The sequence below is a fragment of the Vigna unguiculata genome, chromosome 9 (assembly GCF_004118075.2).
Source record: "Vigna unguiculata cultivar IT97K-499-35 chromosome 9, ASM411807v1, whole genome shotgun sequence".
NCBI lineage: Eukaryota > Viridiplantae > Streptophyta > Magnoliopsida > Fabales > Fabaceae > Vigna > Vigna unguiculata.
In genome coordinates, this window is record NC_040287.1 from 38,669,029 (window position 1) to 38,741,117 (window position 72,089).

Sequence of the window (72,089 nt, forward strand, 5' to 3'; positions counted from 1 at the left end):
CTCGGTTTTTCTTTTTACACTTTTCTTTTGCGCTTTTGACTGTTGTTTTCAAGGGAAAAAAGCACCTATGTCGGTCCTCTTTACGATCAAATAAACACCACGATGCACCTTTTCTTATGATCGGAAGTCAAGAACTAAGATCTTCTAATCACTGATAAGATGTTTGCTTTTATTTTGTTGCTGAAACACGGTGATAAAACAAAGAAGATAATGAATAGAAGATATAAGAAAAGTGTAACGAAAGAAAAGCTATAAATTATAAATATGGACCTACAATACCCAACTAGTCAGGTATTGTAGCCACGTTTGTTTCCAAATGGCAGGGAATAGATAAGGTCAATGTGGCAAACATTTTTTTTATGATTTTTAAATCTATTACTTTTTAGCCACACTGTTTTGCATAGTCTCATGCAACATTTTTATTATTTTTCTTTATTTTTTTTTAATTTTCCTCTTATAATTGTTGGTTATTTTCTTTTGGTGCACTCAATTCCACGGTGTAAAGCATAAAGGGAATGAGTTTTGTAATTGTTTGTTTTCCAATTGAAGTCCCATACGCAATGGTATGCAATATGATGTTACTTTCACTACCATACTCCTTTTATGTTTCCTTCTAGGTCACTGCAAGATTTAAGTCTCTAATGCTGCAATAAATATCTAACTTATAAATAAACAATATAATTTTTGAAAATAAATAACGAGTTACACGCATGGAATAAATGTTAGAAGGCACTCAACTCAACGGTGTTAATCATTGCTTTCCACAATGAATAATATGTAACCATAAAATTACTGCCTCCAATTTCATTTATAAGCAAAAATATAAATGCTTACTTATATTTCATTAACATAACTTTATAAAATACAAAGAAGAAATTGAATTGGTTGTAATAATATTAAAATTTTTATTTTAAATTTAAATTTAATTTTACTGCATGAGTTTATATTCAACTTAATTTCACATAAAATATTTAAAATGACAGGTGTACCTCATTTATATATTATAATTTATTCTTATTTTTAATTAATGTATAATTATCAATATTTTCTCAAGTCGATAAATGAGTATCTTGAAGGCGAAATCATATATTTATGAGTGATTTAAGACAAATCTAATAATAATGGTATAATAGTCACGAAGAAATTTATTAGGATAAATTTTGGATGATTATGACCTTTATACTATTTTGCTAAGTAGGTTTATTTAATTTAAAATTGCAAAATGAACTTATCGAATGAAAATAATTGCACTTAATCAGTGCATTATAATTTGTCATTATTCTGACTCTAGGTGTATAAGGTCTCATATAACATTAATTGTCCAAACATGCTAAAATAGTGTGTGTATATTTTTCTGAAATGTTTATTAAGATATAATTATTCTTCCCTCTTCATAGGAAATTTAAAATACAGAAAATATATTCTTCTAACTCTCCTTAGCATATCATTGTTCACAACCAACACAATAAATATCTTTTGCTTCCATGTAATACACGATAATCACAACACAACACACAACATAATTAAGTAGTCTTTAAAAAGTTTCATTCAAGCACACATTTTCACGTTCATTAATTTATCTAATGGATATCATTCAAAAATCAAATTATTCACTTAATCATCTCAGGACAACCAAATCAAGTGCTCAATCCAACAAGTACCTCTCATGTCATAAATAGTTGATATCACATAATCACAAATACTTAACTCTACTTTCAGAATAGTCACACACTGAATTAAATTCAAAGATTTTGAACCTATCACACTATATTTGTTCAAACACAATTAAATGTTAGGAAACTAAGTCCTTCTTATATGACATGATAAATTTCTTTGTGACATATTAGACAATTTTTTTTCACACTACAAGTAAAGTCACAGGAACATCCATCGACCCTTACCATCTAAAATATTTCTTTATGAGAGCCTAATATTTGTAGAGTTATATAATCTTTTCAAAATCTCAATTCATTACACAACCTACAGCATTTCAATATAGTATTTACTCCTTAAAAATAACTATGTTCAAATTGCATCTCAACAATTCAACACATTTTAAATATTTAAATAATCACACCACGTTATAAATAGGCATCTCATCAATCAAAATCATTATGTACCTCCAATCATACATACTCCATTCAAATTCATTCTAATCTCATTCATAACCCAATCATTTTCTAAACTTAAAAAGCATTGTAACACACGTTTAGAAACTTCCACAATACATATCTCACCCATAATACTCTTTCCCGCTTAGTTAGCTCATGAACTCGTCCAACTAGACAAATATGGAGTTTCTTAAATAGCTCTAGAGGTATGCTCGTCCAATAAGACTTGACTTGTTCAACAACAAATTCTCCATGAGATCTCTAGATTTTAAAATTCTGAATTTTGCTTATCGAAAGGATTGTCTCACCAAGCAACCAAGTAATGTATTACTCAATTCGCTCAACAAGATCAAACTCACCTAACAATTCTAAGTTCTCGGGTTTTGGATAAAAAGAATTTCGCTTAACAAGAGATTTACTTATCCAATAACCCAACATATTGAAAGCATTATTTAAAGGTTGGATATAATTTTTGTACTCCATGTCAGAAACTTTATGGAAGACTATGATATTTAAAAAGAAAATTAAATAATCGATTTTTCTATTTATAAAATTTATCCTTAACTATTTTTTTTAATCTTGTCTATGAATCTCCAACATTAAATATATAATGGTGGCTTAATTATGTTTAAGTTTCTGATAAATTTGGAAACTTCCAATTGAGTCTCTAATAAATTTTTGTAATTTATTAAGCACTCAACAATTTGTTTTTTCAATTGAGTCCCGCTATTAACTTTATCTGTTAATTAGGTGATGTGGCGGTTAAGTAACTAGTGATTATTATCTTATCATGTCACCTAGTTCAGTTGTTGCCACAACCATTTATTACTTTATTTTATTTTATAATTTTTATAATTTATAATTTATAATTTTAATTAAAAAATAAAAATATATCAATATTATATTTCATTCTAAGAAACCTAATATCATAAAAATACTAAACCAATTAGAGATATTCAAATTTAAGAATTATATGATGATATTTTATTGATTCCAAATTTCAGAACCTCATTATCAAATGTCTTTTATATCTTTCACGCACAACTTCAATTCTACCTTTGTTCTTCGATATTAGATATGTTAATAAGTTTCTAGATTTGATGACTTTACTTTATTAGTTATGTTGGGTTTGTATGATTAATTCTTTGTCCTGTATTTCCTCTTGATTGCTTTGTTATTTTCCTTTGCTTTTGTCTTATATATTTTTTTTAACTTTCATGGTATTACACAGGAAGTGATGTTTCATCTTCCTTACTTACGTCAATTAGCGTTGTTTTGAAGATCCAAAAACATTGCTTTGATGCGGTTAGTTTGAGGAGTTAATATTGTAAAAATGTAAAAAATGATTTAATTAGGATGGAGCAGAAAAAAGACATAAGAGAAATATGAAGTTTGAAAGGATCGTAAATGATTGAAATGGTTTGAAAAATGGGTAAATGTGATTAAAGGAGTATTGAAAAGATAATGATTGGTGAGTGGAGAGAGTTGGGGACCATGGAAGAGCACGCGCCTTGGAATTGAATAAGTGATGATGTGGACAATTGAGTGGGGACCACTCTTCATTTTGACTTCACTGATACCCGCCGCCTCAATCACTATTCCATTTGTGGTCCCCTCGTGGGTCCCACTTTCCCGCTAAATTGTTCCGTCTTCACGCCATTTTGTCCTCCTCTTCTAACATCAAATCAAATCTTCTGGTCCCCTCTTTCACCAAAAACACTCCTCAATTATTCAAATACGCTGTTTATACTTTTTATTTTTTTCAATTATTTTATTTCACTCCCTAACAAACTCCTCCACTCCAACTAACACAATGCATCACTCACAATTTCATACACATGATTTAGGTTTAATGCCAAATGTAAACATCTCATCGATTAAGAACACAAAGAATACCACTCGAAAAAAAAAAAAACCTTTAATCTATATTCTCTCATTTTCTTGACTTGAGTAAAACAGTATTACTTAAGTGAGATTCTCATTCAAATATAAATATCTAACACCACTAAAATTACTAAAATTACGGCAAAATCACCATATAAATGTGTTTTGTTTCTGATAAAATTGTTATAACTACACCAGGTTAACAATAATACTTAGCATGAAATCACCAGATTATCTATCAATACTTTTTTCTAAAACTGATATTATGTAACGTGATAGATGTAATGTCACATGTTATTATTAAATGTAAAAATTTTCAATTTAATTCATGTATTTATTATTTTATCTTAATTTAATCTCAATTTGTTTAAAATTGAAGCAATTTCGCTCCTATTTAAATTGAAACAAAGTTTAATTTTTATCTAATTGTCTCAATGATATTTTTAATAAAATTATATTTTTATTTTATATTAAATTTTATTTAAATATTATTTTTAATATTTATATATCAATAATTTATAAACAAATGTCTAAATTGGTTTAGAAATAACTAAGTTCAATTGTAAAATAATTATCTTGTTACTTATGTTTGAATTGAATAAAGATGAAAAACAAAGAGGTGAAAGAGAAAATGGAAAACAAAGTTGTCTGGACTAAATACTATAAATTTAAATGAAAAAAAGTAAAAAATCTTAAATTATAATTGTATTTTTATTTATTTATTATAATAAAAAATTAAATATATCTATAAAAATCTAATGACATAACTAATTATGTAAAACATATTCAAATTCATACAATACTTAACCGATTATATTTTTATATAATAACGACAAAAATAATTTATATATAAAACATAATTTGATTATGTATTATTTTGTAATGGGTCTTTTCATGTAAAAAAATTGACATTCATCATTATTATCGTTTTTCATATTTTTCTAAGAATTATATGCAACTTTTTTTTCTTTCATTCTGCAATTTCTTCCCAGGAAAACAATGGGGCATTATATTTTATTCGAGATAATGAAATAAAAAAATATAGAGATTGTTTTGAGTGAATAAAACTAATAATGGAAAAATGAACAAAATATTCAGTTAATTAACTTTTTCATTTGTCACACACACATAATATATATATATATATATATATATATATATATATATATATATATATATATATATATATATATATTCCTTTATATAAAATTAAAAGAAATATGAGTGTTATTATATATTTATTAACCCTAATTGAAAAATTCTCTTTTATATAAAATTGATACATATGTTTTGACGGAAAGAAAACTAACTCGTCTCTTTTATAAAGGTAAACGCCAAAAATATAGTTTCCGTGAAGAAATGGTTCGTGATTAGTGAGATAGCTTTTCTGTTTGTCTTTCTATTAACATGTCATTTAAATAATTTAGAAGGATCGTCAGCTTTATTAAAAAATTAAAGATTCTTTTCAACAATTTACCATCTAATAGTCAAAATAAAATAGTTCTTCAATTTGCATAAGAAACTGAATTACTTTATGAAATTGTGAGTCTTCCCCTTGAATAATCATTTATAAATTTCGCCAATACAACTGCCAAATTATGTAATATTATTTTAATGATAATGTATATCATACTTTTGTTCAATTTAATATTTATAAATATGCTATTTGATAATTAAATATTTTTTAAATTATATGAAAATAGATTGTTACTTGAATTATTTTTATGACCTCTCAAACTCATAATGAAATTACTAGCAAAGATATTTTACCGACGAAGAAAAAATAAAATGTTGATAAAATGAAATTGTTGACACATTTTATCTATAAAAAGTTATCGGTAAAATAAAATTATATAAAAAATTTGTAGACTTTTAATTATCGATGAAATATCTCGAAATATCTCTTAATAATGGATCTATCGATAAAATTAATTGATAATTTATTTATTGATGAATATTTTTATCATTAAAATGAACACCGCAATTTTTTACTTTAATTTTGACTATGATATGATAAAATTTGTTGGTAATCCAAAAATTTTATCATCGACGAATATCTCTTATTAGTAAGTTTCGTCAATAATTATTTTTTCAATCGGTCGATAATTAAAATGGGTTCCAATCCATGAGTCAACTCTAGTCATTGTAGGTTTGAGCCAGATTGGGTTAAAAAAAAAATATTTTTGTTAAAAGTATGTTGAGTTGAACTCGACATACTTAACTCGTAATCCACAAGATTAAATGGGTTCGAACCAAGTTGAAGGTGGGTTGACCCTCAACCCACCACCAACAACACTATTATTTTTTTTTTTTACAATTTAAACTTTTTTTATTATAATTATTTACCAATTCTAATTATATAGGTTTATAATTTGATATTTTTTAAATGTTAGAATGTTACTCAATAATATTTGAATAATTTAAATATTTAATTTATTTGTTTGTCAATATATATATATTGATACTTTAATCTTTAACTACTACCTTTATAATAATATCTCAAATAATTAGGTCAACATTTTGATCTTACTATTATAAAAAAAATAAATCGAGTTAATTCACTTTTATTGTAATGCAACAAATATATAAAATAAATTATAAAAAATTATATTTGTAAGTGAGTCAACCTATTAATCCATAAACTCAGTTGAACTGGGTTGCAAACTTTGCGGGCTTATCAAAAGGTGAACCGGGTTGAACTGATCCATTTTTAACTCAATCTATCATTTTGACACTTCCAATTTAGACTCTGAGTAGTTATCGACGAATTTTTGACTATATAATTATTAATAGATTAATTCGTTGATAAAATATGCCAATACACATATTATCGATAAATTTTAACATTGAAAGTCTTCAATAATTTTGTTTTACCAGCAAAATTGTTGTTCTTGCCAAATAATTTTAGTTGTTATTAGTTAAAAATTGATATGTATAAAAAATATGAAATAAATTAAATCCAACTACAAATTTTGTACTACTACCGTTGCTTTAATTTTAGGATATATATATAATACTTTTTATTTAATATTAATAAATTATATCCATTATATAATAAGTAAAATAAATAATGTATTATCAAAGGTACGACGAATAAAAAAGTTATTAAAATGAATCTATATTGTATTTTATTATTTCTGTGAGACACAACTATAAATAAATAAAATAGATAATAATTTAAATTTTAATAAAATTATTTAGTGTATTTGTTTGAAACTGTCAAGATAAACAATAAGTTTTAATATCACCGTAACATATTTTAGTCGATAATTTATTAAATATATTTTAATATATGAATTTTTAAAAAGTATTAACATTTCTTAAATAGAACTAAATAATATACATACAAATAATATCTAAATTTATATTTACAATGTTTTTAATAGAAAAATTGATCTCACAATTTCTTTTCTCCTTCCTTTTAAATTACTAACAGGATCGAATGTACAATTTTTCTTGACCTTCGTTTTCCACAAAAATAGAGTAAAAGTTTTATTTCAATTTTTATCATATAAAAGACTAAAATCTATACATAGTGATTTTATTTTAGCTACATTTTCATTAACGTTAAAGGGGTGAGTTTCCTTTTTTTGAAAGGCAGAATGAATGGGTTCACCATATTGAAGTTTAAAAAAGCTTAGAGAAAATGACAATGAGAAAACCTTGTGGTTCAGTCAATTTGTCTTGTCTACACTACACTACTCAAATCGACTCTTCATACATTGGAGTTTATGTACGGCAACAACCAAAAAGGTCGGCAATCTTTGTTCCATTACGCGTCACTTTTTTTGTGATACAAGCGAGAACAAAAGAAACAAAGGACATACCTAAAGCTTCTTCCTTTCACTTCAATTCTTACATTATTTTAAACTTACACGCATTCTTTACCATTATTCTTTTTCAAATTAAGTAATCTTAGTTCACCTTTAAAACCACTCAAACAGTAAATAATATTACATCTACTTATATGAAATTTTGGTATTCTTAAGTTGTGTTAGAAATCTAACTCTCTTGTTAGGATATATTTTTCTTTTTAAATAATAGTTCTGATAGTGAATTTTAAGTCTAACTCAACTTTACAAAATTAATTTATAAAGTAAAATTTATACCTCATTTATATATTATAAAATTATCTTATTTCTAGTTGATGTAAAAATTTCAACAAGATATTGATATATATATATATATATATATATATATATATATATATATATATATATATATATATATATATATATATATATATATATATATATATATATATATATATATATAACTCTAACTTTTAATTATATGGAGAGGTATACTAGATTTCGTAGATTTCTAGGTGGTGAAAACAATTATATGCTGACTTGTATTTTGGCCGTAATAAACTTCTTTCAATAATATTCATATTTTAAGCATCTCATAATTCATTTGAATTAACTTCTATTCGTATATAGTGTGTCGTATTATAAATTATAACTAACAATTTAAAAAGTGAGAACAATAGTTTTTTTATTGCTTCGATTACTTTTTAATTTTTTTTATAGTTTAACTAATGTACATTTTTTTGGTACATACTTTCACATTATCCGTTGTTTATTAGTTATTTTGAATATATTTTACTGTCTAAATATATAGTCTATTTTCTCACTATTTTATTTATAGAAAATCGAACTATTAATTTGGTGTCAACTTTTACTCTGAGATCACGTTAAGATATTGAATAATCTATCTGCAGTAGCATTCTACGACGTTGAAATGTTGTGTCACACGTGTGAAACTGTGAAGTACGGAGAATTGTTGTTCCACCACGACATGTTTGTATTTGTAGTTGCAGGTGTGAATACGCAATTGTGTTATGTTAGGTTTGGAAATGTCTGTAACTATAATATGCATAATTGTACTTCTAGATCTTAATTTTGAATAGAATGAGATTGATTTTTTTTATTCATTGAGTTTTTCGAATTTGTAATAGGATAGTTTCAGTTACTGTAAAAATATTATTATTATTTAATAGATGATAATGCAGGTTATCTTGTCCCATTTTTCTCCATTTCTATTGGGTCCGTTATCCATTTAATCTTTAAAATAATAAACATTTTGGTTTAATTTCTAAATTACTAAAAAGTTAATTATAAATTTGTATTAAATTTTATAAGATTATTTGGTGATTAAAGTATAATTATAAAGATCAAGTTACTATTAAATTTCGGGAAAAATTTTACTTTTAAATTAAAATGTGGAAGCATGAACTCATATTATGTACTTGTTTAAATATTGGATAGTTTTTCGCTTAAATTTGACGACACATGACACCAAATTGGCCATTTAGCCTAAAAATATCTAATATATATTATTTAAAAATTGAAACATACATTTAAAAAAAAAAAAGTTATTTGAGAAGTTATCCCATGCGAAAGACCTGGCGGATGCTCTACGGAACCTACACCTCTTTCTTTTCCTTTGACGGATAGTAACGTGATCAACGTCAATCACACCAATGTCAAACACAGTCCAATCAACCAAAACTAAATGCTCATTTTTTTCTAACCACATCATTTATTTTTTTCAAAACGCGTATTTGGAAATTCCACAAACATCCATGGATTACACGATAAGAACAAATGCTTACAACATTGTTAAAACAAAATATTTATCACCACGGAGGAGTGATCACTTATAAGATAATTTACATATTTTTATACGTTATAATAATACATATATTAACAAAAGACTGGACTTTTAATTGAAAAACTTCAAAACTTAAATATTAATGTATTTTTACTTAATGTGAGAAATCTTAATATTTTCACTCCTTTAAGTGTATACGGAGAAAAAGCTTTACTTTATTTTAAAAAAATTTCCTGTAGATGCTATGTTTTATTACTATTTTTGTTTGATTTTCTAAATCTCACTTTCAAATTATTCTGATTTGGGTGTGTACTTATGTTGATATCATAAAGTCTTAAAAGGGATGAAGTCATGGTCAGTGTATATGTATGTCCCTTTTTTAAAATATCAGGTTTGATATATCCGAGGGATTAGGATACATCCATATTAGTTAGTATATGATAATAAAAAACAATGTACAAATTAGCATTTGTGGTAAAGAAAGAGATTGAATGTTGAAAAAGAAAAAAAAAAACTAAAAGAGGTTTACAAGAAAGGGAAAAGAGATACTTTTGAGCAAATACGAAAAAAAAAAAAAGGAAAAGAGAAACAAATGAAAAAACAAAGAAGAGGGACAATAAAAAGAAGAAAAAAAAAAGAAAAGAGAAGAGATCAAAGGGGTGAACAGAGAAAAAAAGAATGGAAAAAGAAACTAAAAAAAGTGAGGAAGATGTAATTTACATGTATGACATTTCTTTTACGATCTTAACTAACACTCAGTTTTTTTTTTATCTATCTGATTGCGTGTAATTATTCATTTTATTTACGAGATTAACTATATATATTTTTTGGATTATTAAATTAATATAATAATAATTATGTTAGGAACAAACACTTATCACAAAGTTAAAAACTATAATTATTAGTTGGGTTCAAAAATTTTTTATTTGAAAGTGTATTTGTTCAACCCGTTTGATTTTTACTATTGGATAATTGATATAATATACAATAATATTTTCTTTAGTAATTGTCATGGCTTAAAATGTTTCTGATGGAAAATGTTAATGTGAGAGACTCACATTCGAAGATTGTTGAAAATCCAATTACAAGTCTACTCCTAAATTAAATGAAACAATACTAATTAAAGTTTTGGTTTAAAAATGGTACCAATCACTTATGTGTGGATTGAGTTAATGTCTTATTAATATTGTATCTTCTCGTAATCTTCTCTCAAAAAATCTAAAAAATTATTATTTGTTTTATATAATATTTAAATATTGGTTCAAATGAGAGGGTTCTGAAGTTTAAAGAGTGATAGCTATTTAAGTAATTTAATAGATAATGCATATTTCTTGGTTGGTTATATATTATATGTGGATAGAAATTGAATGGAAAAATCGGGTGGGATTATATGAAATGGTAAAGTGAGATGAAAGTGATGAATATATATGTGAATGAAAGATACTTTAAAATGACATTTTATTGATAAACTATAAATGCTTTCAAAAGGTATGTAGTTGGGTAAAGCAATGCTGACTAAAGTGAAAAGTGGAAAATTGAATATTAAGTTGACTAACACTTAAATATTTCATTCATTTATTTTCGACGTGCAATTGTAAGTCAAGGTCCTCTTTTATCTATATAAGGTGCAATAATACAATAATTTGTATTTTTTTTTCAGAGAGAGAAACGTTACAGTCATGTATATCATTTTTTATAGAAGAAACTTTATCAACACTTATCTATAGTGGTTTAATTGCACTTAGTGTAGTATATAAATAATACTTTCTACATCATAATTCTTATGGGTAATAACCCGTCTAAAAAAATTATGTTGTACGGAAGTAAATATTTTTATTTATTATTTTATCAATATCATATATTTATAAAAATTATTTAAAAAATTTATATTTTCTACCGTTTTTTTTTTATTTTTTTAAAAAATATTTATAAATTTTGTTATAAAAAAATTATAAAAAATTACTATTACTTTTTTTTTTGCAAAATTCTGTATGAAATACTTTTCAAAAAAATAATTGTAAAAATTATTTGCAGATTTTATAATTTTATAAAATATAATTAATCACAAAACTCTAAATCTTAATTAACATTCTTAAAAAAAAATTGACAAAATAAGAGTTTTCTTGCAAATAATTTCAACAAATTTACAAAAACAAAAATCTCATTTAATATAAAAATTTCTAGTAGTCAAATATTATACCATTGGTCATTTTATATATTTTTTCATATTGTATTTCTTTATTTACTAATGTGAGTATTTGAAAAATAGTTAATTAGTAGAAATCATTTTTATAGATTTAACTCAGTTATTTTATTATTAGAAGGTTAAGTTATAAATTAAAAAATTAAGTACGTGATTTAATTTGTTATATTTTTAAAATACACTAATGATTATTAATTTTAAAATTTTAAAATATATTAAAAATATTTTTAAATTACTAATATACTGTAATTTTAATATACAATTAAAGACAATACCAAAAAACCTTAATAAAAAAATCTGAAGTCTAACTTTTATACGATAATTTATTTAAAGATTAGAAAGTTACATGGAACTCCATTAATTTTTTCAATTTTTTTTTTTCAATTTGTATGGATTGACATGCAAATCCAAACCTATGATTTGGAGGAAAAAATCAGATCCATCATTAATTCACAAATGTTACATAAATCAGTCCCCTTCAACCTCTTTTTAACCGACCAGATACAAAACGAACTAAAATGGGATGTGTCGACCCATAATTGCCAGTCCCAGTAACTCTTACTATCGAATCTACGGATGGTGGAGTTTACCACTGTCATCTTTAAATGCTTGCTGGAATAATCGTTCAAAGAAGAATCGTTGAAACAACAGAAAATCCCATAATCGATCCATAAAACATTTTGAGTTTTTATTTGACGTGCAAGTGATAACAAGTGTTAATAATGATGTTGGAAATTTATGTAAGGCGTGGGTTTGACCAAAAGCATTTGACAGAAAAAACAGAGAGGGCAGCAAGAGAAATGTGTGTAAGAATTTGGTGATGTTAGAAACAGAAGAGAGGATAGAGAAATTTTGAAACAGTGTGAGAGTGGATAGGAGAAAAAGTAGTGAAGTGTTGGGAGATTCGTGATGATTATTGATGCTCTTATTATGGGAGGGTTGAAAGGAAGAGTGAGGACAAAGAAGGAGTTACAATCAACAACTTTGGACTGCACTGTTTGAAAGAACCCTAAAATCACTTGAAGTGTGTGAATAGATGAATGAATTAATGAATGAATGAATGTGTGGTGGTGGTCTTATCCAGATTATGACTCTGCTTGTATTTATCCACATTTTTGGTCTTCAAAACTTTACATTACCTGGTTCTTTGTTTTATGCCCATTTCCGTGTACGCCTTTTTGAGGTGCACTTTGTCGCGGAAAATGATTGTTGGGGTCAATGCAAAACGGTATATATTATTATCGGAATGGAACAATTACTAAGGAGAGGGAATTTGAATTTGGCTCAAAAAGTGGTGTTTGAAGGAGTTAAAAGAGACGTGCGTTTTGTTCTTTTATCATAACACCAACCATTCAACACCCAATCGCAAGATGCTCCCTATCCCTTATCCTCTGCGGATTCACAAATTACTTTTCTCTTTCAAACAAACAAACAATAACCTAGTATTTTAGTACACTCCTCCTCATCTTAAACTTCTTCACTCAACATGAAATAATTGATAAGGTAATAATGTTTGAAAGCTAATTAATTGGTAAGGCCCCCCCTTCTCTCCCACCATCTCATGTTCCTTTGCCTCCCTTCACCTGCCTCCAAATTAGGCTTTCCTCAACTCAACTCCAGGACCACAAAACCACTGTTTCCTTCCCTGGACCACTTTTTCACTCATCTTTTTCTCTTTTCCTCGGATATTAATATTAATAATAATAATTATTATTATTATATCAAACAACATAAATTCATTCATATGACTCTGGTGTTGTTGGATTACACGCTCCAACAATTTGAGACGTGTGAAGAAGAAATGAGTTTTAACATGTAGGATATAAGGGTGTAGCTGTAGGAATAGGTAAGGGGCCAAGTGTCCCCACCAAGGTAATGTAGGTGACATGATAGATGAAGAAAAAAAGAGTGTTTATATTTCATAATAGGAGCAAGCATGCATTCGGATGAATGAATAATCATGTGTGTGGTCGATGGAATTCACTGTTTTATTTTCTTCCTTTCCATTTTATTTCTGTTTTTGTTTGCTTTCTTCCAACTATACCAGTTTTTGATCCTCGTGTTGTATCTCTTCTTTCACGTCTTGTCACACCAATCTGCTCTTTGTTTTTATTTTATTTTTTTGTTTCATTTGCTCCATTCATGAAACAGAGAAAAAGTTAGAATCATCAAATAATAATAATATATATAGAGAGAGACTTTGTTGAAAGTTTCTGTCATTTGAAATTACTATTTGTTTATCAGATTCTTGTCCCTTCAAAAAATAAAATAAAAAATTAACTGTATTCTCTTTTTCTCTGAAAAGGTTTTAGATCATAAATTTGACCATTCAGATCCTAGAAGAACATAGGCTTGTCATGATCCTGTTGCATACTTTTGACCCAAAACTGTTCATTATTAGTGTTTTTTTTTTTCATTAGTGTCTAATTAGAAAATAGTAATATAATGTATGAGGTTTGGAAATAGGTAAGTGGTGAATGTGAAGAGGGTGATGTGGCAAAAGGGGGTGGAATATATTAAAATATAGTTTATGAAATGAATAAAATAAGAATATTAGGGTTAAAAAAAGAGAAAGGTGAATGTGAGAATGGTGATATTCCTTATTTGTATAAGGAAGTAGAATAGGACGAAAAGGGATAGTTGAGAGGAAGCCGTTATACTTAAGGTTGGTTGGTATGCATTTGTAGGGTGAATTGGACATATGCAATCACTTTCAAAGTACCATATTTTCTATATTCTTTTGGGTCACTTTCCTTCTTCTATTTTAGTTACATGCCCTTGTTTCCCTTCTCCCAACCATTCTACAAACAGATTTAACTTTTTTTTATACTCCCATCTCATTAAAACAACAACAACATCATCAACACAAAAAATACCAAAAAAGGCCCAAATCCACTAATCCAGCCCATCAAAACAGTAATACAAGATAAGGGTGTGTTTGCTAAAACTAAATGCCTGAGTTAGGTGAAATTTGGAAATTTAAAGATTTAGTAAATTCATCTATTAAATTATTTTTGGATTAAACCCTTTTCAAAACGGGTTAAAAAATTAAACTAGATAAATAAGTTAAATTAAAACAAACTAACCGTGTGTGTGTGTACTGGTTCATTCTGTCTCGTCCTTTCTGATAAAGGATTTGGCCCAATAAGGAATCAATGAAATTATCTTCATAAATGAGCGAGCATAATGATGAGAAGGTTAGAAGAATCTCGGAAATTATATGTTTTTAATGATTTATGTCGGCACGTGTAATGTAAAATAATTATATTAGTTATTTATTATAAAAAGAATTTTATTCAAGTGGTCAAAATGGAGTCCGATAATTATTAAGGAACTTTATATTATTGATGTTAAGATGTTGAGTATACATAGTAGACATAAGTGTATGTCTTTAAAAATGGTTTCAGTATATCTTTATTTGTGGTGCGAACAGTATTTTTTTTAAAGAAACTATTTCTTTTTATTATTTTTAGTAATATCGATATAAAAAGGTAAATGATGATAAATGTAAGGATTAGATTATGTTATTTGGCATATCACATAAAAAAATAAGATGGGAAGGAAAATTCGAGATGATTTAAAGGGGCTTGATATATTTTCCAATGAATTGCAGTGTAACAATCATAACAGGTTTCTTTTAAGTAACGATGATGGAGACTTTGAAATTTAGTATGTAATTAATTCAAAGTACATAACAATTTTTTTTTTCTGCCTACCACTTCTTGAAATGGGCTTCAACACTTGTAATATACTTGATTCACTGTGGATTCTTCAGTTTTGCTTCCTACACCCCATCATTACTAGATGCACTTTCACACTAATAGAAAAATATTAAAATATCCTTTCTCAATGTACCACAGCACTACAGAGAGAAAAAAAAAATAAGAAGAAAGGGGAATAACGGTGTGAAGGAAGAAGAGATAGAATGTGTTGTTTAAAAGAACTTTTTCCGAAACAGATTTTTTCATGTATTCCAAAAAGGTTTATTCTAGAAAATTTATTTTGGAAAACCCATTCCAAAAATATTACATATATATTTTGAAATATTATTCTAAACATTTTGTTCTGAAAAAACGTAATACAGAAAGCATTCTATACGTACAGAAAATTTTATTTCAAAAAATCATATTCCAGAAAATTCCAAAAATTTGTTCCGAAAAATTTTAAAATAAGTAATCAGGAAATGACTTTTGTCAACGGTATAGTAGTCATTTCAAAAAGTAAAGGAGTGCGTGAAGATATTTTGGAGGTGCAAGAAGAAAAAATCTTTTATTTTCTTTGTGTTCGATGTGAGTCCATAAATTATTAAAGTTAAGGTGATTTGGACTGTAGCCCATTTCGGAAAAAACCATTTTAGTCTATTATAAAGCGCATTACTGTATTTTTGACATCACATGAATTTGAAGGAGTAAATTGCTATCTAATTCATAAAGTTTAACACGCTCAATTATATTAATAAATATAAAAAATGTAATATTTTCCTATAAAACATATTATGAGTAATATGCTTTTAAAATTTTCCAAGATTTCCACTTTTAAATTTTATAAAATCAGTTAACTTAAGTACGACGTTGCGTTAATAAAATAGTGAAATGAAATATACAAAATTTATTCAATTAAATAAAATGCGCGAGAGTTATTACAAACATGTTTAATTCATACAAAAATCAAATACCCCAGAAAAGTGCCAGCCATGACAGTCCTATAATATCCAAGTTCATAAATTATTGTTTTGCATTTCTAAAGGACTAAATTAAATCGAAATCCCTAATCCAATTCTTTTTAAAAAAATAAGACTTAAATAAATTTTAGATTCCTTATAAATTTAGATATTTTTATTGATTGAGTTTTACATAAAGCTTGTCTTCCACTTCAGAAATGGAAGCGTCTTAGGCAAACTCAATTCCTTTAATTGGGAGAAAGAAGAAGAGTAATGTGACAAGTTTCATAACACCAAAACTCACCAACAATTTTTTTTTTTTTTCTCAAAAGAAGTGTACCAAAAATCCCACTAATCGGTGGAACCCACTAGTTGAAAACATAACAGTTACCTAACCAAGCAAAAAACACCGGCTTCTTAATCTCTAATTTTAATCAGGTTTAATTATTTGAATAATAAAAATGTTTGTTTAGATATATTGATATCTACTTTTAAAAAATGCATAAATTTATTTCTAATTTTTTTTTAAATGTCTCAATGCCATTTTTAAAATTAAAATTATTAACACCGTTAATTTTATTCATGACTTTTACTACTAAATTTTAATATAAATATTAATACTTAATTTTGTAAGTTATTTTAAATATCAATATCGCTAATTAATAATTTTTTTTTTCTGAAAGTGACGTAAGACATATTTTTAAGAGTTGAGACTCAATTGACACATTTTTAAAAAGGGTACCAAACTGAAACATCCGAAGGAAGGTGAGTACCATTCGACTAATTAACCATATGTTTTTTGTGCTTCAAATTTTAGTGAAAATTAGAATTAGTCTTTCTTGAAAACTTTGAACCAATTTAATCTCTCAACTCTATAAATGCTTGGATTTAGTCATTTTAACAAAATTTTGTTAAGTATATTTGACATTTCATTGGAGTATTATAGTTTATTTATCCCGTTTGACATATGTTCGTTCAATGTTATTAGCTTAGAAACACGTTTGAAATGTTAAATAAATTTGAAAAATTTGGTTTAAAAGACTAAATTCACACATTTTTAAAGATAATGAATTTAATTAATTTAGGATTTTCAAGTGGGACGAATTTTAATTTTCACTATAAGTTAAAGAATTAAAAACATATTTAAAAAAAATAATTATAGTTCTTTTGGAAATAATTTTAAAAGAAATTCATTGAAAATGTCCTTGAAAACAGAAGCACCTTCCAGGATTTTGGATTCTCATGTTTACGCACCCAAAAGTCACTATCAACAATTGTTTGATTGCAGAAGCTGTTAGCTATATTTCTTCCTCTCTTTTTTGTTTTTCTTATTTTTAGCAGAAACATTGTCTTTTTATTTGTTATATAAAAGTAGAGGTTTAAATCCCTCTTTCGTGGAAATTGCTTAGAGGTAAAGTAGTATGTTATGGATGATAGCTTTTGTGGGTTTGTAGTTGGTGGGGACCCTAAAAACTATGCAATGAACCAAATTGTTGAAAACGGCAAAAACAAATCAAAACAATTCCTCTGTCTTAAACCACCTTTTTCTTAAGTCTGTTTTAACACCAGCTGCTTTAACCCTTTCTCACCCTTTCTTTTAGATCATTTATAATTTTTAGAAAGAAAAAGGGATATGGAATATTTCTTTTATTTATTTGGAGAGAAATAAAAAGATAAATTGTAAAGTTTCACCTACATCCATTACGTTTTCTTTCTACTTCAAAATGATTTTTTTTTTATTGTAAAGTTTCACCCACATCCATTACATTTTCTTTCTACTTCAAAATGATTTTTTTTTTGTGTTCCATAAAAATTAAATGATACTTTAGTAACTAACAAAAAGGGAATCATTCCTGCAATAACTTTTCGACTTCTTCGTGTTGGGGTGAGTGCGCATTCCTTAAACCATTTCAATGAATTGATTTATATAAAATTGCAAAAATGTTGTTTGATAAAATAGTATTAATAAAAATTAACTTTTATATATATTTTTTTTAAAAAAGTAAATAGTAAAAGAGAGAGTGTCAATTAGTAATAAAAAAAAAAAGTGATGTTAAAATACCAAGTAATCAATAAATATTATAATGTAGCTCTATCAATGATTCCTGGACACTTTATCTGAAACTATATATTTATTACTATATATTAATATTTTTTATTTGTTTTAATTTTATCTTTTCAATTACTATTTTTTAAATTTAAATAACTATTAACAATATTTTTTTTTTCAGTTTTATTATCTTAATAACTACTTTTTTGAATTTAGATAGTTACTCAAACAACGATTCGTTATATAAAAAATTATTTACCGTTTGAATCATTTTTATATTTATATTAATATATAAAGAGATTTTTCTTTTTATGTTTACATTTTAAAATATCAATTTTATCCTTTAAATATAATAATTTATTAAAATTTTAAAAATTGACCGTTATTTTACAAACTTTTTATAACATTAGTTATTTATGTTTTTCTTTTTCTTTATTGATTGATGGTTATTCTTTCATCTATTTTGATATATTTCACTTTATTTTTGATAAATATAATTTTAACTTAATAATATTACAATATTATCACCTACTAATATAATATATATTAAAAAAATGTATACACAGACATACACTAGTGTATATATATATATAAATATATATATATATATATATATATATATATATATATATATATATATATATATATATATATATATATATAATATGTTGAAAATTCCTAACTTATAAGTCTTTCTCTTTAAATCGAAGTCTCTGTGGAACCTTTTCAAAAGTCCTTCTTCCTTTTTCATTAAGTTTCTCACGTTATTTAGAGAAAAATTTGAGGTTATCAAAGTGATAAAATTTTGTTTTATCTATAACTATATGTATCTTTTATTTTTTTTCAATTTTTCATTACTATTTTTAAAATTTAAATAATTTATAAATATTTAAAAAATACATATACACATAAAAAAATGTTTTGTTTGAGTAAAAACAGAAACAAAGCTTAAAGAAAAAAAAATACATGCTTACATTTTAATATTCTAATTCTAGGAATTCATTATGATGATATTTACATACCACATATAATCAGTCTAAACACTACTAAGTTTACCAAGGGCATCAAGCAAAAACAAACATTATTTTGGACAGAATACTAATCAATTAAAAAACTTGTCTTACATCAGAAAAATTAAATTCCATAACGTCTTGCATTTTATTTTATATATAGCCACAGCCACCGAAGAAAAACCCGAGGGAGAAACTTCAGCTTTCCAAATCTCGAAATCTCCAAATAATTTACAAATAAACCCAAAATGCTTACTTTTATACTTGAACTAAAAAGCAAATATATAAAATATTGTTTATAGGTTGCGGGGATAAAATTGTCAATACCAGACTATGTATTATACGCCGCATATATCGCATTCTAAACTTTTGATATACCACGTCATGCATGGCATTGGTAAAAAAAAAATATACATTGTGGGCCTCCAATTTCTAAATATACCACTAATGTTGATGGATATTTCCATTCACTGCTAAAATCATAATGAAAATAGTTATGCAATGATTGATCCCACAAAACTTGTAATTGAAATTAGACGAGCCCTCGGTTTCAATCACTTCATTTTTCGAAATTACATATAACGTCGAAAACGACTTGGCTTATTGTTTTGGACACACTTTTCACAACAATCTCGAAAGATGAAAAAAGATGTTCTCAGTAACATTTTCTATTTTCACCAAAAAATGGAAAGAGAAAAAAAGAAGATTAACAAGCAGAGCCCCCTAATCCTTTCCTATTTACTTCATTGCACAAATAAATAAAAAAATCTAAGGAGATGATGAACTTAAGTGTGGTGAAAAGTAAGTGTGTAAAAGATCTAACCTCACAAACAAGCATGGTTAGCAGTTCCCTGTACTGTATACAAAGTAAAAGTATGGGACCACTAGTACTGTATGCATCTGGTTGGATGCATGCTTTTATCTCTATTGCACTGTGCTGAAATTTACGAGGTTAGATCTTTAATAAAGTAAAACAGTTTGGGCAGGGGGAAGGGGTGTCGTTTATCAAATAGAATAATATTACACGGCGCCAGGATATTGTGTTCGTCAGCCACCAGTGAGATAAGCGAATCTAGCACACCGTGGCAATGACGAAAATCCTACAAAAAAACCATATGAACAATCTCTGTCCCTTCAACTTCCAGGAGAGGCATGAATTTCACAGCACATATATTATCAAAAAAGAAACCAATGGAAGTGATGAATAAAAATATGGAATTGTAGATTAATTTTAGATACCTTCTAAGGGGGGAATCCAAGTGATTTAACCTACAAAAGAATGGTACATCTTACAAGCTTTAAGGAAATTTCGGAATGGGCGGAACCTGCAACCTTAGCATATCTCTACTCTACAGCCTAATTGCCTACGAGTACCAAAGAAAATTTTCCCATATATGACTACCAAATTCACAAGAACTGGTAGTCACACCAAGAAACGTCTCTGGCGCACCATCTTGTCCATTGGTTTTCTATTGGATAGAGCCTCCAAAACGGCCTGTACATTTTTTCAGGTTTGATTCCCCAAACACAAACAGCGCAACTGTTTCAAGAGTTCTGCGTTCTGAACTATGAAAGAAAAAAAGGTCTCAACTCATTCAACATTGAGCGTCAGTGCAAGAAACATCATCCGATGGCGTCATATTTAGATCCGGTATCAAGAAAAACTTTTCCCCGGTTGATTCTATCTCGTTTGGCCTAGATTCCGATGCTTGTGAACGGGTATCGTCTTGAGTGGTACGTATGAGGGCCTCCGCAGATACTATTCTCTGATGGGGTTGACCAGCAACCATACGCTGTGGTTCAACAGATGTTGAACTTGGATTCTTCCGAGATTTTGATCCGATATCCAGCTGAAAATTCAAAAAAGAAAATTGAGGTTAAGTTTTAATCCTATGTGGTCGACTCACTATAAACGTAAAAAGTAGAGAGGGCATTTGAATTTGAACACACCTTCATCCTCTTCAAACTCTCATTTTTAGCTCTCTCTGCCTCAAAATTTGCATTTATGGTTGCAATTTCCTGCAAAGCAAGAGTGATATCAATATTCATGAATCATTTAGTCCCCAGTTAATGTATGACAAACTAAAATTTATATTTCTTGAAAATATGTGCCATGCCAAGTCCAGGGAGATACCTTTTTCAAATATATCCTTTCCTTTAGCAGGGAGCTTTCCTCTTCCTTTAGTTCAGCAAAGGTCTAAAAATGAGTAAGAAACAGCAATTAGCATTCGTAAACGGTATTTGGAGAGCCAAAGAAAGACCACTGGCAACGGCATCTCAACCCAGAAATCATTTACCACGATATACGATCTCTGGAATCTTTCGAAGAAAGAGAATAAAGGCAGCAATTACTAAGATAATAAAGTGTAGTTTTACCTTTTTTCTTCTGCACCTCTTGGTAGAAGCCGAGTTGCCAGTGTATCCACTTGTGGCAGTGGCCTGAAATTGGTGAGATGATGAAGGATTAGAAAGATGTGACATGAATAACATTCGACAAAATCATAGTCGAAAATAAGGGTATAAGCAACAGAAGAACGTAAACATAAAAATTAAATATAAGAGAATCTTCAATCAGACCGAGTATCTCAGCATAAGAGCCAAAGAAAAGGGTAGAATGAGATGACCGAGAAGACATCGACGCTGGGATCATGCAGAAATGAAAACATATAGAAAGGTCGCTGGAGAGGGAGCTAGTTCTTTAGTATTTATGATAACAAATAATAATAATTTATATGTAATTATTTAAATCAGGAAGTCGCTCGGCTCCATCAATCATCGCTGCCATCTGTTCGTGTAATGGGACACGTCTCAGGCCATTGGCCATCCTGACCCTCACCCACCCTCGGGCCCACCCATATATAGCCCATTCATAATTCTTGCTGATCAAAGCCCAACTTGTCCATAATTTATTTATTTATTTTTATCATAATCGCACAAAAACCGATTCTCAGACAAATCAGCGTAGGCACGCACGCGACGGCACGTGATGACGATCGCGTTTGGAAGGGTCACATGACGTAGCCCAATAGCCCATGAATTGAAATTAGGTTGTAATTTTGTTTTTGCAAACGGTAGAGAATAGAAAAAGAGATATAGGGGTGCGGGTGCGGGTGCGGGTGCGGGTGCGGGTGCGGGTGCAGGTGCAGGTGCAGGGCATGGTGCACGCCCTGGAGTGGAGTGGGCCAAGGGGGCGGAAATGCTGCGTGTCTTCCCATTTCCCACCCAACCGAATCCTAATGTATAGGATTTTAATTTCCCATTTAAGACACCAACTTTAACTACCATCACCCCCGTGATACTGAAACCCCATCCACCTCATAATGGCAGTGTGTCGCGGTGTTCTCCCTGTCTATCACATCTCATTTCAACACACGAGAAACGCTTCACATCCACACTAACAACTCCACCTCTCTCTCTCTCTCTCTCTCCCACATTCCTAATATACCTAAATTCTCCATTATAATCGCCTAAAGGATAATTAATTACCATTATTTTAATTATTATTTAAATAAATACAAGCAGTACTTGCAATAAAGACACGGTGAATGTGAATTTTCCACTTCAGCGCAGGGGCCACGGGCAGAAGTAGAAGCGATGCAGCTAACTCAGGAGCTTACAGAACTCATGACACTAACTTCAACGAATCGCAGGCCCGTCGTCATCTATCCACGACATAGCCAAGCAAACCTTCCACACTCCACATTCGGTTCGGTCTTTTCTCAACCGTACCCGTCCCCGTCCAAATCATGGGGTCCACAACCCCAATTTTACATTGACCAAAATACCCACGCTTTCCACTGCCATTTTTTAACGACTTTTGTCCATGTAATAAATATTAAAAAAGGGATCTGTGTTCTCATCTCGGTTAAGGCCACCGATAAAATGGGTGAGTGGACAAATTATCGGTTTTGTTTTTTCACTTCGTCAAAAGAAAAAAAAGGGCGTGAGAGGAATATTAGTTGCACCTGGAAGGGCGTTTTCGTCAATCGATGGAGAACATAGAATGACAGGAGGTACCCCAAACAAAAAAACAGGCTAGAACAAAACGCCGAGTCTTTGTTCCAGTGCTGACCTAGTGCCCCCACGAACATCCCCAGACATTTCCGTCAACACAGTATCAACATGAACACCGAAGGAACCCCAAAAAATAATCAAAAACAAAATAAGAACGGAAAAATCATCTTCCTTGATGAGAAGCGAGCACCACAAGTGCGCGGAGGATAATAATTATAATTCGATTTAAAAACTAAAAGAAAAACAAAAACAGAGAAATTGACAGATTTGCCGTCAGCGTCTGATGTCAGCGTAAAATCGAAAACGATGCGCGATTGGAAAAAGAAAAAGAAAAAAGAGAGGAAAACAGTTAAAGCTTAAAAATACCACTGGCCTTTGGCCTGTGAATAAGGAGGTTAAGGGCAAAATTGTCAGAGGCGAAGGAAACGTCATGCAGAAGGAAAGAATGTTTCGTGAGGCACGCTACGCCATCTGAACCGCCGATAACTACCAGAGAGGCGGAGGGAGTTACGAGCACGCGCAGGCGCAGTCGTAGCGGTGTTTGGGTGAAACAACGGAACTCGGAGCACAGAAGAGAGATCAGAAGAAACGGAGAGCGGGGGAGAGGAATAGAGAGAAAGAAAGAAAACCTTGGATCTGGCGGCATGGTGTTGGCGGCTGGAGTCTTCGTAACCGTCGGCGGTGGCGGATGGCGAGGCGGCGCTGCTCCATGAGAGCGGCGTGGTGGGACTGCATCTGGTTGAAAGGGCGGCGTCGCATCGAGAGACGGCAGCGGTGAGCCTTGATCTTGAGCGCGGCTGTTTGACCCCCCAGGAGAGAGGCGGGCGGTGGTGGTGAGATTTGGTGGAAACGGTTTGCTTGAGTCGTAGGAGAAGTTGGACGACGACGGTTTCGTCCGTCATGGCCGCCCTGACCCAGTCGTCGTTCAGCATCTTGGGGTTTGGGTGATACAAGTCATGAAAGGGAGAGACAGTGTGGTGTGAGTGTTGCGTTGGTGTGCGTATAAGAAAGAGAGAGAGAAGGAAAGGGGTGGCGGAGGTATTGGAAGAAAAGATGAAGAGCGAGGGGAGGATAGGTTTATATATAATTTATAATAAATGAGAATAAAAAATAAATAGAAAAAAAATAATAATAAAATGGAGAGGGGGTGAGGATATTGTGTGGCGGTGAAGAAGGAGGAAGGTGGAGTAGATTCGAGTTATTCTTGGTTGGTCGTTGGTTCTTAGTTAAAAGAAAGGGTTGGGTCGTGTAGGAGGGTGTGGCCACTGTGGGCTCTCACTCTTTTCTGCTCTTTCTCCCTCTCTTTTCTTCCCCCTGACCCCACCTACTCACATCTGGCATTGCCATACCAATGCCATTTTCTCTTTTTTAACATTATTCCCCCTTCCCTTATTACACTTTGCAATCTTCACAATATAAACATTTTTTTTTTAATTTCAATTACATCCAATTTATCAATTTATTGTTGTTTTAAAGTTACTATTTTTTTACATTGTGTGGTATATGGTGATATGATTATAATCTATCTCGTGTCAACTCTACAATTAAAAAAACTATTTGTTTTTTAATTATTCATACTTTGCCCTTTAACTAATAATTTATTTATTTGTATGTATTTGTCTTTTCTTAATTTATTTTTTTCTTTTTCGTCTCTCCTATTTTCCTTTTCAGAACCAAGCAAGGAAAATTATTTAATAATTAGCTATTAAATTTTAAATTAAATGTGAAGTTAACAAAGACATGGTGTCATTGAATGTAGTATTGTAATAAGAAGAAAACAAGTCCTCCTATTGAGTAGGAACAACAATGGAAAAACTTTGTTTTTATCTTACTGTAGTAGCTTACATGACATCATTAAACTAAGTTTTGAGTCAAGGTTTTGAGGATGATAATGAGATTTCTCGTGTAACTTTAGGCATTATTTTTAAAATTTTTTGAAATATGATTTTAAGCTATTATAGGAATTTATTATGAGGAAATCAATGAAAGATATACCACAATTATACCATTTAATTATAATTTTTCGTGGAAAAATAAGATTGACAAAAACAATTTTTCTTAAACAAAGGAAAAAACTCATGATAAAATCAAGATGCACTTAGAGTCAAAAAAGAATAGTCAAGGTAGTTACAATCATGAGTTGAAACCATATATACACTTAATTAATATAATATACGTATCATTAAATGTATTATAACGTAACATGTATTTTTCTTTTTTCAATGTTGAATTATACTATGCACCCCGTAAAGTAAGAAACAAAATAATTCCTTACAAAATGCATTTCAAAAGGTATTTTATGATAAATCGGATAATGACTGTTTAAGAAAAGTTCTAAAAGATGTGTTTGAGTTAAATTATTTTAAGTTTTTAAAAACTTAACTTTTATGATTTTTTTTCTTTTAAAAAGAGTAATTTTTATTTTAAAAAATTTAATTATAAGTATTTGGTCTAGTTGTTAAGTAGAAGTTAAACTGAAAATAAACCAATCAAGCTACCATAAACAAGGCTAATTGAAATTAGTGATATGACACCTTAAAGATATTGTTTTCATGCTAAAGATAATATTTGAAACTGAAATGAGAATGGAAATAACTAATGGTACCGTAACTAAAACTTTAAACATGTCAAATGTAAAATGTACGGAAAATACAAAACATGTAAAATGTGAGAGTGATAATTAGTTTGTGTTTGATAACAATAGTTTTTTTTCTTCTTTCCAATAAAAAAACGTGAAAATATACACAAGCTACCTATCTCATATATATATATATATATATATATATATATATATATATATATATATATATATATATAATTGATTTTTTGGCCTAAGTAAATAAAGACAAATTCTTCATTTTAGAATACACACTTATTTTATAAAATTAAAATAATTATTTTTTTACTTTTTAAATTTAAATAACTTTTAAAATTGAAATAATTTTTTACATTAAATTTATTTATTTTTATAATTATAATAATAAAAAAAATTTATGAAGTAAACAAATACATAGTAATGTCACTTTAAAAAGAATAGATTATAAACATTACAATTTAAATTTAAATCGTATCTAAATATTTTTATTTTAAAAATTTATCCGTTGTAAATTGTAAACAATATATTTCAAAATAAAAAATGTAATGGTACATAAAATTACAAATTATATGGATTCAATGTTGGGTAAATAATAAAGAACTGTGCTGAAATAAATAGGTGGACAAAGAGAGTAGGTTAATGAAAAGTTTTGAGAAGAGTAAATATAGATTTATAAAATAAATAAATATGATGATATATATGTAATTGAATATGTTGGATTTATTATTTTTATATTTAAAAAATGAAAGATACTGTTAATATAAAAAACCAGAAGAAAAAAAAAAAGAAGTAGGAAAAGAGAGACAGTGGTGAATGATTGGAATGGAAGAGTGCATGACAAGCCTTCCTTTCGGCTACTTCACGCCTCATTGTCACCATTGGGATTTGCACTACCAACACAAACTTTGAAACCCTATCACAAATTCATAATTATAATATTATTTTATTTTAAACAACTCTGACTCATAATTATTACTATTATTACTGTAGTATTAATGTCGTCAACAAATTCTATATAATGCTGATTGCACACTTCTATGTCATTATTTAGACGTTAATTAATTCTCCTGTGATATTTGAAACCAGTAAAGAAGTTATATTCACAAGTATTACCTTTTTTTTTTAGAATATTTCATTTTTTGTTCTATTGTTAAATTCCTATAAGAACATTTGTGAAAGAAAAGTGTCAAAAGTGAAAAAACACAGAAAGAAACTAAAGACTAAACTCGTGTTTTTGCAAATCAATCTGCACATGATGTCTTTTGCCTCTGAAGGAGTATGTTGAAGAAACCTAACATTCCAAACCAAATTTTCTTCATTAAAGTTCAAACTTAAGATTCCATTTTAACTAAAATAAATAAAAATTGCAGTTTCGTTTATTAAGACTGACCATCTTAAGTACTTTTAATGCTAATAAACTGACAATGGTATAAAATAACCTAACTCCAATCACTTTATATATTTAAAAATCAAATAATTACTTTCACATCCTTTTGAAAATAAGTCACTTTTTTAAAAAATACAACACTTTTACTAAGGGTGGATACGTTACTTTCTTCAAAAATACATCATATGGTGAATATTGAATTTTTTAATACTCAATTTAAATCTACAAATTCAAATTCACTTTAGCTAGGTCAACTAAATCAGATAAAAATATTTTATATTTAAATATCCCTTTTGACGATTATTCTCTGCTAGGCAACCATTACACTGTGTCTTTGATGAATATTCATTTGTGGGTGTGTGGAGAGACATAGAGTTCATAACTTATATTTCAATTTTTGTAACTTATGAGAAATTGTAAAGTAATAAATCATTCTTCAATTTTACATAATCCAATTAACTATACAAACCTTAATTTCTCTGGTAGATTAAAAGTTTCCTTGACCCTTAATTTTCATAATAATGTCAAGAAAATCGATCAAATTCATCCTTTAATTTTTATCTGACTATTTAAATGTCAATTCATCTCTCTTTAATTTGATTTCCATTATTAAATCCACATACGACTCCTTATTAATGTTGCACATAAAAGCTAAGAGTACTCAAAATTATTTCTGTAAAAGGGCAATCCCTCTATACTTAAGTATTATTTGTGTAGTTTTGTCTTTTCATATATATATATATATATATATATATAATTATGTAAAAAGTACAAAGCTGTTTTTATATTCAAGTCCAGGCTTATCACTAGAGAAGACTATCCCCACACTGTTAACCCAATAAGGCCCAAATAAAGCCCAAGATATCATGACGAGGTGACCTATCTTCTTGACTTACAACAGTTTCATACTTGAAAGCTGAACTTGACAGCTGGAGTTTTGCTGCAATCCGATAGTTAACATTTTAACAACTGAGTATTACACTTTACACATCTTCCTGCATCTTCATATCATGTTACAAAGTTTAAATTTGTTTTTACGAGGGTTAAGTATGTTTTTCCTATAACTTTCATAACGTAAATTTTGGAATTAATCAATTTAAAAATTTTGGATTAATTTAATCATTCATCTTTCGAAATATGTAAATTTAGTCATTTTAATCAAATTTTATTAGGTTTATTTGATATTTAGTACGCATTTCAAGATTATATTTGAGTTGTTTATATTGTTTGACACATTTTTGCTTTAATGTTAAGTCAAATACTATTATAAAATAAGCTTGAAATGTCAAATAAACATAACAAAATTTGATTAAAAAGACTAATTTCATGTATTTTAAAAGATAAATGACTAAATTGGTCTAAAAGTTTAAAATAGACTAATTCCAAAATTTACTGAAAATTAACTGACCAAAAACATACTTAACCTTTTTATAAATTTAAATATTTTTAATTAAATATTTATTAATTTTTTATTTATTAAATACATAAAGGTTTTATAAAATGTGACTTTTATTTAGATGATGTATTTTTTTATCATGTTTATCACCTTGTTTGTATTTAGATGTTATTTTATTTTATGTTAATATTAAATCATATGATTTTGTAGGTAATATAATGTGTGAATTTTTCTTTATTGGATGAAATTGAACAAAAACGAAAGAGAAAACCAAAGGAAAATTTTAAATATGATGTTTAAAAACTGTTGTTCAAGAATGATGTTGAACAGCAAAAATAAGCATGAAATGACATTAAAAAAAAGAAAGTGAAAATAAGTGTTTAATGAAGGTAAATGAAAACAAGGAAAGCAAAATAAAACGTAAATAGTATGTTAGTAGACTGCGGATGGAATTATATTAATATTTACAACTTATAGAGAAATTTAGAATTTTTCTCAGATGGTGCAAGAAGAAATTACAAAGGTGCTACAAGAATTTGGGAGGTACGTCCAACATTTTTGAAATGTGATAGTTGATTGGGTCTTGTTGGATAGAGTTGCCTTCTAACCCAATTGGTTGCGGGGCTTCCCACCTCCAAATAATTTTTTTTTCACCTTCGAAACTTTTCAATTTTCTCACAATATTTTCCTAATTTTGATCAAGAAATTCGATAAGTTACTTAATTGGATTTTGAAATTCGATAACATTTTTGTATCGAATTTTGATATTCGGTACATTTTATTTTAAAAACAAATTTTGCTTTTGTGTATAAATTTTAAAATTTGGTACCTTTTAAAAATGGATTTTATTTTAATTGGGAAACATGTTTCATATTTTTCTACCAAATTTTGAAATTCAATAATCTATTAATTTAGGGGGTGTGGAGAGTAGATATAAAATTTTGGGTTAAAATACTTTTTGCTCTTAACTTTTTATCAAGCTTTATCAAAACAGTCCTAATTTTATTTTTGTGTTCAAATAGGTCACAATTTTTATAATTTTGTTCAATTTGATCATTTTTTACTAATATCGTCTAAATCATTAACGGTGACGGTCACATATCACTTTGTTGTTTTATATATATATATATATATATATATATATATATATATATATATATATATATATATATATATATATATTTATATATTTAAATGTACACGTGTCAACCCAACAACGTGTCACGTGTTAAAGTCAATGTTTATATTCAATTTAGTGTCTATATTTGTTATTTTTATCAACTTAGTCTTAATTTTGTTTAAAATAGAATAATTTTGTCCCTCTCGAAATTATGACCAAATTTAATTTTTATATTAAAGTTATAATGATGTTTTTGATAAAATTCACATTTTTATTAAATATTTTTTATTTAAGGTTACAATTAGCTTAAAGTTATAAAAATTAAATTTGGTTTCAATTTCTAAAAGGACAAAATTGCTCAATTTTAAACAAAATTGGGACCAAATTGAATAAAAATAATAAATATAAAAACTAAATTAAACATAAAATATTGATTCTGACACGTGACACACCATTGGGATGACACGTGAACATTCAAAATTAAAAAAAACAAAAAAAATTAAAGAAAAAAAAAACTCTAAAATGACATGTGACAATTATTGTTCATTATTATTAGTGATTAAATTATTTTTAAAAAACTAAATTAAATAAAATTAATAAATTTTTTTAACAAAAATAAAACTAGGATTAAATTGATAAGAACAAAATAATATTTTAATTAAATTTTTATCGGTCGTTAGAGAATATTATAAAAAAATTGAAATATTTTAGAGGTGCAGAGAGTAGGTGAAAGGAAAAGAAAAGCCCATTGATTGGTCATTTATATGTACACGTGTTATGCCACGTTTTTTCACTGGATCGTGTGTAAAATATAGTGAAAATTGGCAAAAATATATATAATAAAAATGCTGTCAGTTCAACAGATATATAAATAAAAAATATTTGAAGATTTTATCCTTAGTTGCTAGTTGCTTAGATAGACGAGAAAAATAAATAGTTGTTTTAATATAATTACTTTTTTTTTCTTTTAATTAATTTGTCTTCCATCTTATCATTTATTTCGCTCTTCTTTATTGTGTTTACCTTGACGGATTTTCTATAGTTTCTCTCCTTACATACTCAACATAAAAAGCTTGGGGGCATGAATGTTTTGTGTGGGGATTTATGCGGTAACACTGTTTCTTTCTTTCTTCAATTTCTCTCTCATCACTTCACCACCAAACACTATAGAAGATATTTTTTATTATATATTTTTCAGATCGAAATTACGTCAATTTTTAATTTCAATGTAAATTTATATTGAAAACATAAATTTACGTCAAGTCTCATAAATTTTAGATGTTTCTTTTTATATTTTAGAAAGTTATTTGATTTTGATTTAAACTAAAATCTGAAATATAATTTTTTTTCCAATATAATATAACTTTAGTAAAATTTCCAGGAAGAAAGTTAAATCAACATGAAAATAACCCAAAAACACTATATAAGCTTGAAGAAGAAGATTAATCTATCGCTCTATGTAACTTAAATAGTCATGGTATCAATTTAAAAAATAAAATGAAGGTTTTGACTACTCAACTCAATGAAGAACGGGACTACAATCTAATAGGATAAAAATCTCTCTCACACAAAATCACTTACATAGATGAAAGAAAAATGTTTTTTGGATCACCAATACAAATAGAAACAAGCTCGTCACAATCACTACAGAAAAAAAAAATAAATAAAAACATTATAGAGACATTAATGGAGACTTTCACGTTAAACATCCTAAAATCCGACATAAATTTACGTAAATTTCAAAATTTACAGTGAACTAAAACTCAACAAAAATTACATCTTTTTAAAATATATAAATGTCATTACACATTTTTACGTTTCATGATTAAATATTAAATATGTGACATAAATACCTCTGTCACTAATAAAAAAATATTAAATATATTTTTGTCAATTTTGGAATTAGTCCAACTCGAAACTTTTGACTAGTTTAATCTTTCATCTTTCAAAATACGTAAATTTAGTCATTTTAATCAAATTTTGTTAAATTTATTTGTCATTTCAAGCACATTTTATAATAGTATTTGACTTAACATTAAAGAAAAAATGTATCAAACAATATAAATAACTCAAATACGATCCTGAAATGCGTTTGAAATGGACTAATTTTAAAATTCACTAACAGTTAAGGGATCAAAAACGTATAAGTACCACTGATTTTTTTTTTTGGTATCTTTATTTGTAGCTTAGTCTATTTTGGTTCAGTAACTTATTTTTGTATGTTTTTCGTATGAAAAAAAGTTTTTTAACCTCATTTGATAACTTTTATAAAGATAAAGTCTTAACAAAAATTAATTTTTATATTTTAAAAAGATAATAATGAAAAATAATATCAAATAATTAAAAAAATGTATAATATTATAATTATGCAAATAGAAAAAGGTTCATTGAGTGAGTGATTCTAATATGAGCCGATATTCAATCACATACGTAATATTCATATCACATTCATATACATGTTGTGTGCTGAACTTTGAAGTTACTATAATTGACACTTGTCCTCATGACATTGTTACGTCAAAACTACACAAACTCATGCTACTACATAAAAAAAGATACAGGCGTAGAATGGAACATTAATATATTTTCTAGTGTTGAAAAATTCCTTTAGTTATTGACTACTGATACATGGAAAAACGTGAGCTTATGTAGTATATATATGCATATGCGAGGCATATATACAAATATATAATAATACATAAAATAAAAGGTTGTAACAGTGATTGAAAACATGATATGACGTTGGAGCAACTTTAGAATAGAAACCTTCAATTTGGTAGTTAGCAACATAGATAGCAACTGTTTAAAATGTTAATGTTTTCATTTTTTATTTTTTAACATAATTTAATATAGATCATTAATTAATGTATTATTATTATTATTATTTTAAATAATTAATGAAAAAATCATATAAAAAAATAAAGGATAAAAATAAAATAAAAAGAAAGTAAATAAATTAAGAGTTAAAATATAAATTTTCTATCTTAAACGGAAAGGAGAATAAGATGGACGAAACCTGGTCGGTAAAAGTATCAATTGGACTCAGTTATATGTTCAAAGTTTTTTTAAACTGCCTTTAATTTTCAATCATGTTAAAGATAACATTATAGTTATTATAAAAAATAAAAAAATACACTGGACAATTGTTTTATTAATTAATAGAACAAAAGCAGTTTATATTATTAGATAATTGGAAATTTAATTCTTACACTTTTCAATACACAAATTGCAGAATAACTATTTTTTTTTACATTTTTTGTTTCCAAATCTATCCTATCAGTTAATCCTCCAATATTAAAACAAAGGCACAACTAAATAGATAATCACCATTTATTTTTCAATTTATACAAAAAATATATAATTAGTGTTGTGAAAAAGTTAACTCTAAAAGGTAAAAGTTGATAACAATTAGTTATTATACGTAGCCTAGACAAATCATAAATGTTAATCCATTAATATTATTTTTGAAGATTGACTTTTAATAGTGTCAATTAAGTGAATGTAAATTCATTCTTAATTGTTAAATTAATTTTTTAAAGAGTTTTGGATGGACAAACTAACGTTAATGTACTTTAAAAATATATTTAATTTAGTATCACTTAAATTGATATTAAATAATTTTTTTAATATTAATTTAATTTACGTAAGTGTGGTCGAAGTTAATGACAATAATTTAAGGAAAAAAAAATCTAGGACAACATTTTTATCTTCAACAAAAATAAATCAAACAAAAAGTATACCGAACAAATAAGCTTTAAATTCAAAGAGTTTTGCTGAAAAAAATATGAGAATAAAATCAAAATTTCTTGATCGTGTATGAAAAGACGAGTGTGAAAAAATTTATATAAAAAGGTGATTGAAGAAGAAAAATTATAAATAAGAAAAATGTGTCTTCTTTAAACATAAGTTTCTGGATAAATATAATTTACGCTTTTTGTTCGTTATCACATAAAAACACAAAAACATATAAATTAGTGCTAACTTAAGAAACATTAACTTAAATAATTATCAAAGATATATTATATTAATGTTGACTTGATCGACTCCAATTTAAATAAATAATTAAAATTAAAAAAAATTAGTGTTAATATGATAATAACCGTAACTTAAATAAGTATAAATATTAAAAATAAATAACACTGATATTTTTAATATTTGTTTAAGTTAGCTTGATAAGTTAACATGATATATAGTAAACACAAATGTTTTTATTTATTTAAAAGTTAAAAATAGTTAGTATTTTATAGTTGACTAAATCAACTCTATTTCTGTCTATTATTAAGTAAACTCTATTTACGTCGACTAAACTTATACTAATTTGACATTAACACCTTTTCTTTATTAGAAAGGTTACATGAACTTATAATCGACTCTATTCTTGTTGCAAACATAAACTTAATTGACATGTATTCTACATATTATAAAATTAAATTTAAGGTTTTAACTTTCGTTAAAAAAAAAAAAAAACTTTTTAGACTGTGTTAGAGTCTGTTAAGTACAGAAAAAGCAAATGTCACATTTTTATTTGCATTATGTTTTGAAAACTAACTTAATGTTCTTTCCTAATGTATGTATTGAAAAAATATATTTAAAATAAAAATGATCATTGTTCACGAAGAGTTAAGTAAAAGCTTGGTAGAGAAAAAAATGGAAAGAAAAAAAACTGAAAAATAGATTATAGTCTTCCCCCTAAATTGGACACTTCAATACTTCTATACTATTTACCGATATATATAAGTCGAAGTAGAAGAGTATCTGATTATAGCTTTCTAACCCAAATTAATGTATATGACAAAAGAAAGTGTTGAAAGGAATTCTTACCAAGAAATTGAAAATATCCCCTACCTTAATCCCTATTTCTTAACAGCTATATTACCCACACTAATTTTCCTATCCAACTAATTCACCATCCTTCTGCTTAAACACAATTGATTTGTAAATGAAGAGAAATATTAAATCTAAATTTTTTTACATAAATTATCCATCGATAAGATTACCAATTATGTCACTGTGATTCCAAAAAAATGTTGTGTCAGTGTTTATAATACGTGTAATTTGATTTATTTAATGTTTTTTCATGGCAGAGCTATTATACTATTTTAATATCTGTTGTTGCTTTGGTTGCTGGTCAGTGGTCGTGAGCTTGTAGTTTAAGAGTTGTTAGTTAAAGACGTACCCAGCACAACCGAAGCCTTCCTTATACTTCCCGCAATAAATTCAAACGTTAAATTTCTTGGTATGAAAAAAACACCAGACGTTGCTTCTCATCTCTCACTGTCTGTCTCTGAACGTGCCTTTGTGTGTGAGCTACACAACCAATGACACCAACCTCCTAACCTCTGAAAATGATTCCACCGCATTACCATCACCTTCCACACCCTTTACATCAGACACCACTCTCCATGAGTTTATGCTCTTTCATATAAAATTCCATCACAGCATACACTGAGAGAGAGAACCGAAGGACCAGAACCAAAGATGATGGAATCCGGTGCTCACTTCTGCAACTCTTGTGGTGAACAAGTTGGAGTTGATGCTAATGGGGAGGTGTTTGTGGCTTGTCATGAGTGCTATTTCCCAATTTGCAAGGCTTGTTTTGAATATGAAGTCAATGAGGGTCGTAAGGTCTGCTTGAGATGTGCCACTCCCTATGCTGGTAAGTGTTAACTTTCACTTCCTAACTCATTTAGTGAAGACTGTGTTGTTATCATACTCATAAAATAAAAAAGTTTTATGCATATACTAGTTCATTAGATTTGTCTCTTTTGTATATTTCATAGATAGAGCAAAAGATAATGATGACACCAAGGCTTATGGAAATCAATCCACCATGGCTGCCCAGATCAATGTTTCTCAGGTAATTATTTACTCTTAAATATTTAGTGTAAAGTTGTTCATGTTTGCACTTACAAAATCTCTGCTTGCATTATGTAGGATGTTGGGCTCCATGCTAGGCATGTCAGTACTGTGTCCACAGTGGATAGTGGTAAAGAGAAACTTGGCCTACTACATCTTCTGGTATAGTTTCTTTGGTACTTCCTTTTGATAATCATGATCTGTTTTTTCTTGTAGAACTGAACGATGAATCTGGGAATCCAATCTGGAAAAATAGAGTGGAAAGCTGGAAGGAAAAGGATAAAAAGAACAAGAAGAAAAAGTCTGCACCTAAGACTGAAAATGAGGCATCAGTTCCACAAGAACAGCAGATGGAAGAAATACAGTGAGTTTTATGCGTTATGTAACGTGTTTTCTGCAGGGAACAATACAAGATGTGTATTGAAATAACACCCGTTTTGGAAAGCTAAAAATATTTCAGACCATAACTTGGTTCATTTTAAGAGAAGCTATTGAAGAAATTAAAAGAGTTCCTTGTATATGTAATGATGTGCATGGCTTCATGCTGATATACTGTGCAGGTCCTCAGAGGCTGCAGCTGCTGAGCCACTTTCAACGATTGTTCCAATCCCAAAAACGAGAATCACACCATACAGAATTGTGATAGTCGTGCGACTTATAATCTTGGGTCTTTTCTTCCATTATCGAGTTACAAATCCAGTTGACAGTGCTTTTGGTCTGTGGTTGACATCCATCATCTGTGAGATCTGGTTTGCATTTTCCTGGGTATTAGATCAGTTCCCTAAATGGTCTCCCATCAACAGGGACACTTTTATTGACAGGCTTTCTGCAAGGTAAATACCCAAAGTTGTGAAACATTTGGAAACTTTGTTCCTTGTACTTCAAGATTTGAAATGAAAAATCATATTGAAGTGTATTGAGGATTGTTCCAGTATTTCTTTCTTTCTTTCTTTCTCAGTTTAGATTTGTGAAAGGTAAATGAATGGATAATATAAAGTAAAACAAGATCTAAGTTGAATTTGAGAATGATATTGAGTTAGTTTATATTTTGGATGCTTGAATACTCACTGTCATGGCAGATATGAAAGGCCTGGTGAACCCTCTCAGCTTGCTGCTGTGGATTTCTTTGTCAGTACAGTCGATCCTCTCAAAGAACCGCCATTGATCACTGCTAACACAGTGCTTTCTATTCTTGCTGTGGACTACCCTGTGGATAAAGTATCCTGTTATGTGTCTGATGATGGTGCTGCAATGCTGACATTTGAATCCCTTGTGGAGACAGCTGATTTTGCAAGAAAGTGGATTCCATTTTGCAAAAAGTTTGCAATTGAACCACGTGCACCTGAGTTCTACTTCTCTCAGAAGATTGACTACCTTAAGGACAAAGTACAACCTTCTTTTGTTAAGGAACGTAGAGCAATGAAGGTAAACATCTGAATGACCTCAAAGTTAGGAACAACCTTGATGGAACAATTAGAAAACATATGACTTGCTTTAAGCACCACCCTTTTTTTGTTCAAAGAGAAACCTCTTCATGATTGTCTTTACTTTTCTTCCAGAGAGACTATGAAGAGTTTAAAGTGAGAATTAATGCTTTGGTAGCAAAGGCTCAGAAAACACCAGATGAAGGATGGACTATGCAAGATGGAACCTCATGGCCAGGAAATAACTCTCGTGATCACCCTGGCATGATTCAGGTACATCCATTCATTTTGTGTGTAATCAAATCTCAATTCTGACATAGTCAGATGCCCGATTTCTGCAAATTGGCTACCAAATTATTTGGAAGGAGCAAACTTGGAAGTTTAAAAGTCCAGAACTTTAATGGAATCCTATGTAAAGCTAGTTATCTACTTTGTGTAGAAGCAATTAACACATATTCAGCTCAAAATATGCTTTCTTGAATATGATTAGTTTAAGCCTTGTGTATTTTTCTTCAATATCCACAACATTTGTTCTTACTTTTTCTTTTGATGAAAATTGGTGCTCCATTTGAACGTTCATGAGCAATTGGTTGTTCTATTCTACTAATCATCACTCTATTTTTCATTCTGAGCAAATAATATGAAGAAACTTTTGAATGATTGTATGGAAAGTGAGAACCTTCTCTGTTTTTGAAATATTGACTAGTTCTATTGATCAATTATTGGAACAAGTGCATGCCATACTTCTATATGCATCTTCATTGGAAAAGAAAACTGAAATGTGAGCAAACTTTCTGTTTGCCATTTGCAGGTTTTCCTTGGACACAGTGGTGCCCATGACATAGAAGGAAATGAACTTCCCAGGTTGGTGTATGTTTCCAGAGAGAAAAGGCCAGGTTACCAACACCACAAAAAGGCTGGTGCTGAAAATGCACTGGTATGGTAGATACTTCAATTAATATTCTATATAAGGTCATCAAAATTTTATAGTGGCTGATGCTTATTTGCATTTATACAGGTGAGGGTGTCTGCAGTTCTCACAAATGCTCCCTTTATTCTCAATCTTGATTGTGATCATTATGTGAACAATAGCAAGGCTGTTCGGGAAGCAATGTGCTTTCTGATGGATCCAGTACTTGGAAGAGAATTGTGCTATGTGCAGTTTCCCCAGAGATTTGATGGTATCGATCGTAGTGATCGATATGCCAATCGCAACACAGTTTTCTTTGATGTAAGTTTTATAGAATAAAGAGCATCAAACAAGTATTAACTTGATGTGTTTTCTTTTTGTGAATGAGAGATTTCAAATAATTTGGAATTTATCTGATTCTATGTACAGAAATTGTTTGGTTGTTAAACAATATTGTAATGGTGTTGAATAAAGTGCATCTGGTGGTATAACTTGTATGAAGTAAAAATCATGGACACACATTTACTGTATACTTTCCAACCTTGATCTCTTTCAGGTTAACATGAAAGGACTTGATGGCATTCAAGGACCTGTATATGTGGGAACTGGATGTGTTTTCAATAGACAAGCACTTTATGGCTACAGCCCACCTTCCATGCCCAAATTACCAAAATCATCATCCTGTTGTTGCTGCCCCTCAAAGAAGCAAACCAAAGATGTCTCGGAGCTTTATAGAGATGCAAAGAGGGAAGAACTCGATGCTGCCATTTTTAATCTTAGGGAGATTGACAGTAAGTACAGTGAAGCTTTTGAATGAGTTTTACTTAAGCACATAGCAGAGTCTTGAATGAGGAAAATGCTTCTTGCTTCTTTTCTTCCTCCAGATTATGATGAATACGAGAGGTCAATGCTGATTTCACAAATGAGCTTTGAGAAAACATTTGGTTTGTCCACTGTTTTCATTGAATCTACACTGATGGAGAGTGGAGGCCTGCCAGAATCTGCTGATCCCTCAATGCTGATCAAAGAGGCCATTCATGTTATTAGCTGTGGATATGAAGAGAAAACTGCATGGGGAAAAGAGGTTACACTCAAATGCCAATGCTCTTCACTACTGATTTGCTACATACATTTACCTTTTTACTTATTTGATAACAAGTTTTCTTGTTTATTCAGATTGGATGGATCTATGGTTCAGTGACTGAGGATATCTTAACGGGTTTCAAGATGCAATGCCGGGGATGGAGGTCAGTTTACTGCATGCCCTTAAGGCCTGCATTCAAAGGATCAGCACCAATCAATCTTTCTGATAGGTTGCACCAAGTTCTTCGATGGGCCCTTGGATCAGTTGAAATCTTCTTCAGCAGACATTGTCCTCTCTGGTATGGTTTTGCAGGAGGTCGCCTCAGATGGCTGCAGAGACTTGCTTACATAAACACCATTGTTTACCCATTTACATCCCTTCCTCTCATTGCTTATTGCACTCTCCCTGCAATTTGCCTTCTCACAGGAAAATTCATCATACCAACGGTAAATATCTATTGAACTCTATGTAATTACAGAACCAATGAAAACAGTTTCAGTAATGTAAAAGTTGGTAATTTGATGCAGCTTTCGAACCTTGCAAGTGCCCTCTTTCTTGGACTTTTCCTGTCCATTATAATCACCAGTGTGCTTGAGCTGCGGTGGAGTGGTGTGACCATTGAAGCTTTGTGGCGTAATGAGCAGTTCTGGGTGATTGGAGGAGTTTCAGCCCATCTTTTTGCTGTGTTCCAAGGATTCCTGAAGATGTTGGCCGGTGTTGACACTAACTTCACGGTCACTGCCAAAGCTGCTGAAGACACGGAGTTTGGTGAACTATATATCATAAAGTGGACCACACTCTTAATTCCTCCAACCACCCTTATCGTTATTAACATAGTTGGTGTTGTGGCTGGATTTTCTGATGCACTTAACGGAGGATATGAGTCTTGGGGACCACTTTTTGGAAAGGTTTTCTTTGCCTTTTGGGTTATTTTCCATCTCTATCCATTCCTAAAGGGTCTCATGGGTCGCCAAAATCGTACTCCAACCGTTGTTATTCTGTGGTCAGTGTTGTTGGCGTCTGTGTTCTCTCTGGTGTGGGTGAAGATTAACCCTTTTATCAGCAGAGCTGACAGTTCTAGCATCTCCCAGACCTGCATTTCTATAGATTGTTAAGTCTCTCTCACACACACACTACCTACATAAAAGTTTTGATCATATCTCAAAATATGGATGATGATTGCTGATGATTTGAGCCGCATTAGTTCTTTGCTGAAATGTGTAAGCATGTTAAAAGTGTGGTTGCAGACATCGTTGTTGCTTCTTTTCCATGCGTTGGACGAATTTCTTTGAGTAGAGAACAAGCATTCACCGATTGTTTCAATGTAAAATAGTGACTTTGCTTTCCACTTAGATATTCGAATGATATGGACAAAATAAAGATTAGAAAAATATGTTTTCAGTCTCTCCATTGAATTTAATTGTCATTAAAATTCATTTTTTAGTTCTCATAGTAAATTTTGAAGTTTTATAAAAAAAATATTATTATAATAATAATATAAGATGTATGTCCACTCACTTATGAACAATAATATAAGATTCTTAATTATTGATTCTATTGAAAGGTCTCAGCCTCATTAGTTTTCACACCGAAAGCTAGTAAATCATCAGCGTCATATATCTTGGACCTAACACTCCAGAACTTATGTCTATGAATAACAATGTTATTCTTTCTCTAACGTATCGTCTCCAACCTTTAATTACACGAAAAGTACCTCAAATTTTGACCAAAGTAAATTGAGGAGTGGCTGCAATGCAACTGTCATGTCGTAATCGCTGGAGTGGTCGAGCCTAACGAACTTTCCATCTGTAATTACCGGACGAACCACTTGGATCATCAATCAAACCAGAGATGGACCCTCCAATTTTTGGATCTTTTGTGCTGTCTCTATTACAAATCACAACAATTTAGGAGGACAAGTACAATTTGTTGTTCTCCTCTTCAATGTCTCTTCTTTTCTTCTTTCTTAGTTCTAATTACCATTTATCATTATGTTATATTATATCAGAAATAAAACACTTCTATTTTTCATCATACGTGCACATATGAAAATTTTACTTTCCTGTTCTCTTTTAAATAGCAGTGTCGTGGAAGGAACATAAATCGACATTACCTTAATCCAAATTCAGTTTATATCTTAAATGCAATTTAGCTAATCCAGGTTTCTAAACTCGATTATACTTGAAGCTGTATCAGGATGAGATAGATCCAAAACATTGTCTAATAGTAAAAGGAACTAAAACAATTTAAAAAGAAAAAGGAACAAAAGAAGGCTCTATGTATTTGTTTTGCAGCAAAAATCTTAATTTTTACAACATCATTGCCACCAAAAGTAACATATACTCTCGCTGTGTGTATATTTACCTCCGAACAACACAAACAGACATTGGTAGGAATGAAGAGTTGAAGGCAAAAACTATATAGTTTGATTCATCATCTAGAACATATTTACACGAAAAAACCAAGGCAGAACAAAGGCTATCACCAGGCATGCCATCAAGAAGTTACAAAATGGCTGTCCTCGCCAGCATCCAACAATTCTTGGGGATGAGTTACCATCGTTGTCCATGAATCTTCTTTCATTCCACTCTTCTATAAACCCATTACTGCTAACACCTGAAACGTTTTTTGCAGGCTCACCGCATATTTCACATAACCTGTGGTTTAAGAAGGTTGTTAGTATCAGTAAAAGGTAGAATCATCCAATGGATAGAATGCATAACTACTGTTACATTTCAGGTCCCTATAATATCTAATAAAAAATCATTTTGTGGGTGATAAGACTAACATTTCTTAACCTATGTCCCCTATTGTTATCTGAACATGGAAACATTATCCAAAAGGATCTTCATGGACACAATTATTCAAATATCAATGACCCAACAAGAATATGACAACCAAATCCAATAATTTACTACTCGCCAAACTGCGACTTGATCACTTGATGCATCTTATGGATGTCACGTAACCTCAATTCACAAACAATAGGAGAAAATTGCTAATAATACTCACAATCTTATATCCTAAAGGAGGAAACTCCACCGCGTGTTTGGATGCACTTCTCCAATTTACTCATCATAGAATCCTGATCAATATGCAAGGAATGGCTATGTGTGGGTGCAGTAGTGATGATAGTGATTGGCCAACTACAGATATACCAATCAAAGCAAATAGCAGCACGCTATGCTACCCAGTTCACTAATTGTAAATGGTGGCAAGCAAATTCAATGCCAAGAGCTCAACCAAAGGAGCCTTATGAAGGCAAAATCAAACATAAGCCCAGTCATGGATCTGGAAAGGTTTTGAAGGAATACTGATTATGATATTGAAAAGTCCTACTTCTAAAATCCTATTCTAATGTAAGAACACGTTCACAAGGATGCCACTGATCTCAAAAGATCAAGACAAGTCAAGGAAAGACAAAGATAAAGCCTATCCAATATTATTGTTGAATTAAAAATGTTCCATATATCATCAAACACAAACACAGCAACAAAAGGGATGAGGAATATGAGTTATCAGAAAGTGCGCCAGACAGTATAAGTGACAAAAACTTATGATATAGGAAATCAAAATAAGCAGACAACATCAGGAACGTCGTTGATGTTAAAAGGATCAATGCAAAACCTCAAAAAGCACACTGATTTCATTGTTGATCTGCAAAAACTAGAATCAAACTAATTTGACAAGAACAGATACCTGTTCCCCTTGAGCTTGAACCACGCCTCAGCACAGTGAACGTGCGCGATGCCTAGTTCATCTTTACATGCACAACCAAGCTGAATCAAATCTACTCTTGTAGCACTAGTAGCAGTGCCAACAATTGTTACATCCGGTGATTGATCAGAAGTCAGATGGCAAATCCTGCAAATCGTTTCACCTTCAGAATTGTCATATAACTTTTTGTGGCTGCTGCACTTTATATCAATCACACATGAACTTTTATCAGTTTCAGTCACCTCTTTTGCTGCCTTCATGGACCCCAAGCTCAACCCCGATTCCTCAACTTTTACTTCCAATTTCCTATTATCTTCATTCATGTACTCAGTCCGAATAGACTCAATCACAATCACACTTTCAATCACTTCTTGATTAACAAAATGGTTTGAATTACAACTAGTTCCCTGATCAACCCCAGGTACCTTATCACTGGAATTTTCTCGACCATGCTTGTCTTGACCCTTAACTTCCTCCTTTAGCTCCTTATCAGATCCTGAATTCTCATCGACCCGTCTCGAAGTTCCAGCTTCTTCACTTATACTATCGCTAGCAATTGCAACCCGTTCAACCAAATGACTTGAACTCTTGTCATGAACCGGATCCAATACCTCACCTCTATCTTGATCCATTAACAACTCGTTCACTCTCAAGATACTCTTACAATGCCACAGAGTACAAACCCCACCTAAAAAAACTCCTTTTTTTTAATTAAAGAGGATGAAAATGTGATCAAATCAAAGGAGTAACATACGTATCTTCCAACAACCCACTTCTTTGTTGGGGACACAATCTCTTCAGATATTCTTAAAAAAAATCACACTTTTAAAAAAAAATGTTAACCTGGGATGTCACCTATGAGATGGACGACCTCACTGTCCAAGGAAACAAGCCCCCAAATAGCCGCAAAGAGATGGGCTTTACCTCAAAATATTAAATTCCACAAACAGTTCATATCATCTGACATGTTTCAATCCAACTCACACCAGGTAAAACCTACGTGATTAATGGGGGCAAAATAGGAGAAAAATTAGGAAAACAAAGAAACTATGAAAAAAAAAAAACAAAACCCAACAATAAGACTGGGAGATTGAGTGCAATCGAATCATTACATGATTTAGGGTAGTGATTCAAGCAAAGGAAGGAAAAAAAAAGACAACTTTGTCTTTATTGGGAAATTTAACAGAAACCCTGGTACTGTTGTACCAAGATAGATACGGATGACTGTACATTAAAAAAAATGAGCATTTATTCACTTATTATTAACTAAATTAATCGAATTGCAGAAAAAATTTATGATTGAAGATTATCTGGGAAAAAAAGTTTGCAATGAGCAAGTGGGTGCACAGTGTGAGTGGTGGGTGGGTGAGCTTTGTCTACTTTATATGATAGATAGTGGCTTAAGCAGAAACTCCAACTACATGGCTGTGGTGAAGTGTGAGAATTTTTTATGGACCTTAAAAAATGGTAAAAAACTACAAACACAGATTTGGACTCGTCCAGGTTTTACATAATAATGGCGACTACTGCTGACCACTGGTCTGTTAGCCACACCACACATATTATCCATTAACTTTAATTTGTCGTGTTCCCTTTATTTGTGTATCATGTTAATTTGTTGTTTTTTTTTTGTGTGTTTTTGTTGTTAATTATTAGTCTTTATCTTTGTGTCTATTGTGCTTTTTTTGTTAATTTGTTCTCGGGTGTATGTGACTAGTTTGGAGGATTATGGAAAGAACTTGTACAATTTGAATTTTGTTGATTGAAGAATAAATTCTCACTTTTGTTTACTCCAATCAAGTTTACCAAAATAGAAGTGTAGGAGAAGGAAACAAAATGTATAAGTATATAAAACTTGGTATTCCAAAGTAAGAGGAGTTATCCTATGCAATTGGACAGAGACTAGAAAATCCTTAAAAAATGTTGGAGAAAAATTTGATTCTTACTAAATGTCAGAATGAAGTATTTAGTTGTAAATGTTGGTGAATGTAACGTTTATAATAAAGTAGATATAATAAGAATGCGTGTCATTTTTTGATGGTTTGTGATAGGTGCAAGACAAGTTTAATGTTGTTTATGAGTAGCTGAATTTTTGTAAGAGATAGAATATTCGAAACTTCAAAGGTTTGCCTTTAGAACATTTGAATATTTATATATTAGTAATGCCAGATCTTTATGAGTTTTGATTTTTTTTGTTTAAGTTACTATCGATGTTGATAGATGCTTTTTAAGATTATTTTGACTATGAAATTATTTTGTAAAGGAATTAATTTCTAATATTTAGCATAAAATAATGTTAAAATGCATTTCGTGTCTTATATCTAGCATGTAAAATACAATTACAATATAATATTTAATATAATGAAATAATCTCATTAAGATTGAGAGGATTTAAATGAATATAAATATGGCATAATTGAATCACTACAAAAATTATCATTTTTTTTAACTCTCTCTTTTAATTTCCATTCTTATATCTTCATTCTTTAGAAAAATTTTATTGTGGTTATCCTTTTTTTTTTTTTACTTTTCATATCTCCTTAATCAAGTATGACAAAAAATTATTAATCACACAATATTTTTAAAATAATAATTTACTTCATAAATGTTTAACCAAAGTTCAGTCATCTGACTCAAATTAATTAGGAACAATCACCGCGTTTTCAAGATATTATCCATTTTGGAGTATTCGAGCTCTATCACGGTTTTGTCTTTAAAAGGCGTCTCGGAGAGTAAAGGGAGATAGGAATACTTAAACTTCGCTTGACCTCGACTCCTAAACGATGTGAGACTTATTGGATGTACCGGAACAAAGTATATAACATTTTTCTTTATAATTATTTATTTGATAGACTTAGTTTAAGTTTTAGTAATCTTAAGCATCCCATTTTTAAATAACATCTTTTATTTATATTTTTTCATCTTTTATTATCTCTCATGCCCCATGTTGAATAAACCCTACTAATTATTCATTGTGTTTGTCAACTTGCACAACTTGTCTCTAAGGACACGAAAGTTCTGTTTTTGATTCCATTTCACTTATATTTAAAGATAAAGCGCAAAGAATGCAATAAATTAAAGTAATGTATAGTCCTTTTATTCTCACAGAAATTATAAAGATGATTAATGTAATTAAAAAATAAATAAAAGTGCAAATTGTGATAGTATATGTCTAAGATATAGACATTTCCAGCTATTGATAATGAAACACTTGGCTAAGTAATGGAAGGATACAGCCATGTGACTGTGTTTCACGTTAATTCATTCAATCCCTTTGAACTACACCAACTCTGCACTAATCATATTTTAATTAAAATTTAATTATATCACCGTATAATGCACAATGAAGATGTGTTTCTACGTTAACAGATTTATTTATATATCAAATCAATGTTTTTAATCATCAAAATCGCACCATAATTTTATCTAAGTATATTAATATTTTTATCTTAAATATGTGGAGATAATATCAATAAAATTAAATTTTGTTAAGTAGAATTTTATCTTAAATAATTTTATCTAAAGATATTAATATATTTAAATAATATTCTGTTCTAAGACAGAACATTTTGTTACGATTTTATTCTTGAAAATGTTTCTTTATGATTAGATGCATAATATGCATGAGAAATGGATTTTCAATATAAAAAAAAAGAAGAAAAAACTCTTCATTGTGATGTGATGTGATGTGTCTTTAATGTTTATGTAACTAATAAAAAAGGTTATTTTATTATATAGAAAGAAAGATGTTCGGTATTTGTCGTGAACCGAAGTGATTTACTTATTTTATTGTTTTTTTCTCTGGAGAATGGCTGGGCTGAGACTTACGTGGACCCTGAGACTTTGAAAATGTTAAAATTTATGGGCCCCGTCATTACTAAAGAGATATGATTTTTGGATACAAATATTCTTTTCAATTTTTTTCTAAAAGATAAATCAGTTTTTAAAATAATAATAATAAATAAATTTCTATGTTAATAAGAAAAGAAGAGCATATTTTTTGTGAGTATTAATTAATATAAAATGTTTTATAATTTTTTTTACTTACTCTTAGACAAGGAAACATATATAAATCTCCATATCTTTTATTTTTATCTATTAAAAAAAGAAAAAATATTTTCTTTTTTTTCTCCTTTAATATATTCTTCGTTTGTTTTGTTTGGTTAAAATTAAAATTGTGAAAAAAGGAAGAAAGAAAATTAGAGTTAATTTATTTAGAAGTTAGCATAAAAAAATTCAAGAGACAAGATAAAATTGTGTTATGTAACTTTTTACATTTTTTATTTTAAATATTCACCGAAAGATCTTGTTAATTGACAGGATAAGAAAAAAGAAAGATATTTCATATCAGTAATTGTTTTATTTACGAGTCTTTCAAAAATATAATATAATAGTTGAAAGACATATTGTGGTATTGTATTGATTTTATCATTAGTTAATTAACATATATTTGACTTTACATAAGGATTATTGACACGTATTAGAGTATATATAGTAAAATTTAATTAATTAAATTTTATTTGACTTTGCACATAGATTGATATATATATATATATATATATATATATATATATATATATATATATATATATATATATATATATATATATTTGGTAAGATGGTAGATAATTACGTCTTATCTATTTCTATATTTTTAATGAAAGTAAGATCTTGAACCATGTTTTGTCTAAAACAGGAAACATATTTCTTTTAATAAATCTCATTTATCTTCCATTTCTTACTAAATTATTGGATTTTTTTTTTTGATAAATCTAATAACTTGTTTCCCTTATCAACATAATAATAAAATTATCTTCCTCTTTCCCAATTTATTTTCACTCCTTTTCCCTGTTAATACAATCTCGTATTTAATAATACTCGGGTTTTATATATGTACCAAAAAAAGAAAAACTCATACCGAAGAATGCTAATATGATAGAATAAAACTCTTAAAATTAATAGCAATATATTGTATAAAATAATGAGTTTTAAAAATAAAATAAAATAAATTAATATCAACAAACAACAATATATTTATAATAAAAAAGGCATATGACATAATTTGTTGCTCTCACTTTTAAAAAAAGTTGTATAATGAATTTGTAAACGTGGAGGTGAAGAGTTCACCTTTTATGAATTGAAAGAAAGAGTCATAGTTACCAAATTTGACCGCACTACTCCTCAGACAGAGTATGAGGTTTGAAGGTTTGAACAACATTTATGCCTTTGAAATCCACATTATATTTACTTTGAAAGTTGAATATTAAATTAAAGTAGTAGAATCTGAACACATCATAAAACACATTCACATGAATATTCGTCTACAATGGTATACTTAAAACAAGACACATAAACACTTAAGTCTTAAAATAACTACTACAGAAAAATCACTTCCTGAGTAATGGAATTGAAGACACCATTCTTCCAAGGACAGACATGGAATAATAAAGAAGTCACCTTTCATGTTTTGGCATACAAATTTCATGTTATCGGAATTTTTCATTTTGTTTGCAAGGAATCCCATCTTATTTATGTCAGACAAACCTTTTGGTCAGATTGGAATCAGTTCATAGTCTTCATCATTCTCTACATAACATGTTAAAATGTCACGTAAGAATTAGTCCATTGCATGAACATGTAGTAGTAATTCCTTCTACGTTTCAGGAAAGTTCCACCCCACATATGGATTTGGAATTGGAAATTTTCATTTGTCTATTGTAGAAAATTCTTAGTCCTTTTGCAATACCTGTTTGCTAGTAGTTATATTTAATAAAAAAAAAATGATTGAACAAACATCATGGATTCAGTTACTTTATAGATTACATCAGGTTTAAGATTCAAATTGTAAAAAAAATCACGAGAACTGATATTAGCAAAAAAGAGCTTAAACTTTGAGGAAGTCGGATTCATGAAATAAAAATGAAATTTGGAACAATAGAAAACGGCCTTGAAGAAACAGATAAATAGCACATTACATTTGACAAGGAAAGGAACTGGGTGTGCAGCATTTGCAAAATGAGGCACATATTAACATGAGGAAACGAAAGCAAAGGCAACCAACAACCCCACCATCAAAACTCTTCTGGGACCCTTCTCCCCTCTTTCCAGCCAAGGCTTTAGTTTTCCCCGTACAGTTCAAGCATTCTAAGTTCTGATATGACCATTTCAGGTCAAGTATACTCCTACTATATGACATGTAGACTTCGACAATAAACAAGGCTATATTTTCCTGGGGAAATAAAGATCCACCGGTACCAATAGAGAATCAAAAGGTAATACATATACTGACGGATCAACTGCAGCCATCCAGCTTCCCAAATCTCAGTCCCGGTTCAGCTTCAAACTACATTGGCCAGGCCACAGAACATGGTATTTAGACAAAAATAATGGTATCCCACAATCACCCCTAAGCTTATCATTACGATCCTCCAAGATGAACAAATTGCAGCCCTATTTGCCTCTTCACATGGTCAGGTATCAGCTTATTAACAAGCTCAGGAGATGCTCCGGTTAACTGTCAAAAGGGACAATAAAAAATACACTTGCCCATCAGTTATGTTTAGCTTGGATGTTTATCAGGATTGTACAAGGAACACAATTCATATATATATATATATGTACTGCTTTGTGTACCCTAATTCACAAACACAGAAAGAAAGGCAGTAAAAGAGAACACTTCAAAATTATTTTTTACACAGATGGGTTCAGGATGAGCATCCCTTGCCCAATGGAAGAGGCAATATTCAGATTACCAGGCAGCCCTAAAGCATCTGTCGATGTACAGACCCTTACCAGGCTTCAAGGTGTTTTTTAACTTTTTTTTCTAATTATTATCAATTTTATTCATAGTCTTGAATTGGTCTGTACAAATAATTTACTAGCAGAGTACAAATATGACCAAGAAATATGTTTTAAGGACTTACTTCCTGTTTGAAGTTAAATAGAGGGGGGAATGGACGACCATTTGGCAGGCGGGCATTGGGTTCCCGGAGTTCATCAAAGAAAGGATGAGCACATGCTTCAAGCTGCATAACAAAGATATTTGTTTTTTAAATTAATTTGCAAGTTTTTCTAGATAACAACATTCACCAGTTAGTTAATCAAACTCAGGATAGATATAGGCTGAGACTTGGGGAGGAGCCAGCCTCACTTACCGCAGTGCACCTAAGACTTGGGGAGTATTGCAAAAGCCGAGATGCAAGATCAATAGCTTCTGGAGGCATCTTTTTGTGGAATATCTGCACACAATTTCGAGGAGTTAGAATGCCAGGAATATTTCATACTAATATATGAAAGAAGAGAAAATTATAGACCTTGTGCCATGGATGTGCTTTTATCTGTGGAAACCTAAAGTCATTGTAATTGGGATTCATACAGCGCACTTCCTCTCTAGTGGGTGTGCCAAGCACCTACAATACAAAATTTTATAAAGGTGACTGATGATGAAAAGGAATAATTACATGACTAATGAAACATACTACACATGATAACACCAATTGCACCTTTATAATATGTACGAGCTGGTCTACAGCATTTTCGCCAGGGAATAATGGCTGCGAAAGATCAAATTGTTTCAGATAACACACAGGGAGCAGATAATCAAGAGAACATTTACATCACTTTGTGATAGATTTACATAATAGTATTTAGTAATACAAATTAATGAAAACAAACCAATAACACAGACCTGGCCCAAAAGAAGTTCGGCAAGGACACAGCCAGCTGACCAAATATCAATTGAACTTGTATACTCAGTGGCACCAAATATAAGTTCTGGTGCTCGATAGAATCGCGAACATATGTATGATATATTAGCTTCACCTTGGACCTGATGAGACAAAATTGACGGTTAGTAAATGATCCTCAATAATAATGCATAACTTGAAAGCATACAGAACATAACAAAAACCTCCCAAAATTTTAAAATATGTTGTTTCTGCAAAACGCCAAGAAAAATAATCAAAATGTTTAATACAATATAAAAAGAAAATCTTAAAACAAAGCTTCAAAGCTTGCTGTTGAGCTGACCAATACATGAATACAATGGACCATAATAAAAAGAGTGTAAAAATCAGACCCTCTTCATCCAGACTGTCAAAAATTTATGGCAACTGATAGATTATTGGTTGACACACTAAGTTATTACGCCATCAATACAAAAGATAATGATGCCTAGAAAAAACAGACAAATTTTAAGCACATCAAAGCAAAATAAGGAGGTCAACGTACTAGAACTTTTGCACTTCCAAAATCACATAGCTTCACTTGGTGTGTAAGAGGATCCACCTGGAATCACAGAATTACATTTAAGGCATAAATAACTACCATTTTCAAGAATGAACTGACATATATAGGGTGCGTACAAGTGAGAAGAGCAAATCCCCAACCACATTCAAATGAATGGTTAAGATAAAAACTAACACAATCTTAACCATCCATGTATGATTGTATAGCCAAATTTAACTCCTCTCACCATATTATATAGTGACAAAGCCAGTTTTGTAAGTGTGAGATTAGAGAGAACAAATTTGAGCCGTACAACAATAAATGAATGGATAGGATTCGAAATTTTTTAAAGTCACATAAACGCATAAAATAGTCATGAGATTTTTTTCAAAAACTCAGATGACTTGAGTTTAAATCTCAACCATTCATGATAAGATCGATACTCAATATTTATTTCTCAAACCATCACAAACAAAGGCCTCTCATTAGATACACCCCCATATACACACACAGGCACAACAATGTCATGTCAACAAACCAGTATATTTTGAGGCTTCAAATCTCTGTGGCAGACTTTGGGAACAGTGTGGATATAAGCCAACCCCCTGAAAATCTGCATGCATTTAACAATCTTTTAATATCAGACACCGAGCAAATAAATCAGAGATATTCATGAAATGCCAGAAAGTACGCAGCATACCTGGTACATGTAAAGTTTCACATAGATGATGGGCATTCTCTGATTAGCATTGCTATAGTGTTTCAAGACTCTATACATGGACTCTGGAACATATTCCATCACCAAATTAAGAAAAAGTTCATCTGTACTTGTAGTGGAAAAGAAACAATGCTTCAGAGTGATCACATTTGGGTGATCCATCACACGCATTAACTGCAGTTCACGATTCTTGTATCGCCTGTCTTGTAAAACCTTTTTAATTGCCACTGCTTCCCCAGTTTCCAAGCATTTTGCCTAAGATAAAATAATTATCAGCAGAGGAAAAACAGGCGGAGATAGTAAGAGTAACGAATCTAGTATTGAGCTAATAGCATACCTGAAAAACAATTCCAAATGACCCAGTTCCTACAACCCGTTCTGCCATATAACTAATAGTCTGGAAGAATCATTGAACAAGACATTAAACTCACAATCGAGGATATGTGTGGTAAAGGTGCTTTTAACAACCAAGAAAAAAAATTGAATAAGACTGATATTAGCGGCAAACAGGAATTCACAAAGATAATACCTGTTTAGGTTCCCCATTTTTGCCTCCAATAGTTGTAGATATGATGTGACCAGTGAGAGAATCATTGCCATTGATGACAGAGTTAGACATCTCCTGTTAAAATAATCGTATTTAAAACAAGTTATAAAAAATATAAGAATTTTAACCTTCTTCACAAAATATTTCAAAATGGTTTGGTTTCAGAAGGAAGCTAAAATTTGGAAGAATATATTTAACTAATTGGCAGACATGAAAAAAAAAACACACACTAGGTAAAGACTAAGATCATCTACATGATACAAAATTAGAACATCACATTTCAACAGCTCATCGAATAACTCAGGTACGTTTCATAAACGATGTGAATCGGGTAAAAAACCAGGTTAGCAACTTAAGGATATAAGCTACGAAACAAATTAAATACAAGGAACCAAGAACTATAGCATCACTAAGTTCAGAGGACAAACTTCAGTTGAAAATGTTGAGAGCAAATATTTAAGGGAAAGGGGTAGACAAAGATATTTGATCAGAATCAGAAAAACAAAATCTAATCTGGTGAATAACTGGCAAATGATCATAAGTTCAGACAAACAGAAAACAAAAATCGTTGACACTTGGTAGTCCAACACCAACACAAGATCATAACAAGCACGATCAAATACCGATACAAGTATATGCAAAAAACAAATCTCGGAGTCTCTCCCCAAAATATATAAAATGAAACCTCACAAAACCCACAGATCAACGCCAAAATGAACCAGAGGGGTCTTCTTCATCAAGCTTGAAGACCATATTTTTTGAAAGAAACCGAATTCCCCCAAAAATAACAAACCCTAACTCCCCCTTTTTAACTGTGCAAGCAAACAGAAAGAAAGAGAAACGCAAATCACACATCCCAGACAAAAAAGTTCCAGGTTCATCCTCTTCACAGCAGAAATCACAAAGACATTTTCAACTCTCCCATTTCTGGGTCACTCAGCTTTCTCACCAACCAGACAATACAAAGAAAAAAACACATTTTTTCCGGGAGAAAAAGTACCTTATCCTCAGCCATGGCAGAGGGGAGAGAAGAAAGAAGACGAATCTAATCTAAGAATGGGAGAAGAAGAAGATGAGAAGGAGATGAAGGAGAGAATGATTAAGAGAGAAGGGAGAGAAGAAAATTTCAATGGAGGTCCCAGCAAGAGAAAGACAAGTCCATGTGATTCCAGCTCTCCTTTCTTTCCTCTGTCTTTTTTTTTTTCTTTTCTTTTCCATTTAATTTTTTTTGGACTTTTCCCAATTTCCTTGACTAACTTTGCACATTAGGAAGACCTCACTGTTAATCATAATCATTAGGTATGCTAAACAAAAATCAGAATTAAAAAATGAAAATTAAACTATTAATAAATAGAAAAGGTAATGAACAATCATAACGCTACCTTCTTTTCTTCATTGAGGAAAATCAATAATGATAATTGAGTTTCATGTTTTTTGCTTTTTCATGTTAACGTCGGCGGAATTCGTCTTAGAATGATTGTTGCATATGATATCATTACTCCTGTTTCAGACATCACCCTAAACAATCAACTTTTTTTTTTTTACAATAAGATAAATAACCCTTTTGTTTCTCATTAATTATTGGTTTTAAAAAAACAAAAATGTCGAGTTATAGTTGATGAGTTATCTCACTGTAAAAGTCGTACGTAAAAATATATTTATTCTAAAAAAATGTTAAAATCACTTGACTCATTAAAAGTCTATGACACGTCCAAGTCAAATTTAGACTAATTAATTAATCGGAGTCACCTTTCTAAAAAATAATCATAAAATTTGTAGACTTTGATTTTTCTTTTCAATTTATATCCCAAAGTTACTAAATTTTAGGGACAGAATTTCTGAAAAAAAAAAGCAATCAAAATCACAACACGTTCTGAATATATATATATATATATATATATATATATATATATATATATATATATATATATATAGTTATAATATGGAATTTTATTCCTTAGTAAAAGTATCGGTATGTTAAAGTGTCGTTATAGAAACGTATTGTACATCAATCATTTGAATAATTATTGTAAATGGGTCAAAAAATTAATTTGATTAATTAAAGGTTAAAAAAAATATTTGATGCCAATGTAGAGCTACAACAATATAATTGATTAACTAACAAATATTTAAGTATAATAAATGTGTTAGTATACATATTTTTTAACATAAAATGTTGTAATGTGCTTGATATAACCTAATTCTAGATTAAAACCTAAGACATCCAAATCCTAAATTGAAATAAATTTATTATTATTATTATGGTAATGATAATAGTAATAATAATAATAATAAATTATTTCTGATTTTTTTAAGAAAAATTAACAAATAAAATATTTTGTATAGTTTATGTAAAATCAATTAACATGTGATTTTATTTTTTAAGAAGTTGATAAGGAAGAAATTTTCGAGTTCGTTGTAGAAAACAAAGAAGAGTTTAGAGAATGTGATGATCAGGTGTGTGGGGTTACATCAAGTGTCCTTTGCATGCACTATGATGGGTTTTTTTGTGCTTTCAAACTCACAGCTGTGTTTGTGGGAAGAGAGGAGAATCGGTGCATGAAATGAGATACAAATAAAGTGCTGTGCATGAGATGATTTTTAAAGTTTTGTTTTAATAAATTTAAAAAATTCTTAACATGTCAAATAAATATTTATTAGAATTCTAATTAATTAAATATATAATCTCTTATAAACTGTAAAAAAAAAAAAAAAAACAGAACTCTTTCATGAATGAAAGACCATAATATGCATTCTCAAACTACATCTGACGTTTCCTGAAATTATTTGTGTTTTGCATGAAGATGGATTATGGAACAGCATAATTAAATCCTTAAATAGATTTGATCTACTGAATCACTTTTTTTTGTGTTTTCAATTCCCTTTTATTTATTTTCTTAGACTGAATTTTAACATTTTTAAGAAGAAACTGCAAGTAGTTAATGAAGAGGCAAGGAAGAGGTGTGTGATCAATTTCTCCATAAATCTGCAATATGATACAGAACACTCATGCTTAAGTCAAACACCAACCACATGCAAACCTTGTCTGGAAATGATGTTTTTCCTCTTCTAATATCTTTTTCGATGGTATATAAGATTCCTACCGAGGAGGGAAAAACCGGTTAAGGTTGAAAGGAAGGGTATAAAACTCTTCATTCCTGCCATCTCCATTAAAAGTTCTAAACTTGGCCCACCATGGCATTCCCCTGTCTTTGGCACTGTCCTTGTAGTCAAGAGTGTTGTCCAAGAACACAGCAACAATCAATGCAACAGTAGGAGATGAGAAGAATATAGTATTGAGGAAATCATCGAACTGAAAAAAAAAAACAAAGGAAACACAAAATAAGTATGATATGTTCCAGAAGCAGAACATGCACAATTGTTCACTTCTATAAGGAGTTTTATGACATGAATGAGATCCATTGAAAAACTCAAAATGAGAAATGAAACAAGAAACTCACCCATCCAGCCCTTGTATGAGTAGGACCATGAAGGGCTTTTGAACTGTACTCTCTGAAATACTCAGGAACAGAAAACCCTAAGAAAAGAGCTACACCAGTAATAAAAAGGTTCCTCATTGAGTTCATGTTAGTGAACTGCAAGAATGATAGCCCCACAGAAGCTGCAAAAAGAAAAAACTGTCATAAAAGGAGAGAGGTAGAAAGAAAATAAATGTTTAAACTCAGCCATTGGTGAAGTGGTGATACTCACCCACAAGGCCAAACAGAACACAGTACACTGCTGCAAAAATGGGGAAGGGTATTGATGCAAATAAAGCTCCAAATTTTCCTGAACAATAAATATGTTAATTGTGCAATGTAAGTGTCAGCCACTGAATAACTGCAAATGAATAATTGCCACTCACCTAACATTGAGAAGAATATCATAAAACCAGCTGAGATTTGAATGACCCTTCGACTCCCAACACGAGTACTTCCAAGAAGCCCCACATTCTCTCTGTCAAGGATCATGGTCTATGAGAATCAGTTTGTGACACATAAAATTGGAAACTACGAAAAATTATGAGTGACGCTTACACAGAAACTGATGAACCGGTAAGTGTTCCAAAAAGGCCATTCAGCAATATTCCAATTCCCTGCCAACCAATACCACGGCTCAGAACATGAGCTGGAGGTGGTGTCGCACTTGCTAGTCTTGATGCAGCTTTGTATGCTCCAGTTGACTGCAACAATTTTGAATTTCCATCAGGACCATCTTTAGTAACAAAAATGACAGTGACACATTTTGTAAGAACTTGTTTTCAGTTGAAATTCACTGAAAACTAGGAAATCCTGTGAATAATTGTTAACCAATAATATAGAATGTGTTAGAAGAAGAATGTCAGAGACTATGTTGCATTGACCTCAATTAAGGAGACTAAGACAGCAGCCATCATTCCAAAAGCATGACCAGCATCAAATGTTGGAGCACCCCACTCAAGAGGGTATGGGATCTTTATCCTGTGACAACATGTTCAAGAGTCAATGGCAACAGCTCAAAACTGCAGCATGCACCTAAACTATGACTAAAAATTCAACTGTTTTTAAGAGATGTTTCTGGTACAAACCATGGAGCAGAAGAAATGAGGTTGGCCCTGTCTGTTCTGCAATTATGTTGGGTTAAGTCAGGACGGTGTTTGTATGCTCCACTAGCTGTTAACAGATGTGCATATGCCCATATCACTGTGGTTGATATTAGTAGGGCAAATCGCTCTAGTATAGGTAGCTCTCTAGTATGAAAGTTTTTCAAGTACTGTAAACAGAAAAAGTCGTAACATTGTTATTAATTATTGCATTATCAATAGAGAAAAATCAACAAACATTAGACATGCACAATAAATGGCCCTCCCCACATAGTTATCATGCATGATTTCAAATTCGAAGTCATAACACCAAAGAGTGTTTCTGTTAAAAACACTTCATTTTAGAGTGAAGTTTGAAAAGTTCACTTGAGATATTTGACACAGGTTACTTTAATCAGCTTACTTGAACTATCAATGTGAATTTGATTGGTACCTGAGAGAAGGCTACAAACAGAATTAACATGGGAATTCCAATTTCCACGCAATGACCAACCTGAAAAAATTCCAAAAACAATGGTAAAGAGCAAGAGAGAAGGAGAGATGGATTATATTTTTTAACTTAGATCAGAGATAAATAGGTTATTGTTATACCACAGGGAAGCCTCGGTCAAATAACCCAAAACCAGCTAATGCAATTACTGGAACCATTCCAAGAGGGCTGAAAAACCTGTTCAATAAAACAAGAAGAATATAAGTATTTCATGTGTGGAACAACTCAACCTAATAAAACCAGTTTATAATTTGAAGATTATAACCTAATAATCCCAACAGGAAGAATATCTATACATATGCATTTCAGTTATAAGAGCTTACCTAGAACAAATGCCCCATAATTGACTAAAACCCAAAATAATTTGTATGCTCGATGCCACTATCATTGCACCCTGTACTGCTTTCATGGTGTTTAGAAATCTCTGCAGATAAATAAAAGGCATTAGAGTTTAATTAATCTCTTGAAATAAACTTCAATGCTTAAACTCACATTCTATTCAACAGGCTACAATTTGACCTATATATTTTGTTCAGAAGAATTACACGTAATCTTACATCACAATGAATGTAATAACTTCCGAGAAGCAAAATTGTTGAGGTTGTATTGTGCACAACTTATAGTATAATCGACTTATAATTGAAATGCGGGAACCAAAAATTAGAGAAATGAACAAACCAAATGTGGGTCCTCTATCGTTGTCAGTGAGGAATCGTGAATTATCGATATAATGGGGACCATAAATGCATAAGACCCTCCTATCACTGTTGGCAACCGGGTTCCAAAGAGTGTCTGCAGAAGTGTATTAACTCCTTCAACAAAAAGCAGTGTCTGCACCACCCTCACTTTATCATCCTGAATCATTGTATCAATGTTTGAAATATCAATATCAATTCTCTGTACAGGACAATGCAAATTGAAACTAAGACCACGAGGAAATTTCACTTTCAGGATCAACAATTTTCTTCTCTGTAGGACCCACTCAGCTCATTTCAGCATATGATTACGATATGCCAAAACAAAATGCATAAAACAAAAAAAATAAAACAATACAAAGGCAAAACAAAAAGTTCCTCCGATCCTCCTCAGTAGAGATTTCGCAACATCCTTCACCATACGTAAAAATATTAAGAAAAAAATGAAGAAACAAAGCAAAGGGTGTCGAAGTTGGGAATGGCTTACATCAGTTCCACCCATCAAAGGCACAAGAAATGAAGGAATCATGACTGCAGTTCCTAAGGCCAAAATGTAATGCTGGAAACCCAACACTATTGACTCCACTGTTAACAGTAGAAAGCAGATACGTCACTCTCATGAAACACACCCAAAAGAAAAAAGATTCAATCTTTGAATGAAGCTGAAAATGCAGTTGAGGAAGGATTAGACTAAAGGTGAGAGCATACCCCATGAAGGGTTTGAGTCTATGCAGTACTCTAAGCCTTGAAGTTGGTCCATTGGTGGGTGGCTTATCTCCTCTGGCTTTGGAGTTGCCATGATTCCTTTGCAACTGTATTTTTGCCTCCAAACCTCAATGCTTACTAAAGAGAACCTTGAGAGAATGAGAGAAAGAAAGGTAGATAGAAAGCTAGAATCTTTGGTCTACAGTGTGAGAATACTGAGAGGTAGAGTTAGTCAATGTATGAAGTTGAAAAAGTGAAAAGAAGGGCCAATAGAATGATGGGAGCAAGAGAGAGAAAGAGAAATATTTTTTTAGAGTGGGCGATTACAGAGTAAGAAAATGGTGTGAGAACAGAACACAACACAACGCAACTGAGGAAGAGAAATTGCTCTGTTCAACACAACCTCAATCTTTGTCATTTTTTCTATTTGCTTTTGATTTATGATTTATACAAGTTGAAGGTACGGTGCCGTTAACTTTTCCATATCCCCAGAGTGGCCCTTGAGGAACTTCCAAAATTCTGAATTAAAAATGTTACCGTTGCCTTTCAGTTCTTATTAATTTTTGCAACTCGGATTCTGCAGAACTGAGTTTGCAAGTGCATTATGATCCTGAGAATAATAATTAAAAATTTCAGGCAAAGTGAAAAACGGACATTAAGTACAACTAGGATGAGTAAATCTGAGGGATTGGCATTTATTTTGTGTCTAAATCTTGTTTGTCCCTTTCTTTCTTTTACAGAACACCAAATTTAATTTTTTTTCTTTTCCGGCAATTATTAGTGTGAGCCGTTTATTTAATCTTTTATTAAGAGAGATACATGCAAAGTTTTCCACCCATATGGTTTTGAAATAGAGGAATTTATTTATAATTCTTACCTTTAATAAATTTCAACTAATACTCACTTTGTCCTTGTAATGTCATTATTTTAAAAAAATTTCCTAGATTTTAGTTATTTTAGAACTTTAAGATATAATTGTGTCTTTTTTTTTCAATTATGTTAGATTAGAAAATAAACGACTTTTGTATAATAACCTGGTTTTATTATTCTTTCTTTAAAAAAATACTAGCTATTATATATAGAGATTTACGAAAATAATGTAATTGCTGTTTTATAATCATAAAAACTATGGCTTTAAAAAAGGAGCAAGGTAATGAAGCCTTTTAAGTTATTATTTTGACATATTAAAAATTTACATAACATCAATTTAACTATTAAATAAATTTCGGTGTTATATAAAACTACCATTATATCATGTTATTACAGGTTAAAATACGTTTTATGCATGTTACTAGGGAATCCAACTAATTGGCTAAACTCATTTTGCTGAGCACGTTCTCCCTTACCAGATAACATTATTTGTCTACATCAGTTTATGTTTTTGGCTTGCAATCTTTCATGGAAGATGGGAACGTAACCATTTACAACAAGTTGTTAATTACTTTATATTTTTCAACCTGAAGGACTTAATGTTTTAAATATTTTATTATATATATATATATATATATATATATATATATATATATATATATATATATATATAAAATTTTATGTTTGATGGTTTATAAGAAAAAAATAATAAATATCATACATTTTTATCATTGTAACACTAATTGGTCAAATATAGCTCGTGTTGAATCGCATACACCTAAGTTTGGTCAAGTCAATCTACATTTAGGTCAATTTGGAATTAGGTTGGGTTGAGTTAATTCAAACGTAGGCTAAGTCAAATCAATTTGGGTCTAAGTTAAATTGAGTCAACTTGGGTGTAGGTTGAGTCAAGTTAACTCAAACCCAAGTCGAGACGAGTTAGTCAGTCACAGATCAAGATAAGACAGTCAAACATAAGTTGAACACACAAGTTGAATAGAGTTGGTTTGGACATGGGTCAAGTCAAGTGTGCCTAAAAGTCCATATAGAGGCGAGTCGACCCAGAGTCAAGTGTGTCCAAGTTCATGTTGTGATGAATCATTCCAAACCTAAGTTGAGTTGAGTCAATGACACATTAAGCCTAAATCAATAGGAGTATGGTGAAGATAAGGTTGGTTTGAGCCCAAATTGAGTTGAGTCTGATTGAGTTCAAGTCTAATTAGACTCAAGTGAGATTGAGAAGAATCAGGTCTGGTCAGGTCAAGGTAAGTTGGGCATGTGCTACGCTGATATATCGAATCAATAGCATGTTAAGCTGAGTAGGATTGATTCCACATCAAGTCTTTTATCCCACATCATATTTAATCTAATTAACAAAATAGATTTAATCGAACTTAAGTTGAATGAAAAATCTAAATTATCTGATTAAAATCTTTCTATGTTATAAATTCAATTTATTTTATTTCATTGAGATCAAGTTTAGACTAAAATTTAAAAAGTTCAATTTATTACCACCTTAGTGTGGTTGATAGCTGATAGGATATTAACATTTAAAGTAGTCAAAATCTTTTTTTATGGATTATTTTTTCTTTTCCATTTAAAAAGGAAAGGGAGGAACTTTTGAGAGAAAGTGTATGTAATGAATCATATATCTATCTAAATAACATAATGGAAATTGGTAAAAAAAAACTATTAAAAAATAACCTTAGTTTTATTTTGGAGGGGAAAAAGAAGTTACAATCGCTAAAAAAAGTCAATAAATATCACCTTATCTCATATTATTCTAGACATCCGAAGAAAGGTCAAGGAAGGAAAAAAAAATGCTTTTAATAAAACTTCTTTTATAGAATATTCAAAGTGATATTTTTCCTTGAATGCAACAGATTTAAAGAATTCAGTAAGAGACATTACACAATGCATTCCCATCCCACATGATAAAAGGGGTCTGAAAAAGGTGTAGTAAGTTATCTTTATGGAGAAAAAAAAAGTGAAGAAAAGAAGCAAATTAATGGTAGAAACAAAGTTACGTCTTAGGGCACAATTCCTAAGCATATGGAATTAAGAAGCAAAATGATTAGTTAGTCATAAAAAGAGGAGCCTTAGTGGAAGTGGTAGCCCTTGCATGACAAACCAAACCATATAAATAGGACCACTTCAAGGCTCTTTCTCTTTTCCTTTTATGTTACTTTCTCTTTTTCTCATTCAATGGGAACAAAAGTAAGTGAATCATGATTTTGAGGAAACTGAAGAAAGTGGTTTAAACTTGATAGGCAAATTGAAAGGAAGCAGAAGGTTGTCAGAAAAATGTGATTAGAGATTGAAGATGAAGAATATTAGATGCTGTGTTTGGTTTGGTTTCTAATTATTTTGTTGCTCCTGCAATAACTGAGAAACAGGGTAAAAGTAAAAGATGGTTTTTGACTTTGAGTTCCCCACAAAAGCACCGCAAGAAAATGTGAACATGTTCCATATATCGTGTCCCACATCAGATTAGGTAATGGTAACTTAATTAAAGTTTAATAAATTTAGCTATTTTAATTAAGTTTTTATCAAAAATTGTTTTATTGTAACTTAATATATAATAGCCTTTCTTGTTAAATTGGTATTAAATTTTTCATTATATCTTTTCTAATCTAAACATTGACAAAATTTCACTTTTCTTTCTCTTGTACTCTTTTCTACTTCTTCATGCGATAATCAAAATAAAATATCAAGAATATGCTCTTGTGCACGAATCATTCCTCTTTAATTATTAAAATATCATTAACAATATGATTGAGTAGAGATATATATTACTCTGCCTTATAAATCTATTAACTACTTTTTTAATTAGAAAAGCCATGCGAAATAAGAATAAAAAGGATTGATTTCATTTTTACTTATAATTAAGTAAAATATCTAAATTATCATTGTGGCTCTTTGTACGAGTGAAGAGAGTTTAGGTCAAAAGTTGGAATGGGATGTGGAAGGACCAACTCTCTCCTACTGCACATCACAATTCCAAGTAAGAATGTGAAAATGACACGTTTATTAAACAAATGAAGTTATGATTAAAAAACCTATACTGTCAAGTCAACCAATTAAATTTTGTAATATGTATTTTTAAAATAATTATTGTAAAAATTAGTAACTTTACTATATCTAACAGTTTATAATTAGATTACAATATAAAAGTATTTTATATCATCTGTACATAAACTATGATATTTTATTAAATTAGTAAAACAAAGAAGCAGACTATTATAGAAAAAGAAATAGCTGGAAAGCAGAAACAGAGTGCTGCTTTTTGAACTGACCGTCACTACGAACAAAACAATTTTCCACAATCCCACTGGATTGTATCCTGCTACATACCTAACTGGGACCATTCCCTTTTGTCTTCCTATGCTAAACCTCGTTTCTTGTAAAAATGTCTTTTCCTAATTCTTGCCATAAATTCCTGCTTAATTACTGTAAACACTGATTCTATCCAACAACTATTGTCAATATTTTTATTGAATTGAACAAGGCCCGATGACATCAATTACATTTTTTCTAAACATTCCAGTTTTGTTCTGTGAAAGCACAACAAATATATTAGTAGCAATGAATGGCTCAGCTCAGGATCTTCTTTCCAATCTCCTTTCACTGGATCTTTTTTCCTCTGCCTCCCGCCGTTTTTGTTGCCTGATCAACAAAATATCATTTATGGTATCAAACACAACAAGACATGTCAAACCAAAAATTAAATCTTAGAAATTTAAAGCATAACAAGAATCAAGATAGAACTACAATGTATATGAAAATTCAAGATCGTTAGTTAAACAACTTACGCAAATTGCATGTATCCACCACCAGCATTAGCAGCAGATAAGAGTGCTGCATGAGTCCCAATGGTAGACACAGAATCCTGCCCCGCAGAGGGCAGAGGATTTTTTCTATCACCATCCACCTGTCACAGAAATTTCATAAGCACAAAGGAGAATATCTTAGAAGTATTGCATGTGTTTAGAAAAAATACCTTATCCCATTTTGATTTTTTATTCTGTCTACCATCCCGAGAATCAGCAGTAGGAGGCACCAAAGGCAAACCACTTGTAGTCACAGCAGAAGCACCTATGGCAAAAAAAAGTCAATAAAAAAGACTGTAAGAATAAAGATGTGAAAATGACTTCTAAGGAAGAACTTCAAAACACTGCATAAATAGATTAGGAGGTTTCTGAACCTGCAACAGGCATGCTAATCCTAGGAGCGCTAGCTACAATTCCTGGCTGCGTGCCCCCTGCGATGAATTCAACTTTCTGTGCTTTCTTCTTCTCTTGCTCTTTCCTCTCACTTTCGCGCCTCATATCAGCTTCTGCTTTGTTATAGTTAAGAGACATGAGCAAAAAGGAGTAGTCAACGGAAAAACGCAACAGCTACAGCATCAATACATTAAGTAATATGTATCATAAAAAGTATTACAAAACAACTAATAACAAATGCATGCCATGAATGATACCAGACCTTAACATACCAAAAATAATAGCTCAAACTAAACAAGTATTTTGTTCACTTGGTAAAGACCCAAAAAATTGACTATTTAGGGTGCAGGAAAAAATCCAAAAATCAGAGGCATCTTTAAAGTAACGTAATAAAGAATCACGACTTCTCTTAACAGTTATTCACAATACTTGGTTTGGTCAAATATACTTCACGACCAAGAATGACATAATTACTCCAACCAAAACAAGATTTAATAAGTTATCCCTGAAAGTCAGTCTAAACAATAACGTATCTATGAAACGGAGAAAACACATTCTACAGTTGAAAAATTAAAGAAAATTTTAAACATTGAAATCCAAAAAATATGTACGACATAACACATTCTGCAGTTAATTTAACCAAAAATATATATAACATTGAAATCAAAAAATATGTGGGAGGTCTGCAATTTACTTGAATTAAACATCAGTTTACGGAAATAAAAAACCGACAATCACATGCTTCTCAGAGAAAAAAAAATATAGATAAATCTAAAATATACAGAGACACTGGCAGAATGGATGATAAAGGAGCAAAGTACACTTGAATCAGAGAAGCAGCAGCTATATACCTATTTCATCATAGAAGTCACTAGAATCATATCCATGAGGATCAAATACATCTTTACTGAAGCAAGACCCAATTTGATCAATATCCTGGTACCTCACTGCATGCAATAAGAAGTCAGGGTTTCGATAATCCTTCCTGTTTCGAACTTCAGCATTAAAACTTTTTCCGGCCTTCTTGTATTCCAGAAATTTATTTATTTTTCTCTGTCATAGAAATAAAAATAGGAGTCAGTGTGAAGGAAGTTCAATGTTTTAAAGCTACTAAACCATCAAAGGAAAAAAGCTAAAAAATAGAAACAACCTAGATTCTTAGATCCTATAACCCAGAAATACAATGTAGCTTGATTAATGATTGCAATGCAATGTCTAAAAGCCATACAAAGATGGGCCAGAGAAATTTTCTTCTTTTCTCCCACTTTTGTTAGATTGGAAAGATAGAACTTTGATAAAACATTTAATACAAATATTTATTTCAGCCTGATTGAAAATTGTTTGACTTCATAAAGTGAATCAGATTGATACATGCAAGAGAAAATTTTTAATGTGTGGACTGAATTGCACAAATCACACAATTAACCCTAAACTCACTATTCTTGCAAGCATTTAAAGTGATTCTGAGTTCAATTCAGCATATTAATAAATGCAATCTAAATCCATGGCTTTAGGAACTGTCTTATGATTCTTGTGACTATTAACTATGATGCCCCAAAAAAGAACAGAGGACAGGACCAAAGTAAAAGCAGTAAGCAATATATGCTACTTTATCATACATCAAAATCATTCAACACCATTTTAACAGAACTTACTTGTAGCTCCTCTGAACATTTAGCTTTTGGTGGGGGAGGAAGAAATTTATCCAATGGATCATCCTGATCTCCTTCACCCAGTTCTGCTTCATCGGATAACTGAGGAGTGCTAACTTGATTGCTAGGTGTCAAAGTTGTTCCTAATAGTGTCTTCTCCAGCAAATCCCCTGCAATAACATGTTACATTAGGTACTAGGATGCAAAAAGAAATGCATCTACAAAAATAGTATTGTAATTGAACAAAAATTGAATATAACCATGGTATTATTCTAAAGTATTTACACGGCACTTTAAAAGCAAAAACAAATATTGAAACATAATCATCAATGCACTCATTTTGATCAAAATCATTGACAAAAAACCAAGGAAGGACCAACATATACGGAATATTTCAAACCAAGAAAATTTTGCTATATATCCTAAACCTTAATCTGATCCATAAGTGTCAATGAGGAAAAAATAGTGCAAATATGTAAGAACCACTGTTTTTAATCTCAGATATCAGCACAAAGTAGCCAGCCTCCAAAATGTTATAGCAGAATAGTAGGATAATCAATTTTCTGGTGATACAAAATTGCACATTCATTCATGTACAGTACAAAATAGTCATTTAAGATTTGTCCTATAAAGTTGTTGAATATATATACATATAATTAATAAAATTTCTAAAAAAAAGGAGTGATATAAAACTAAGGTGCCCAGGTGTAAAAGGCTTCACGAAGGCTCGGGGAGGGTCATTGTACTTCTTTTTGAGAGGCTGTTTCCAGATTTGATCCTACAACCAACAGGTCACAAAGGGCAACTTTAACATGGTGCCTATACTCGCTCTCTTAAAAAGAAAAATCTACTAGTAAATTTGTAGAAGTCCAAAATTTCATTTGGAATAAGCAGCATGACAAAACTATAAAACAGGCAATATTGCTGGACACCAAAAAAGACTACTCAATTGATCCCTTTTAAACATTTATTATTGGCACAAACATGGTTGGGAAGCCAAAAAATATGATAATCAAGCAAATTGAACCTCCCTAATCAGTTAGCTAGTATAATAATAACTCAATGCCGAACAAAAATTAAACTCACCATTGGTGACATGAAGCTGCTCCCCAATCATGACTCGACCGCTACCATATATTTCCCCCTCCTGCTATCAGAACCAGCAAAAGAATCACATTATAATCCAAAATATCTAGTTTAGGAGAGTGAACACTGTTCAATTAATTAAACAGAAATACCTCAGGCTCAGGTGACATCGCAACTTCGTCATGGCCGTAATCAACTATCGTAAGCGCCCCTTTTCGACTAATCATAGGTTCCTCCGACGGTGGAGAAATTAAATTGTTATTCGGCGGTGTTGAAGCCCCCTCATCAGCGCCCTCCTTACCTGAATCAAGGACCGCTGTTCTATTTGCGGAATCTTCCTCCGCTGCAAATCTCGCATCTACCGCGGCATCTTCTTCCATACCTATTCTCGCATCTTCTTCTTCGTCGTCGACCTCCATTTCATCGTCTTCCTCGTCGTTGTACATGGACAACAAGGCGATGCCCTCCGAGTGCTTCTTCTTGGACGCCATGGAAGCTAACTAGGGTTTTCTTGAAGGAATCACGTGTAAGGTTTTTTTTAAAAAGGGTGAATTAGGAAGAAGGAGAGGTAAGTGTGAGGAAGCAAAGAATGAAGAAAAGATCGTTGTGGTTTTGGAGAAATTTCAAACCGTAGAGAAACAAATTTGGGAGAATGGGAATTATTTTCAGATATAAACCTTTGAATCCGGCATAAAAGAAACACAATCTGTAAACAGTATTGGGTTTTAGAATACGAGAAAACTGTAATAAAACTCGGGCGCTTCTCCTGCACCTCCGAGGCTTCTTTTGCACCCCCAAAATTTACTATTATATCCTTCATTAATATATAGGTGCCAAAATTTACTATTATATTCTTTATTAATATATAGGTGAAAAGTAAGTAAGTGGATAAAATGCAGTAAATTTCATTTACTTTGTGCCAACTCCTCTGCACCCCATTCATACTATTTCTTTTCTCGTTTCTTTTCTGTCTCATTACCTCATTACTGTGCATTCATTAAAATTTGAAATATTTGTAAAACGGAATACGAATTCCATTTCAGAAAAATGTGAAACGAATTCTGTAATCCGTTTCACAAAATTTTCAATTTTTTTTTGTGAAACGGATTACAGAATCCGTTTCACATTTTTCTGAAACAGAATTCGTATTCCGTTTCACGAAAAATTTGAAATATTTGTGGAACGAAATACGATTTTTCGTTTCATAAAAATGTGAAACGGATTCTGTAATCCGTTTCACAAAAAAAAAAATCCTTTTTTTGAAACCAAAGATGCTCCCAACCTGAATATTATATGTCACAACCAATTTTGAATAACTAAAAACACCGTTGTTTTAGAATAATTTTGTCAACTTGTACGACTTGCCTGTTGGAAGGCACCGTTTCTAATTAATGAAGAAATATCCTTTGTTTGTTGAGATTATTAATTAAAAGTTAATGGGGAGAGAATGTATACTCCTTTTCCTCCCTGTTCATATTTCCTTCATCCTCACTTACAAACAAACAAACAAAAAAAAACTTCAAAGATGATGAACCCAAACACCCAATTTTTTATCCTGAAACCCCTCTATTTTCGCATCACCAATTCCTACATCATCATCTTCTACCTCCTTGCCCAAATCACTTCCTCTCAAGTCGACCCTAAATTCACTGCATGTGCACCCAAAACCTGTCCCAACAACAACCAATCTATAAGTTTTCCCTTTTACATCCAAGGAACGCAACAACCTTACTGTGGGAGCCCTGGTTTTGAAATCTCGTGTGCCGCAGATGGCTCCCCTACCCTCAATCTCTCTCACACCCAATACCTCATTCGTTTCGGTGAAAAAGCAAAAAAAACACTAAAACGGATTCCAGGTTCCGTTTCAGCCTCCTCCGAGACGGATTCCAGAATCCGTTGCAGTGAAAATAAAATAAAAAAAAGGAAACGAATTATGTATTCCATTTTAGCTTTCTGCGAAATGGATTTCACAATCCGTTTCGATAAAAAAAAATTAAAACGAAATGTGTGTTCCGTTTCAACATTCTGCGAAACGGATTTCACAATCCGTTTCAGTAAAAAAAACAAAACAAAACGGAGAAGAGCGAAAGATGGGGCCTGTGGAGTTGCGCGAAAGAAAGGAAAAAGGAGAAAAGGAGTCTGCGGAAGCTCTGTGGGAGAATGGGAGAAGAACAGAATGTGGGAGAAGAGGGATGAAGAGTGTGTGGAGGCGGTGTGGGAGAAGAGTTGTGGGAGAAGAGACGCGCAACACAACAGGGGTGCATGGAATCTGATTGTTAGTGTTTTATTGGGGTGCGTTTTGGGGGTGCAAGGTAAGGGTGTATGGTTTTGAGGTGCAGATGCGGTAAAAGAGATAGTAACTCTTAATTTTTACCATGGGCAAACATGGAAAAAAATTTGGTTTTGGGGTACAGGAGAGATTATTGGAGGTGTAGGGAAAAGCCCCCTAAAACTGCTCTAATAAAAATAGATTTTAGTTAATTGGTAACTCAATTTTTTTATTAACTTGATTTTTCTTCTTCATATAATTGGTTTGTTTAATTTAATATCTTAATTATCTAAAAAGATTTAATTTGGTTTTTTTAGTTAAAGTTAACACCGTGTCACATGTCAAGCCGTGAAATTTTTATTTTATTTTTTAATTTTTTTAATTTTTTTTTCAAATAATTTTAAAATTACCATGTGTCACTTTACCATCGTGCCACGTGACAGCTTACGATCATGACACGTAACAATGACAGTAGTAATAGTTGTTTTCAATTTAATCTTCTATTTACATTTTTTATTCAATTTAGTACTCAATCTTTAAAATGATCCAATTTCATCTTCTTCAATTTGAGATCAAATTAATAAACAAGTTTAATTATAACTTATATGCATATTACAATAACTTTTCCTAATATATACATCAAATCATTTCACCTAAATACTTAAATTAATTTACTTTGTGCATTTTTTACCTTTATAATTTTTTACACATGAAATATTTTACATCTGTAAAAAATAAAATAATTTGAATATTTAGGTGTAGTAATTTGATGTATAAATTTAAAACAATTATTTTAACATGTAAATATAAGTTACAATTAAACTTAATTAAAAAAATAAATTAAAATATTATATTTAATAGTTAATGTCAAAGGTTTAAAATATATATATTTGTAATAAAAAGTAATACTACGATTTTTTTTTTACTTAATAGTTAATTTCAAAGGTTTACAAAATATATTCGTAAAAAGTTTTTGTTTTACTTAATATTTGTTTTATAATATAATCTGTTTTACATTCTTTTAGTTTATTTTTTATTATTTTCGACCTTAAAATGTAACGATTTATAATATTAGTAGTAAAACACAAAAGGTAAAAGCTAACAAATTAATTATTTTAAAATATATCACTAATGTATTTACATTGTCATTAAATTAGTGTAAAAACATACATTGACTAGATGAATGTAGAAACACATTAGATGAGTATAAAAAAATTCAATTAGTTTAACAACACGCATTCGATAATTTTGATACACTAATTAAATAAGTAAAGAAAAAATAAACAGGTCTTGAATATAACAAAAACTATCAAAATAAGTTTTGCAATACATATTTAATCCATTTGTCCATTCATTTATTGGATTAGTATAAAAACAAAATTAGACAAGTATAATAATATATATTAAACAAATCTCTCCATGTACTAATTAGATGAATATAACAAACAAATATTAGTAAAATCATTCCATTCATTGATTAAAGAAAAATATAAAAAAAAAACATTAAACAAGTCCATCAACACACTAATTAAACAAGTATAAATAAATAAGTTGTTCATATAATCAATAGACAAGTATAACAAAAAATATTAAACGAGATATTTCATGCATTGATTACATGAGTGTATGATTACTCATTAGAGGAGTCTGCCCAAACACTGATTAAAAGTCTACTAAAAACATACACTGATAAGATGACCTTATCAAAATACATTAGACAATTCTACCTATACAGAAAGTAGATAAGTTTATTAATACAATATGAGTTTGTTCATTCACTAATTTGATGAGTCTTGTAATACATCCTAGACAAGTCTAAACAAACACTAATAGAACAACTTTGCATGTACCCTGATTAATCAAGTTTAGTAAAAATTATTAGATGAGTAATTTCATACATTTATTAGATGAGTTTAAAAAACATTAGACAAGTACACCCATACACTAATTATACGAGTTTACCAACAAACACTATACTGGTTTGTTCATACACTGATAAGATGAGTTTAAAAAATACATTAGACAAGTCTTTTCATAACATTAGACAAGTCTATTAATACACATTAGACGAAACTGTTCATTCACTTATTAGACGAGTTTGTCAACTTATTGATTGGACGAGTGTTACAACACACATTAGATGAGTCTAACATATACTGATTAGACAAGTCTAACAATACACATTATACGAGTGTGTACATGTACTTATGAGACAAATCTAGTAATACATATTAGAAAAGTTTGTTGATGCACTGATTATACAAATTTAGAAATACACATCAGACAAGTCTTTCCATACACTTATTAGAAGAGTATAGCAAAAAATGTTACACGAGTTTAACAATATACATTAGACGAGACTGTAGATACAATAAATAGAAAAGTATAACAAAAATATATTATATGAGTCATTCCATACATTGATTATATGAGTTTAGAATATTTTGATTAGACGAGTTGTTGATGAATTTATCATATCAGTCTAACAATACACAATAAACAAGTCATTCATATATTGATTAGACGAGTCAAATAATATACATTAGACAAACTTTTTCATACACATATTAGACAAGTTTATTAATACACATTAGACGAGTATGTTCATTCACTTATTAGATAAATTTTGCAATATATTAGAAAAGTTTGTTCATATACTAGCAATAAATATTAGATGAGTGTGTCCATATACTTACCAGACAAGCCTATCATTAGATATTAGACAATTATGTTGATATACTAGTTATAGGAGTCTAAAAGTACATATTGGACTAATATATCCATACATTAGTTTATATTTATAATGAACATACTCCATATGTTTTTTATAGTTTATTCTTTGTATTTTTAAAGAGTTTATTCTATAAACTTATAAATATTTTTTCATGTTTATTCTATTCAAAATATAATACAAACTTAAAAATATTATTATTTTCCCCCAACTTCTAAATATCATTTAGAATTGAATATGTTTTTGGTCATTCACAT

At 30.4% G+C, this 72,089-nt stretch overlaps 6 protein-coding genes across 9 annotated transcripts; 1 reads left to right on the forward strand and 5 right to left on the reverse strand.

The window, feature by feature from the left end:
- Positions 1–20,712: 20,712 nt before the first annotated feature.
- On the reverse strand, positions 20,713–24,693 carry LOC114164477. The gene is made up of 5 exons (XM_028049170.1): positions 24,178–24,693; positions 21,911–21,973; positions 21,669–21,731; positions 21,485–21,553; positions 20,713–21,384 (listed from the first exon to the last, which is right to left on the reverse strand). Exons 1-5 carry the CDS (start codon positions 24,478–24,480, stop codon positions 21,130–21,132), a joined length of 753 nt encoding a protein of 250 aa, XP_027904971.1. The 5' UTR covers positions 24,481–24,693; the 3' UTR covers positions 20,713–21,129.
- Positions 24,694–35,525: 10,832 nt separating this feature from the next.
- Positions 35,526–40,727, forward strand: LOC114163977 (cellulose synthase A catalytic subunit 8 [UDP-forming]-like). The gene is made up of 13 exons (XM_028048400.1): positions 35,526–35,703; positions 35,828–35,904; positions 35,982–36,033; positions 36,120–36,267; positions 36,464–36,736; positions 36,983–37,328; positions 37,463–37,600; positions 38,139–38,264; positions 38,346–38,558; positions 38,794–39,028; positions 39,122–39,321; positions 39,414–39,767; positions 39,849–40,727. The coding sequence occupies exons 1-13, from the start codon at positions 35,526–35,528 to the stop codon at positions 40,434–40,436; spliced, it is 2,928 nt and encodes a 975-aa protein (XP_027904201.1). The 3' UTR covers positions 40,437–40,727.
- An 853-nt stretch (positions 40,728–41,580) lies between these two features.
- On the reverse strand, positions 41,581–44,411 carry LOC114196076. Of its 3 annotated transcripts, none has more exons than XM_028086592.1 (3): positions 43,882–44,411; positions 43,021–43,726; positions 41,581–41,978 (listed from the first exon to the last, which is right to left on the reverse strand). In XM_028086592.1, exons 2-3 carry the CDS (start codon positions 43,668–43,670, stop codon positions 41,759–41,761), a joined length of 870 nt encoding a protein of 289 aa, XP_027942393.1. In that variant the 5' UTR covers positions 43,671–43,726; positions 43,882–44,411; the 3' UTR covers positions 41,581–41,758. The 3 variants fall into 3 exon arrangements, with proteins under 3 accessions (XP_027942393.1, XP_027942392.1, XP_027942391.1); XM_028086591.1 differs by having other exon boundaries at positions 43,021–44,034; positions 44,151–44,410; XM_028086590.1 differs by having other exon boundaries at positions 43,021–44,410.
- Positions 44,412–48,922: 4,511 nt separating this feature from the next.
- Positions 48,923–53,787, reverse strand: LOC114162956 (shaggy-related protein kinase eta). The gene is made up of 12 exons (XM_028046973.1): positions 53,530–53,787; positions 52,512–52,604; positions 52,320–52,379; positions 51,965–52,237; positions 51,803–51,877; positions 51,268–51,324; positions 50,726–50,866; positions 50,541–50,591; positions 50,352–50,447; positions 50,193–50,276; positions 49,962–50,063; positions 48,923–49,552 (listed from the first exon to the last, which is right to left on the reverse strand). Exons 1-12 carry the CDS (start codon positions 53,542–53,544, stop codon positions 49,457–49,459), a joined length of 1,143 nt encoding a protein of 380 aa, XP_027902774.1. The 5' UTR covers positions 53,545–53,787; the 3' UTR covers positions 48,923–49,456.
- Positions 53,788–55,491: 1,704 nt separating this feature from the next.
- Positions 55,492–59,423, reverse strand: LOC114162954 (nucleobase-ascorbate transporter 2). The gene is made up of 13 exons (XM_028046972.1): positions 59,005–59,423; positions 58,784–58,881; positions 58,280–58,456; positions 57,925–58,025; positions 57,703–57,778; positions 57,545–57,604; positions 57,097–57,281; positions 56,893–56,989; positions 56,567–56,712; positions 56,395–56,486; positions 56,241–56,318; positions 55,991–56,151; positions 55,492–55,842 (listed from the first exon to the last, which is right to left on the reverse strand). Exons 1-13 carry the CDS (start codon positions 59,093–59,095, stop codon positions 55,630–55,632), a joined length of 1,575 nt encoding a protein of 524 aa, XP_027902773.1. The 5' UTR covers positions 59,096–59,423; the 3' UTR covers positions 55,492–55,629.
- Positions 59,424–63,133: 3,710 nt separating this feature from the next.
- LOC114164619 lies at positions 63,134–67,628 on the reverse strand. 2 transcript variants are annotated; one of them, XM_028049350.1, is made up of 8 exons: positions 66,985–67,628; positions 66,833–66,893; positions 65,750–65,916; positions 64,946–65,147; positions 64,076–64,207; positions 63,872–63,966; positions 63,684–63,802; positions 63,134–63,537 (listed from the first exon to the last, which is right to left on the reverse strand). In XM_028049350.1, exons 1-8 carry the CDS (start codon positions 67,321–67,323, stop codon positions 63,471–63,473), a joined length of 1,182 nt encoding a protein of 393 aa, XP_027905151.1. In that variant the 5' UTR covers positions 67,324–67,628; the 3' UTR covers positions 63,134–63,470. The 2 variants fall into 2 exon arrangements, with proteins under 2 accessions (XP_027905151.1, XP_027905150.1); XM_028049349.1 differs by having other exon boundaries at positions 66,833–66,896; positions 66,985–67,587.
- Between the last annotated feature and the right edge of the window lie 4,461 nt (positions 67,629–72,089).

Excerpts from the sequence above, each read along its gene's own strand:
- LOC114162956 (XM_028046973.1), bottom strand. Across the intron at positions 50,592-50,725 it reads CCGAACTTCTTTTGGGCCAG|CCATTATTCCCTGGCGAAAA; the intron begins GTCTGTGTTATT and ends GATCTTTCGCAG. Across the intron at positions 49,553-49,961 it reads TATTTAACTTCAAACAGGAA|TTAACCGGAGCATCTCCTGA; the intron begins GTAAGTCCTTAA and ends CCCTTTTGACAG.
- LOC114163977 (XM_028048400.1), top strand. The coding sequence starts at position 35,526 with ATGATGGAATCCGGTGCTCACTTCTGCAACTCTTGTGGTGAACAAGTT. Across the intron at positions 39,029-39,121 it reads TAATCTTAGGGAGATTGACA|ATTATGATGAATACGAGAGG; the intron begins GTAAGTACAGTG and ends TTCTTCCTCCAG. Across the intron at positions 39,768-39,848 it reads GAAAATTCATCATACCAACG|CTTTCGAACCTTGCAAGTGC; the intron begins GTAAATATCTAT and ends AATTTGATGCAG.
- LOC114164477 (XM_028049170.1), bottom strand. The coding sequence starts at position 24,480 with ATGCTGAACGACGACTGGGTCAGGGCGGCCATGACGGACGAAACCGTC. Across the intron at positions 21,974-24,177 it reads ACCATGCCGCCAGATCCAAG|GCCACTGCCACAAGTGGATA; the intron begins GTTTTCTTTCTT and ends CACCAATTTCAG. Across the intron at positions 21,554-21,668 it reads AAAGGATATATTTGAAAAAG|GAAATTGCAACCATAAATGC; the intron begins GTATCTCCCTGG and ends CTTGCTTTGCAG.
- LOC114162954 (XM_028046972.1), bottom strand. The coding sequence starts at position 59,095 with ATGGCAACTCCAAAGCCAGAGGAGATAAGCCACCCACCAATGGACCAA. Across the intron at positions 58,882-59,004 it reads AGACTCAAACCCTTCATGGG|TGGAGTCAATAGTGTTGGGT; the intron begins GTATGCTCTCAC and ends TACTGTTAACAG. Across the intron at positions 56,990-57,096 it reads CTCATTTCTTCTGCTCCATG|GATAAAGATCCCATACCCTC; the intron begins GTTTGTACCAGA and ends ATGTTGTCACAG.
- LOC114164619 (XM_028049349.1), bottom strand. The coding sequence starts at position 67,323 with ATGGCGTCCAAGAAGAAGCACTCGGAGGGCATCGCCTTGTTGTCCATG. Across the intron at positions 66,897-66,984 it reads CGATGTCACCTGAGCCTGAG|CAGGAGGGGGAAATATATGG; the intron begins GTATTTCTGTTT and ends TGGTTCTGATAG. Across the intron at positions 65,148-65,749 it reads AATGTTCAGAGGAGCTACAA|AGAAAAATAAATAAATTTCT; the intron begins GTAAGTTCTGTT and ends TTTCTATGACAG.
- LOC114196076 (XM_028086592.1), bottom strand. The coding sequence starts at position 43,670 with ATGGATCAAGATAGAGGTGAGGTATTGGATCCGGTTCATGACAAGAGT. Across the intron at positions 41,979-43,020 it reads TTCAAGCTCAAGGGGAACAG|GTTATGTGAAATATGCGGTG; the intron begins GTATCTGTTCTT and ends CTTAAACCACAG.